This window comes from Euprymna scolopes, chromosome 12 (assembly GCF_053919585.1).
Source record: "Euprymna scolopes isolate OS-2025 chromosome 12, ASM5391958v1, whole genome shotgun sequence".
NCBI classification, from domain to species: domain Eukaryota; kingdom Metazoa; phylum Mollusca; class Cephalopoda; order Sepiida; family Sepiolidae; genus Euprymna; species Euprymna scolopes.
In genome coordinates, this window is record NC_136493.1 from 31,777,489 (window position 1) to 31,849,577 (window position 72,089).

Sequence of the window (72,089 nt, forward strand, 5' to 3'; positions counted from 1 at the left end):
ATGGCGATAAGAAATCTGCATTAATTAAAATATGATACAGGGTAGAACGATAAAATTGTCACCCTAAAGAAAACAACACTAGATTTATTTAAAAACTTTTATTGAAAAAATCAATTCAGGTAAGTTGCTTATGTAGTAGAACTGACATCTATTCAATGAAGCCGCCTTCAGATAAATCATAGCCTCGATACGGGTTCAGAACTGGGAGCATGCCTTTCCACACACGGGAGCTCGGCGAATACTCGGTGGATGGCGGCGATCAGGCTGGCTTAGGTGTTATCGGAAGTCATGTTGGTGATGTTCTCAACGTATAACCAAAAGAAGTAGTCCAGTAGGTTCAGGTCGAGGAAGAAGGGGGGAGCAGTGAGAGAAGGATACAAAGTCGTAGCACTAAAGCAAATCCTGAGTCTGCCAGAGGGTCTCTGATTGCACTAGGGGATCAGCACACTCTTCAGCACATCCAGGTACACTTTGGTGTTGACGTTCAAGCCGACTTAAAAGATATTAGGTGGCATTATGTGGGCCTCACGTGAAATCACACCAAAGACCATAACTGTGGGTCGTGCGATGCGTTGAGATGTGTCCTCAAGTGTTGAACCGTTCGGATTTGAATTTTGAGGGTGCTGGCAATGGTCCTGTTGTATTAACTTGGATCGATAGAGAGCATGAGTTGTACAGCGGCACATCTCCCATCTCGCTCGTTGAACATTGTGACATTGTGTCACTTTCAGGCATGATACAAGGCTCCTATCACTCTTGAGATTTGTACACAACTGGCCAACTAGTAGATGGTCCGCAATAATAAAAAAAGCAACAGATTACGGGTTTTCATCAAATGGAAATGGAATCATATCGTCTTTTCTAACGCGAAACTTTTATTGTTACACCCTGTGTTTATGCTTATGTTACGACCAGACAACGCCGGGCGGTCTGCTAGTAAATTAATAAAACGTCAGTCATCCTCATGCTAACTGTTGCATTATACATTCCTTTTATGAATTGTATTATTACAAAATCTTTCTTTCCACAATCAGGTTATTTACAGCGATGCACTCAGATATTCGCATACTTGTAACATGTGCCCTGCATCAGTACTTATATCGTGTGTCATCAATAAAAATTTACAAATCATTTACTAACAAGTTTAAGATAATTATATTCACTAACTATTAATATATTGATCTTAGACTTTTTCCTCTTTTTTTTCCAGGCTTAATCCATGCCTTTTAAATGTTATATCATAATAATAAGTTAATATTCAAAATCACGTTATTTGATAATAGTAGCGTACTTACCCCCGTTTCCGGTAGCTAACAGTTAACAAGTATTATCATCCATGCTATCCGTATTATGAATAACTCATTCTAAGATGTACGCTAAATAAAATGTGTATTATAATAGACTAGCCTGGGTTCCCGGCGTTGCCCGGGTGTTTGGAGGTGTGTGTTGAAAAAAAAAGTTGTAGTAGGCAGGTAGGCTCGAACCTGTACAGCGAAGGAGGAAAAGAACGTGAAAAGGAAAGAAACGTGACGTGTTTGCTGTTGCGTCCATCGCCAAACCGGAAGTGGCGAAGGTCTAAATTAAGGCTTGTCAATTGAAAAGAGGGGACGACTTTTGAAAATATCGGCGAAAAAAGCCACCCCTCCTTGTCGAAATGTGCCTAGTAGATGGTGATGGAATTAATGTTTTTTAGCCAATTTTTCGATATTCGTCATCCGAGACGCCGTGCTTCAAAACGATACTTATCTCGTGAAAATCCGCCGCCTCTCTCGAAAGTTTTAGGATGTACATACATACATACATACATACATACATACATACATACATACATACATAATGATTTCTGCATCTTTCCAGATGATCGCCGTCACATTGAGTTCTCCCAATCTTGTCTCCATGCCAACTCAGATGACTCTGCACCCCCGCCGCAGATTTGCACATCTTGAAGCAGATGTGACATACAAATTGAGCAATTTCTCTTGAGGTTGAAGGTTATTCCTATGAGCAATCACATGTCTTCTCAGACCAGCAGTACTTGCAAACTTTGCTGCATGCTAAAAAGATCGTTTAACTAACAGGCGAAAAGTTGACCGGAACAGGAGTTTTGCGCGACTTAAGGTGGTTGACGTAGCCAGATTTTGAGAAAAGTACTCGTTCACAAGTGTCGCATTTCCAGCTCTGTGTGTCATGGTTAAGACCGCCAATTAAACCTCTGTATACATGATGATTGCAACGTCTTGTCAGACGAGTGCCACTCCCTCAGACATTTAAAATCCATGAGCCCAAATGCCTGAGGGAGTATCTATACAAAGATGATGTTACAGAGTCTTAGCTTTGTACGACAGCTAAGTCTCTCTCTCGGTTCAAAATGTTGAGATCCAGCCACAAGCAAGAGCAAGATAGCCAGCAACAAATTAAACTGCAGACCAGCTTAATGCGGGTACTGGTCTCCCGCTTTATGGTTTTTTAAATCAGAGATTTGCTTCTCCTAGAAAGGTTGCCTTCACTACGGCATACGGGAGCCCTCTCCACCCCAATACACATATATATACACACACACACACACACACACACACACAAATATACACGGTGCTAGTTGGCCGTTAACCCAGAAAAAGAGTTCATTCGCCCTTTGGAAGGTCTTGTTTTTAATCCTCCAGGGAGACTAGCCGCCCTCCTCACCAAACAAGTCTGGTGGGGGAACCAGTTTAGTCGCCGGTGACCCGACCATGAGGCAGGTAGTACTGGGTTACATGGTACCAGTAGCATATGACATGACCTGATACATACATACATACATACATACATACATACATACATACATACATTTAAACAGACAGGGGAGATTCATATTATAGAAGAAGATTATCAAATGAGAATGAATACGTGTCTATTATACATTTTATTGTGTTTTTATATTTCACATTTATTATTATATGGATCATTGATTTCTATGTCAAGAAAATAATTGAATACATTACGACACGTAGCGAATATGCAAGCAATTAATAAATGGCCTGCATATTCGCTACGTGTCGTATTATATTATTTTCTTGAAATAAAATAAAGTAAAAAATAATTTTTTGTTCGAGAAGCCTTATTTATTTTTTATTGATATTATCGGCATTTGTTCACTACCGTTAAGAAATTGTTATCCCCCAGTCGTACAAAATAGGAAGAATGAATTGTCTTGAGAAAAAGATGAACAACGTGTTAAATTGAATTAAACGAACTAGGATTTATTTCGTGAAGAAACAAATGAAAGAAAAGGGTACAGCACGTGTTTAGTTTGGCGTGCGCCTCTCGCTGTTAACTGGTGAGAAGGGAAATCTATATGTAGAGAGAGAGAGAGAGAGAGAGAGAGAGAGAGAGAGAGAGAGAGAGAGAGAGAGAGAGAGAGAGAGAGTCAATCCAGTTTGGCGTGTGTCTCTCGCTGTTAGCTGGTGAGAGGGAAAGTCTATTGTTGTATAGAGAGAGAGAGAGAGAGAGAGAGAAAGAGAAAGTCAATCCAGGCCATGGAGATAGAAAGCGTGTAAAGTGTACGTACTGTCTGTTGACTCTTGTCCCCACACATAGTAGCAGGTGACGTGAGGAACCGGTTGGTCCGTTGACCTCTCAGGCCGGAAACCGCATTGCTTTTATAGTTGTTTCCGGTGGTCTTTTGCACATGTGTGGATTTCCTTTAAAGGGGAAGTGACGTTGCCCATGTGTGCGTACGTGTGCGCGTATGTGTGCGTACATGTGTGTATGTTAGCGTGTGTGTGTGTATGCACGTGAATGTGAGTGTATGCACGTGAACGTGAATATATCCACGTGTGTGTACGTGCGCGCGTATGTTTGTGTGCGCGTATGTGTATGACAAGAAAAATGGCTTGAGATGTGAACACGTGTTTTTGTGCGAGACTAGAAAGGGCTCATACAAAATCATTTTGTTTTTGTGTTAGATTTTAATGTGGAGATTTGAAGAGTGCACAGCAGGGGCAGATAATTACAATTTCAGGACCGAATCGGAGTTCTAAACAAATGTCAACAATAAGTGCGTGTTCTTATTCTCATGCAGTTTTTTTTAGACAGTTTTTATTATACATTCATTGAATTAAAATAATTTTTTAAAAAGTTATAATAACGCAAAATACAGTTTATTTGACACAAAGTATGTTTTTAATTTTTTTTTTTGCGCAATGAAGTCAAAATTAAAAAAAAATTTCGTAACATAGGCAAAACTTTATTGTTTGTGGAGGATAAATAGCTTGTGTGTCCTTTCTATACATTATCCAAATGTCCAAACTGACCCCCGCCCCATAAAATGGTTCTGTACTGACCAAAGATTTAGGCCACAAAAGCAAAATTAATACTACCATTCCCTTTTGCATTATATTAAACCTTCCTTTCCCTACAGTGAAAAAGAGACAATTCTGATTCTTTGGCCTTCCTCTCGCCGGGTGGTCCTGCTTGCTGACTCGTCCCCCACCGCCTGCTATCGTCCAGAGAGACGAGGGTAGGTGTGGGTGTCCTTTATAACGACTACAGTCAGAGAGTTCATGCGACTAAGTCCAGTACGCACGCGTTTATAAAAACTGCTACATAATGTATCTTACCAATGCTTCGCAGTGTTTAACTTAAAAATAAAATAATCATTCAAGTTAGTATTTGTGTTGTGTCTTATTCATATGAGATAACAGCAACTATTTACAGTTCCTTCGCAGTAGTGCACAAGTGCCAAATTATCTTCGTTTTGTTTTAAATATTTTAACGCAGAGTTTATAATTGGCTATTTAATTTGCCGATAATACCAATTTTCAAACTTCCGGTCCCTAATGCAAGCAGAATTCAACATTTATACTATCAAACATGAAAATAATAGAAATTGACAACACCGTCTTTTCATTGACGACGTAATTCGCGCCACCTCTTAACTTCATTTTGTTCTATCAACTCAAGGGTGTAGCCAGGAAGAAGCAAGGGAAGGCCCAAACTTTCGTAGCAAAAATTGTACAAAATATCATGCTTCGTTCGTTTCGTTTCGTTTTAGTGAAGTTTCGTTTCGGTCGAGTTTTTATTATGATTAAGGCTACCTAAACATTTCAATTAATGCCCATTTAATGTCTTATAACGTGAAAATTAAATATTTAGATTTATTCATGAAATTTGTCTATATAATTATTTTGTCAAATTGCTCAGTCTTATTAATAAATGCAATTTTTGGGCTACCCTAATTATAACTTTTCATGCTTCATAGTTGTTTATTATCGGCTCACATGGAGCTTTCACACAAGTCAACAAACGATCTGATTGGAGACCTGTGGTGTTCTCTGGAAGCTGAGTGACAACAAGTCTCCCCAGACGTCCAGCTCTCTCCTCCTCCTTCGATAGCATTTGCAAATAAATTTGCATCATTGCAACAGCCGCTTACCATTGATTTCTCGCTGGCAGTGGCCATTGGTTTATACTGTAATTTGAGTGGTACTAAAGCCTCCCCAAGATCCTAGTTCTCTTCGCACTTGTCCAGCGGAGTTCTGGCCAGTGCTCCCTCCTCGGTCTTTCCATCCTCCTTGACCTTTCTCGGCTCTTTAGTATCACTTTTCTATTGGGGGGAAGGTGATGAAACAATGGAGGGGATGCATGATGGTGATGTAGCAGCACATGTAGATTTGCAGCTTCGGTGTTCTTCATTCCATGTAACGCTTCTTTGTTATATTGTCTTGTGTTATTCTCCGCATTATTATTATTACTATTATTATTATTACTATTATTATTATTATTATTATTATTCTTACAACAACTACTACCGCTACTACTACTACTACTACTACTACTACTACTACTATTATTACTATTACTATTATTATTATTACTATTACTATTATTATTATTATTACAACAACTACTACTACTACTACTATTATTACTATTACTATTATTATTATTATTATTATTATTACTATTATTATTATTATTATTATTATTACAACAACTACTACCGCTACTACTACTACTACTACTACTACTACTACTACTACTACTACTACTATTACTATTATTATTATTATTATTGGCTCACATGGAGCTTTCACACAAGTCAACAAACGATCGGTTTGGAGACCTGTGGTGTTCTCTGGAAGCTGAGTGACAACAAGTGTCCCCAGACGTCCAGCTCTCTCACCTCCATCGATAGCATTTGCAAGTAAATTTGCGTCATTGCAACAGCCTCATACTATTGATTTCTCGCTGGTAGTGGCCATTAGTTTATACTGGAATTTGAGTGGCACTAAGCCTCCCTATGACCCCAATTCTCCTCGCGCTTGTCCAGTGGAGGTCTGGCCAGCACTCTCTCCTCTGTCTTTCCATCCTCCTTGACCCTTCTCAGCTCTTTGGTATCACTTTTCTATTGGGGGGGGGCGGTGATGAGACAATGGGGGATGCATGATGGGGGGTGTAGAACTTGTAGATATGCAGCTTCGGCGTCCTTCATTCCCTGTAACGCTTCTTTGTTATATCGTCTTGTGTTATTCCCCACATTCTAGGGTGTTCCTTAATATTTCAGCCGTTTTCATTATCGTTTGGTGTTTTTTTTTTTTTTTTTTTTTTGCAGTTATTCCTCTGATTCCAATTTTTGCTATTCTTTTTTTGAAGTTTTTCGGAATTGTTCCTAGTGCTCATACTATTATCGGTACTATTTTGATTTTCTTCATCATCCAAATCCCTTTTAACTCTCTGGCTAGCTCTGTGTATTTGCTTTGTTTCTCCTTTTCTTTCATACTCACCCTGTGGTCAGCTAGAACAGCAAAGTCTACGATTTGACAGGATTTTTATTTCTTGTTAATTATCACGACATCTGGTCTTCTTGCTTGGATGGGTTTATCTGTCTGTATGTCCATGTCCCATAGGATTTTGTGGTTCTCGTTTTTGAGTGCTGTTGCGGGTTTATGCTTGTACCATTTGTCGGTATGCTCAAAATGCAGTCGTTTGCATAATTTCCAGTGCACCGCCCTCCCCACTAAGTCATGCCTGTTTTTGTATTTCTTTTGGGCCATTCTGCATTCACTTACTATATGGTTTATCGTTTCGTCTCTCTGTTCACATAGTCTGCATTTGCTGTTTTCTTGTGTTTTATCGATTCTTGCTTTGATATGGTTGGTTCTTATCGAGTTAATCTTGTGCTGCAGTTATTAGAGATTCAGTTTCTCGGTTTATATGTCCTTTTCGCATCCATGTCCAGGTGTTTTCGTTATTCTCATCTTTTGTCATTCTTATCAAGCTTCCGTGGAGTTGTTTCTCTTCCCACTTCTCTTTTCTCGTTTTGTCATTTGTCTCTCTGTTTTCTGTTTTGTTGTTTTTTTTTTCAGTGTCTCTCGCTGCCATAATTCTCCTTTCAGTGTTTTGCATTATGTATTTTTCTAGTTCTTTTTTTGTGTCCTTCACACAGTCTTCTATACAGATCAGTCCTCTCCTGCCATCTTTCCTTTTCACGTAGAGTCTGTCAGTATCGTCTTTTGGGTGTAGTGCATTATGCATGGTAATGAGTTTCCTGGTTTTCAGGTCGAGTTGTCTCAGTTCTTCTTTTGTCCACCCTATAAACGGTCCAGAGTATCTTACTAGTGATACTGCCCATATATTTATACCTTTTATTAGGTTTCTGCTATATAATTTCGTTTCCAGGAGTTTTCTTGTTCTCCTGAGGTATTCCTTTCCAATTTTCTCTTTCATTTCTGTTGCTCTGATGGTGCCCGCTTCCAGAATTCCCAAGTATTTATAGTCGTCTTGTTCCCCTAGTGCCCTCATTTTTGTTTGGTTGGGTAGTTCCATGCCTTCTGTCGTTTCCGGTTTTCCCTTTCTTATAACTATTTGTGCGCACCTTTCCATTCCAAATTCCATTTGGATATATTGGCTGAAGATTCTGGTAGTGTTAATTAGTGTCTCTAGCTCCTTTTCGGTCATTGCAAAAAGTTTCAGATCGTCCATGCACATCAGGTTCTTTTTCCCTCTGTATTGGAGAACTTGTATTCAGCTTGGCACTTTCTCAGAATACTGTTCAAGGGCATCATATTGGCGCTTTAAATTAGTTGAAAAAATTTCGGTCGATTTCTCAGAGAGAGAAAGTCAAGAAGCACTGAAAGCACAGCTAGCTACGTTCTTGTCTCAGCTTCCAACAGCATGTCACACTTCAATGTAGCACCATGTGTACAGCTCGCTTTTTTACACAGGAATCATTACTTATCAAGGCCCGGAGGCCACTCGAGGATAAGGGTTCATGGGTATACATTAGTCAGTGTGATTATAGCATAGTAAACATAAGTAGTGGGAATTTTGTAAATTGGATTACTTAGGGGGACGGTTCATCAAGAACTTGTTTATGTTAGACTTGAAGACAATCAGATTGCAGTCAGCTGGAAGAGTCAGAAGAGAGTTGCACAGGCGTGCAGTTCTAAGAAAGAAGCTTTGTTCATGGAATGTACATTTAGGTTTAGGCACAGACAAAGAATGGGTGAAATTATTGATAGTCTTTTCTGCTAGACGGGTATTTTTCATTAAAGTATGGCAAGGGGGGACTGAAGCACAGGTGAGCACTTGCAATGAAAATAACGATAAAGCAGAGACAGGCTCGCAACGTCTCTTCTCTGGGAAAAAGATTGCAGGGAAGAGAAAAGGGAACCCCCATCAAGCTACGAAGTCTATTTTGAACTCTGTCAAGAAAGGATAAGCTGCTTTTAGATGTACCTGGTTTTTATATAGGTAGAGAATTGCATCAGGAGTGAGATATCTACTGGATCGATAGAAGGATTCCACCATTTTTCCAACGACCTTGGCAATGGATTTGATGTACGTGTTCTATTTCAGGTCGGGAGTAAAGGTTAAGCCCAGAAGCTTGTCAAAACATGAAGCCTCCCCAAGACGAGAGCCGTTCATTGGCATCAGATCGTTGATGATGTAGAGATAGAAACTTGGTTTTAGATGCATTAAAAGTAACCACCCACCTTTTTCCCCATTGTACCACGCGCTCAAGATCAGAGGAGAGAGAATCACAGAGAACTTGGTCGTTTACGATCTTTGATGTGCTCCCATAGATTGTAGTGTCATTAGCATAAATGTCTACTAATGATGTAAGGATGTGATTTGAAAGATCATTAATGTAGATCGGGAAGAAAGTTGGGCCCAAGAAAACCCGAGGTAAGTTGCTTATATAGTAGAACTGACGAAGCCGTCTTCAGCCTCCATCATCGCCTCGATACGGGTCCAGAACTGGGAGCATGCCTTTCCACACATGGAAGCTCGGCGAATACTTGGCAGATGGTGGCGATCAGGCTAACATAGGTGTTATCGGAAGTCATGTTGGTGATGTTCTCAACGTATGACCAAACGAAGTAGTCGAGTGGGTTCAGGTCGAGAAAGAGAAGGGGGGGACAGTAAGAGAAGGGTACAAAGTCGTAGCACTGAAGCCAATCCTGGGTCTCTTTAGACTTGTAGGCCGGCACCGAGTCCTGCTGCCACACTCAGGATCTGCCAGCGGCAACCTGATTGAACCAGGGGACCACCACACTCTTCAGCACATCCAGATACACTTTGCTGGTTGACTTTCAAGCCGACTTCGAAGATCTCTTAATGCAGTTTGTATCACAAAATCAGAAATCACAATTAATTCAGAATTTTAATCTGGCACATAACCCATAGAGATATAAATCATTGCATATGCAAAATTTCAGCTAGATGAGACACCTGAAAATGAGTCAGGGAAATTATTCAACAACCTTCAAATATTAAAATAAGATATATTACTTTTATAATAGGATATTTTATTTAAGTTTATATCATAATCTCCTAATAGTTTAGTTTCTAATTCACTTCTAATAAATTCCTTTAGTAGCGAAGAAAACATATATTAGGTTGATGCAAAGATAATGTCGTTTTTTTTTTTGACGTTCAATTTCAAAAGATCATGATGCTAGTAAAGAAATAATTCAACAATTTATTGCAGCTCTATTTTGTTTACATAAAAATATTGAGCACTGTAATCATCGGTGAAAATAAAAATTCGAGTGCCTGTGTGTATATATGTATATATATATATATATATATATGAATTGATAAGTATTCATTTTAAAAATGGACAAATAAATTAGTTTTATGGTAGCAACATTATATCAAAAGACACACACACACACACACACACACACACACACACACACACACACACACACACACACACACACACATATATATATTAGGGTGGTTCAAAATAATATCGGTTTTTGAACTTAATATCGTTTTTTAAACTTCAAAAGATCATAACTTAAATGTTTTTAAGTCTTTTTCAAAGTGTTTTTTAACATGTTTTATTAACTGCTTGCTCTTATATATATATATATATATATATATATATATATATATATATATATATATATATATATATATATATATATATACGTTTAGGACGACTGGAAAAAATGCCGAGGTAAGCGGCGAGCATATACAGCGCCTAGAATTCCCAAATAGTCGTCTATCTGGCACTAACCAGGTTCAACGTTGCTTAACTTCGGTGATCTGACGAGAACCTGGTGTCGACGAGATTACCCTCGACAGGCATGCATATATATATATATATATATATATATATATATATATATATATATATATATATATATATAATAGCAGGCCTCCTGGCGTTGCCCAATCGTAAAATACTCATAAATATATCTTAATTCATACAAAAACAGAGACATGTGCATGCGAATATTATATTTTTTTCTAAAAAGTTCACTCCTTATAAGTAAAAAAATAAAAATACTCGGGCTGAGTGAGATCGAAACCAAAACCTAAAAACAGTAAGTCAAGTACGATAACAATTAGACAACTTGATACGATCTTTAAAAAGTGTTTTCAAACCTACTTATTTTTAACATAATGAATCTGTCGAGTGAAACATTCACGCATGCATATTCGTGGAACAATTAGCTAATAGAAAATGATCCGACGACTCCCACATACCAATTTTTCAATTTTTACTCCACAGCAGCCTTTTTTCCGGAAGAAAACCGATTCAAAATGTTTCCACACGTCTGAATATCCTATATACAAAAATTAAAATCTGTAGATCAAAAATCTCTTTAGTATATAGGTTGAGAAGTATTCTCTCCCCCCCTCTCTCTCTATCTCTCTCGCCCTCTCTCTCTCTCTCACACACACATTCTCACTTTTATAGATATATACATATATAAATGTTAAACTGAATTTATCAGTTTTTGGATTGGAGCCGTTTGATAATATAATCAGGCATTCTGAAAATATGTTAAAAAATTATTATTAACTAGTAGTTCAACCCGGCTTTGCTCGGGCCCTATGTACTGTTCATAACTTAATGTGCATATATAACTGTTCATAACTTTATGTGCATATATATATATATATATATATATATATATATATATATATATATATATATATATATATATATATATATATTAAAAAGTTTGACTCATATCCAGGTAACCTACATCTAAAAATTCAAGCATTTACACCCGAAATTGGCAGAGGAGTTTGGTAGAGTCTTCAAGGGTCAACTCCTTCAACTTAAATTTTTTTTTAAAAGCTTAAACTTTAAAAAACTTGCCCTATGTCTGAATACACTTTATGTAAAATTTCAAATGTTTAGACCAAAAATTGGCTGAGTAATTTGGTAGAGACCACAGAGGTAAAATTTTTGCTAACTTTGACCCCAATATTGACCACTTAATATTAATTGTTTTGGGCTCAAATCAAATGAAAAAGTTTGATCCATGTCCAAGTAATCTACATGTAAAATTTCAAGTGTTCAGACCTAAAATTGGCGAAGGAGTCCGGTAGAATTTTCAAATGTCAAATCGTTGAACTTTGACCCATTGACAGCCAAATGTTTGTCCGGAAACCGATTAAAAAGATTCTACCAAATCTCAGTACCCCTTATGTCAAATCTCGAGTCTGTAGACTGAAAATTGACGGAGTAGTTTGGTAGAGAAATATACACACACAGACACACAGACAATTTCATTTTTATAGATATATACATAGATAGACAGACGTCAGTCCTGAAATTCAAGCTTCTGATATTTCCTTAGTTTTGCAATATATTCAGGAACGCAAATTAGAATGTAAGTAAATGTTTGGGATCGATTATTATTTGTGATGTTAGTGTAGTATGTTGGAATAAGTTTGAATTAAAAGATTAAATAATAAACAGTGGCTTAAGATAATTGTACTTATTAAGAAAGTGACCCGGTGATTTGAGTGGAATGATAGTACTTAATAAACAGAGGGTGAAACTATTTGTTACTTTCTTTGTAAGACTACGTTTTTGAGATGAGTATTTAGTTCGGAATAAATGTGATAGTCTTTAAATGGGGATGATATTATGCATAGTTTCGTGAAATACACTTTAGTGAGTGCTGTAAGTTTTAAGTGTGCAAGATTTGTTTATGGAGGTGTTAGGTCATTTTCCTATTGAAACTTTACATGCAGGGAGAATCGATTTTATTTTATTAATTAAGCATATCTTGCAATTTTAAATATTCTTTTCGCCGAATTTTTAACTACAGTCTTAGTCACAAAAGCATTCTTTTCACATTATAATAAATGTTTATAAAGCTCTATTAACGCTATTTTTTCTGGTTGTCGTTCATAAAAAAAAACAAAACATCTTTTTTTTTCTTTTCTTTTTAAAGATTAAACCATTGAAACGGCATTGAAAAGTTTATTGATTTTATTGCAGCAATAAATTTTATCAAATTCGGTTAACGAGAATCAGTTACTATTTTTATGGCCTACTAAAAGTTCAGACATAACAGTAAGACTTAATAAAACAAACACGCTACCTATTAAGTAAAAATACAGGTTTTTTAATTAATCTGCTCTGTTAGACTTTTCAGCACGTTAAAAATGAGCAAAAGTTATAGCCATTGACTATGGAAAATCGTAATTACTTGGCTAGCTTGTGTGCGCGCTCCAAAGGGCCGTGTAAAAAGAAAAGGCTAAAATGGCGACACCCAGTTGGTTTTATGGTTTACGGTCACGTGACTGTCGCCATTTTTATGCAAATGAGACAGGTGAATAAAAACGGACGTGAAGCGAACAGGAGAACGAGCTGAAGACGGCATGCCACGTACGTAGTCGTGTTCAAGTCAACTTGAAAGAGTGTCGAGTTTCAAGTTTTGCCAGCAGTATGCCGAATTTATCCGAGAAAATTGTTAGTATAACCACAGTTTGTACCAAATTGATGGCTGGATATGGTAAATATGTGCTTATTTTTGCATTAAATACTAATCCCCATTAATCTCTATTAATCCATTAACTTTATATCGAACTGGTAAAATAATACGTAGCTCGCAGCACCTTTTCACGAGAAAGGTCCATACAAAAGTTCAGTTAGATCGCCCCAGTAGTTTCTGATACAGAGTGGAACTTAAATGCTAATCCATATTAATCCCTGTTGTTGCCTAACTGTGCACCGAATGCATACGATAATAGTTAGTTCACTGCACCTTATTATAACAAAGATTCATACAAAATGTAAGCCAGATCGCCCCAGTAGTTTGTGAAAACAGACAGACAAACACACAGATAAACTAAGAGAAATATAATATAGATAACATGGAATTGATGTAAATATTTATTAAACTTTAAAGAAAAATAATTTAACTTCATTCGTGATATTATCAGTCTGACACGACTAACAATAAAAATATAAATCAGATATGAGACCGCAAATACTTGCTCGACAACGTAAGAATGAGCCGAAGTCTTTTCTGGGCCTTAATTCACAATATTGTATGAAGTATTCCCAGAATTATGTCATAGAAACGTAGATAACTCGTACATATATATATATATATATATATATATATATATATATATATATATATATATATATATATATATATATATATATATATATAGTGTTTTTTTTACCTGATCTGTCTGACATTTTATATTGCAGCAAATGTCATCATAGAGCATTATATATATAACTAGCCTGGATGCCCGGCATTGCCCGGCGCTGCCTGGCGTTGCCCGGGTGTTTGAAGGTGTGTGTTGAGCGAAATAAAAAGTGGTAGTGTCGCGAAGGAGGAAAAGAACGTGAAAAAAATATGACGTGTTTGCTGTTGCGCGCATCGCTAAACCGAAAGTGACGGATGTTTAAATTAAGCCCATTCAATCGAAAAGAGATGGCTTTCGAAAATATCGGCGACAAAAAGCGACCCCTCCCTGTAGTGAAGGAAGTAATGTTTTTATTTATTTTTTTCGATATTTGTCGTCGAAAGGCTAGAGCGTCAAAAAGATACCGATCTTGTGAAAATCCGTCGCCTCTGTCGAAAGAGACATACAAACATACACACATACATTTAAACAGACAGATGAAATTTATATTATAGATTTCAATCATGCCCTGACATTTTATTGTTAAAAAATCAAGATCAGATGAGATGCGGGACAGTGGGTCTCTACAATAGAACAAAACAAATTATTACCAAATATTTGACTCGACTTTTCCGTGAAATTGATGTTTTACCTTTGACCTTTTTTTTTGCAAGGTCTCACCACTTATCAAGGCTCGAAGGCCACTCGAGAATAAGGAGTAATTAGTATACTGTAGTCATCGGGAAAACAGCGTAGCAATCATTAGTAGTTGGAATTTGGTATAATTTAATTATTTAAGGGGACGGTTCATTAAAAACTTGTTTACATTGGACATCAGCACAATCATAGTGTTGTAAGCTGGAAAAAAAGCCAGCGGAACATAGTTCTACATGTGGGCAGTTCTAGGAAAGACTCTTTGTTCATGGAATACACGTTTAGATTAAGGCACAGATAGAGTGGAAGAAATTGTTGATAGTGGTTGTAACTAGATAAGTGATTTTTGTGAAAATTTTGCAAAGGGGATCATAGATTGGTGATCAGACGAGCACTTGCCATTAAAATAACGATAAAGCGGAGACAGGATCTCAAAGTCTCGTCTGTGGGAAAGAGGCTGCAGGGAAGAGAAAAGGGCATAATCTCTGAAATTAATTCAGTTCTAAATTAGACGATAACTAATATTTTAACGAAGATATAACATTTTAATAACACAGGCTGTCCCAAAAGTCACTGAAGGGGTTTGAACTTAAATCGATTCTTTATTCTTTATGATATCTTTTTGTAATTTTAACACAATCTGACTACGACATTGGGAAATTAAAAAAAATATGCAAAATTCAAACAACCATTTATTTATATAAAGTCTTTTGAATGTTGTCCATTTTCAACTTCGCATGTTTGGGCTTTTTTACAAAACATTATTTTATGACAGATTGCAGAATCTCTGGATTGCGATTATACTCCCTTATTTCGTTCCGCGAGCCGGCAGACCTTGAAACGTCAGACCCCAAATGTTGTAAAAATTGAAGGAAAACATAAGGAACGAAATAAAGGAGTTAAATCGCAATCCAGAGATTCTGCAATCTATCATGTGTAATGCTTTGGAAAGAACACAAATATGCGAAGCTGAAAATGGGTTACATTTAAAAGACATTATTTTTCATAAATAAAGATTGTTTGAATTTTGCATTTTTAAAAAAATTTCCTAATATCTTAGTCAGATTGTGTTAAAGTTACAGAAAGAAATCATCAAAAATAAAGACTCTATTTAAGATCAAAACGCTTGAGTGACTTTCTGAACACCCTGTAGAATAGTAGAATGTTCAACAAACGTCAAAAGAACACAATGGGAATATATAGAAGCACATAATATTTTCACACGCGCCTGCTTGTGCGTTCTACAAATGTGTACAAGCTGCACATCTTGGTTATTGCTGGTGAGCAATCAAGCAACAAAATTCAACTAAATAAAAATAGTGTACATACCTGTGTCTGGTCCTTATTTTCGCCAATTTGTGTTGCAGATCATCTTGAGTCTTTTATTTTCTATTAATCAAGACGAATAAAATTCATGCACGGAAACACAAGTAGACTGTTGAATATTTAAAGGTTTTATTGGAGATAAGGATCTTTCAGGAAAAAAGGGAAAGACAAGAAAATTATTTTTTTTACATGAGTGTTACAACTTATTATAACTCGAAGGCCACTCGAGGATAAGGGTTAATGAATGTAAGGTGGTAGTGTAGTAAGTTGAGGACCCATGGCGCAGTGGTTAGAGTACTTGGAAAAATCAATTGTCAAACTGATATTCTCCTGAAGGTTGAAGGTTCAATTCTCAGTGTGGGCAACTGAAAAATACAATTGCGAATTACTTAGGACCTCTATCTAGTCATGGCTGACAGAACGAGAGCATGCTACACCCGTGAAATTCTGTCCAAATTCTCGAGTTTGACTGAAACATTGCCGAGTTCGACAAGATACACCTGAAGAAGGTCGGAGGTTACATCGACCGAAACGTTGTGGAAATGACACTCAAGATAAGAACAGTAGTCCAAAGAATTTAAATAATACATTTTTTTTTTTTTGTAAATCATTTCCTTGCAATTGTCCAAACCACAATTCGCACCTGCCCGGGCGCTAAACTGAAGACAAAACAGTTATATTATCTCATAGATTCCTTGGGAACCAAACCATTATGAATTATTTAATATATTAAAAAAATGGAGAAAAATTAAAGCCCGTTGACTTGCGACCAATTCATGCCTGAATAGGGTTCGGTCTGCCATGCTACACTTAAACACGCCACAATTATTGTCTAACTTCGCTGATTCTTGGCAGCACTTGTTTCATAGTGCAAAACGATTCATTTAATTATTATATCAATCAATGAATATAATTATTTTCTTATGAAGTGATAAGTGCTTTTTCTTCTGATGAGTCAAAGCCAAAATAAATTCAGTGATTGATATAATAATTAAATGAATGATTTTGCATTACGAAACAGCTGTCAAGAATTGTGCATGTTAAGAAATAATTGTAAGATGGTCTACATCTTGAAATTTAGAATATAGACTTTTGTCATTTATTTGTTTTATATATATATATATATATATATATATATATATATATATATATATATATATATATATATATATATATATATATATATATATATATATACGAAACCAAATTCCGGGATATACATTACAGTGGTATGATTAAATTATGTTGAAATTACCCTGCTAGAACACTTCCGGTATATTACAATGTTTGTCTGGAGTTGTCATTTGAATAGAAATTCCTTTTTTCATACGGATGAGTAACGTACATTATTCAATTTTTAAAAGGCGCCCCCAAACCAGTTTCCAGTATAATTTTGTTGTGTAAAGACGTTTAATACTCCTCTCTAACCAAGAGAATGTTCCTGCCTTACCTCACAGATAGCATTCTTGTGAACTTATGCTTCTGTGGTTGAACCCCCTTTGTGGGGATCTTGAATTAATCCCCAGTTAGAGAATCTGTAAGAGGATGTGCAGTTTTGGCTTAATTTCTGTCGTGAACTATATTGAACCTTTCAACTTTAACCTTTTAACTTTGTGGCGATACGTATAATCGCTATTCTACTAAATCCTTGAAATTGCCTCAGTCAAGGAACAATACCCGGAAGGCCACTACCAGCTATGAAGCACATGAAAGCGCAGCGTTTTTGCTATACTGTCTGAATCAAGGGATCGTTTTAAGGTAAATGTTTTATGTTGAAATAACCAGAAAACGCATAGAATCGCAGAAGATGAGAACACGTGATTTCTCAAAAATCTATTATATCGTAGTAAATAAATGACAACCAGTAATTCCTCCATTATCGATCAACCAATAGGTCGCATGCATGGCAACCGACGATTAGGCTGGCTTTGGTGTTGTCAGAGATCATGTTAGTGATGTTCTCGGCATATGTCCAAACGAAGTAGTCCAGCGCATTCAGGTTGAGGGAGGAGGATGGCCAGTGAAAGAAGGGCACAAAGTCGTAGCACACTTTCTGAAGCCAATTCTGGTTATCTTTAGATTTGTGGACCGGCACCGAGTCCTGCTGTCACCCAGGGTCTGCCAGCGGCCACCTGATTTCACCAGAGGATCGTCACACTCTTCAGCACATCCAGGTAGACTTTGGTGTTAACTTTCCAGCTGACTTCGAAGATGTGAGGTGTAATGAGAGGCATGATGTGGCCTTCACTTGAAACCGCACCAAAGACCATAATCGTAGATGGAAGCTTTGTTTTCATCACCCTGGGCACGTACCGGTTATTCACGGCAATCAAACGATGCATTTTGAGAGTACTGGCAAGGGTCTTGTTGTCATAACTTGGTTCGACAGAGAGCATGTGTTTGTGCTTGTGCATTTATTGAACCGCGCTATTTTTAAATAGTATTTTCAAGTTAAATTAAAGTTTTGCTATATCTTTTTTATTATTATTATTATTAAATTGTTAGGTGAAAATACAGAATAGTTACAAAACACCATTCTCTCCCCATGTCAAGAATGGCTTTCTAAATAATAACGTTATTATTTTAACACGGTCCAATAAGTGCATAAGTACCCATGAGTTATACAGCGGCACATCTCCAATCTCGCTTGTTGAACTTTGTGCGACTTTCAGACATGATAGAAGGTTCCTATCGCATCGCTCTTGAGATTTGTACAAAACTGGCCAAGTAGTACATGGTCTGCAGAAAACAAACAAACAAACAAAAAGAACGGTTTTCATCAAACGGAAATGGAATTATGTCGTCTTTTCTAGGGCGATAAATTGATTGTTCCACCCTGTACATCATGTGAAGTGATAAGCGTTAGCCTAAACGCCAATGCTGGCTTTGTTGACTGAATTTGAATGTGCAACTAGCAGTAAGTTCCTACACTGATGATTGTATAAGCATGGAACACTAGTATCTGTAGGTATTTAAAAAACATTTTTTTTGAACAAATATTATAGTTATAAAGCCCCTTTAAGAAATAGAAGTTAATACCTATTTAATGAATTGAAAAAAAATACCGTCAATCAGAATACATGCATCTTTCTAGCTTCCTATTCCTTGAATACTCTAATGACCGCTGATTATGACGATTCACTTACACACCTTCACATGTACTGAAATTAACTTCCATTTAAATGTTAATTGTCGCTGACAGAGAGGAAAAGTGATAGCATGCAAAGTTTAACTTTATTGATTAGGTTCGAATCGGTCGGCCAGTAGTGATTATTATTCCTGTACTGATGATTGCGTAAGCATGAAACAGTAGTGTGCCAAGGTATAGCAAATTAATATAATTGAAAAAATATTATATATATTTTAGTGTTGGGACGGTTAATAAAATCAGAAATCGGAAAAACCGGGACTTTTTTTTGTATATTAGAATCCGTATCAGAATCGGGGGGGGGGGAGTGCATATTTTCCGATGCCGAAAACAGTTCCTTTAATTATAATTTTTTATTTGATTTCGTTTAATAAAATAATAAATATTTATCGATTTTGAACTACAATCTATAGATCACCCCACACGTGGTTTTACGGTGAAGAAAATATATGCACTTTTAACATGTAACAATTTTAACGTTTAGTATTTAGATATTTCTTTAAAGAATCAGAATCAGAATCGATAATTGTATCAGAATCGAAAAAATATTGGAATCGTACCATCACAGAGAGAGAGAGAGAGAGAGAGAGAGAGAGAGAGAGAGAGAGAGAGAGAGAGAGAGAGAGAGAGAGAGAGATTTCCATTACTATTTTAGTCCTGAAAAAGATGACATTTTATTCGAAATTAACAATTTGGAATACTTGATGAAATAAAGTGATACATAATGATGGTAAAAAGAATATATATATATATATACATACATATATATACATACACATATATACATACATATATATACATACATACATATATATACATACATATATATACATACATATATATACATACATATATATACATACATACATATATATACATACATATATATACATACATACATATATATATACATACATATATATACATACATATATATACATACATATACATATATATATACATGCATATATATACATATATATATACATACCTATATATACATACATATATATACATACATATATATACATATATATATACATACATATATATACATACATATATATATACATATATATATACATACATATATATACATACATATATATACATACATATATATACATATATATACATACATATATATACATACATATATATATACATATATATATACATACATATATATATACATACATATATATATATATACATATATATATATATACATATATATATATATACATATATATATATATACATATATATATATATATATATATATATATATATATACAGGGTGACCCGCAAAAAAGCGGACCCCAACTCTAATTAGGCCCCGTTTCTTAGTGTTTTGTCTGAATGCAATGAAACTTTGGTCATAACTAGTTTATTATATTCAAAACATCAGATCAAAACACTAGGGTCTTTGGCCTTTTTTTCTCCGTTGACTGTAAAATGCTCAGAAAAACAATTGAATGTCCTGTTTTTTTTTGGGGGGGGGGTGAGGGTCACCCTGTATGTGTGTGTATTAGTGTTAGGACAACTATTCGGAATCGGAAAGATCAAAACTTTTTTTAGATATTTAAATCCATACCTGAATCAGAAAATAATTGTGCATATTTTCTAATGACAAACACGATCTTTTAATTATTATTTTTTTTTAATTTTGTTTTGTTTAAAATAAAATCTTTCATTGCTCGTAGTAATAATACAATAATAAATATTTATTGATTTTAAACTTCAAGTAAATCAAAAATCTTCAGACAACTCCACATGTGCTTTTAAGCTTGAGAAAACATATGCACATTTAACATGTTTTTTCAGTAATCGAGGAAAAACAACAACTCTATAGTTGAATAGTTAGAGAATCGGAATCGATAATTGTATCGGAATCGGGAAAATATTATAATCGCCCTATCACTATATATATATAGTACTTGCCTGAATGAAAACATGCTGCCTAAATACACAATATATGTGTGCATATATATATATATATATATATATATATATATATATATATATATATATATATATATATAGCTTAACGTAAAAGGAAAAGAGAGGGATCAATTCCACAAAAGGAGACTTATCCGGATAATGCAAAGCCCAACAGTAATTATTTTAACATCAATATGTATACTTAACCTTTTACATCAAGTTATACGCACTCATAGTCATTGCCACCCTAATCTCCGACTGCCCCCTTATGATCATACTCCATATATCATAACAGTAGGCACTTATAAATATATTGCCGCATGTTACCTTTCAGTTTTACAACCTTACATACCCCCCCCCCCCCAAAAAAAAAATTAATCAAAATTACCCACTCCATAGAAAATTGACACCTCACAACCCGTTAAAATAAATTACCACACAGCAACAATACACTCCCTACTTAACCATAATACATATACCCCTTAATCTCAATACTATGTTAAAGACCATATATATTCTTATATATCATACTATATATAATAAGCTTCTCCTTATTTATTTAGAATTCAATAAAGCTTCACCCAACATTCTAAAATTCCTCTTAATTTTTTCCATTCCTAATGAACCTTACGCTAGACGCCGCATCTTCCCCATGCTACCTAGCACCTTCTCTACTCTTCTGATGAAAAGCAATAGGCTTCGAAATGCCCTGGCATAAAGAGTCTCTTCTATTCCCCAAATTTTGCCTGTATTTCATTATTCAATAAATGATCCATTCTATATCTACCTATATATAGTTTTGTGTCTTCATTTCATACTCTTGTTGTCCTATTACACACACACACACACACACACACACACACACACACACATATATATATATATATATATATATATATATATATATATTTACACTCCTATAAATTTGGGGTTTTTGTGTGTTGATATTCATATTAAACCCCTTTTTTCTATTTATTTAAAAAGAAAATACAACTTTGTTATATATGGGTCGTGGAATTACATTCACTAGTAAAAGATTTAGCTAATTTGCATATTCTTTTAAGCATTCATTTTAATTAATTCTCTATTAGTTTTTTCGGTTTTCTTATGGGATGATCATCTTTAGTTAACTATAACGTGTAATTATATTCATGCAGATATTCTACATGATTTATACTTGCATAATATTTGCGTAAAAAGGTTATAGTAAACACAAACCTCTTTCTATATATATTTATGTATGCGTGTATATATATATATATATATATATATGTTTAACAGATTTTGCCTATCAAACTCCTCTGCCAGTTTTTGATCTACAGACACAAAACTTAATATTTTGGGTATTCGGAACCATGCAAAACTTTATATCAGGGTTTTAGCCGAGGAAAATCGGTCCAAAAGCGTGAAAATTAAAGAAATGGAATTTGCCAGGTTAAGGTCGAACGACGGCATTACGAATATGCGGAATAGCTATTGGTTCATATTTTAGTTTTTAGCCTTGCAGCAAACGTGTATTCATAGCTCAGGCATTAACGTGAGAGGAAAAAGTAAATTGTAAGCTGAACATTTTGGTTTCAATTCTCGGTGATGGTGCACGAGTTATTTTTTTTTTTGTTTTTTAACTTTTTAAATCATTACTATACATTGGGTTCAATATATAACATAGTAATTAATACGAAATCTGCATTAATCAAAATATCATATTCAAGTGTATTTGTGTATTTTACGACCAGGCAATATATATATATATATATATATATATATATATATATATATATATATATATAGTCATCCACATACAGTACTGTTTCGCTGTTTCACAGCTCATCAGTGCGGCTAGACAGGCAACCACCTCAAGCCTGGATTGAAACCCGACTGTCTGTATAGCAGTCAAGGCTCCTAACCATTACGCTATTGGCGGCCGCTGAACGAGTAGTGAATTTAACGATGTTTTGACATCGTCCGAAATACCGCCGCTCGATTTGTTTACACAAAGAGCGTCGCTTATACGCTAATGGTAATTCGTGTATCACTTCTCAATATGCTCAACTCAAGGTGAGGAGCATTATATATATATATATATATATATATATATATATATATATATATATATATATGCACGAAGGGCGTCTCTATGACACCTTCATTTTTAGAGGCACATCGTGGCTGTTCCAGAGTCTGTATCGCAACCTACCAAATGCCTCACTAGCTTTATTAATTCTACTTCGTGCAAATATGAAGGCAAAACACAATAAAAATCTATCTAAAAATGATTATGTATGCCACTGTGATTTCAAAGCACGCAGCAAAGCAGGGTTATCTGTTCACTCGAGAAGGTATCTTTGGCCGACGAGCATATGCAGGTTCACCATCTGTGTAGGAGTGTGCCGGACGTCTACAGGATCGCAATTATGGATGTGGTGTCACAGAGCTTAGGAGCTGCTGAAGATTGCATACTGAACCTTCATTCATCGTCTTCGATGAGAAAATCCACCCTTGTGTTTCCTTTTTTAAAATTAAATATGTTTTTAACTCTTTTTCAAGATGTCTTTTAACATGTTTTATTAATCATTTGTTCATATTATAAGCTCTATTTCCTTTTCGGTTTTATTGAGCTTTTACATCTGGTTGAGATTACTTTACTTGTAAATATTAACTCTTTAATATTTATAATATATTTTAAGTTTACCATTTTGATTACCTTAGTAAACTTATTGTAATTTTTATTTTATATATATATATATATATATATATACATATATATGTATATATATATATGTATATATATATATGTATATATATATATATATATATATATATATATATATACACACACACACAGACGCAAATCTAAGCTGAGGTTGCTATTTTTCAAAGGTAAGGTAATCAGTAAATTATAACTAGGTTAATCCAAGAGTGCTCAATACGGAAGTAAAGAAAATTACACTTTCAATTTGTCTTTACATAAGCAGTAATTTGTTGCTACACAGTCATGAGCATGTTTCGGTCTTCTAGTATTTAATAACTAGAGACCTCTTCAGGTAACGATGCTTATATTCAAAAGCGGAATTCTTAATGAAAAACGAAAATCAACTTTCAGCAAAAAAAAAGGGGGGGTCAGGGGGCACAGTTCAGCTGTGCGGTGAACAAGGTTGGTTGAGTGTGGAGTTATTTATTTATTTTTTTTTTTATTTATGAGCTAGTGTATTTTTAATTCTTTTTATTATCTATTTTCTCTTTGTATTCTCGTGTGTTTCTGCGAAAATTTTAAGATTTACCCGGATCTATTGACCATTTCTTGGACTCCCAGAGATCGGTGAAAGGAAGGGAAAGGGTAGTAGGAGACGTAAGAAAGAAAGAAAATAAAGGAAAGGGGCAAAGGACAATGGGAGAAGAAGAAGGAAAAAAGGGAAGAAGGGGATGAGAGAATAAAGAGAGAAGGAGGAAAGAGGGGGCCCATAATTTATTTAATAGTGGTAGTTTGCTTTCACTCACCCCATCAAAGCCTGTTTTTCTAGATCACCCCTTATATTTATTACAATTTCATTTGTTAGTTTTATGTTTGTTTATTTATTAGTTTATTTATAAATTTGTCTTCTTTTTTTTTATATTTTCACCCTAAACAAGGCATATTGCCACTTTGATGTCGGGGGCTACTATCAGGGACATAAGCTGCAGGGGTACTATGTGGGGATTTGTGCAGCAAGATGTCGGTTCACGTTACACTTGAACTTCTGCATGTCAGTACAGTAGGGGAATCAGGAACCCGGAAATGAATTCCAAAGTCTAGCGGTTCTGGGGAAGAAACTACTAGAGTAGGGCTCTCTTACATCTAGGGATCTCAACTGTGAAGAGGTGGGATCCTGTTGCTTGTCGGGTTTGTCGGGGTATTTACGTCGAGGGGTACAAGTGCTTGCAATTCGTCGGAACATTCACCGTTAAAGTACTTGTAGAACAGGCAGAGGAATGCCACATTTCGTCGATGGGACAGAGGCTGAAGCTTAGATGACAGTTCAATACCTATCAGATTGGCGACTCTCTTTTGAACCTTGTCTAGAAGTGAGAGATGCACCAGTCCAAATATGACAATACTCCATACATGGGCGAATGGTGGCCGTATAGAAGTACAGGATACTTTTAGGCGTTAGTAGCTTTCTAGCACGGTAGAGAAAACCTACCTTTTTCACAGGGGTCCTGGCAATGCTCTCAATGTAATCTTTCCAACTCATGTTTCCTGTGAACGTTAGGCCGAGGAGTTTAAAAGATGTACTTTCAGATAAAGAATCTTTAGTCATTGCTATTGGTGGCAGAGAAGGTTTCTTGTAGTTATTGAAGGAAACAAGTTTAGTCTTGGCAGCATTGAATGTGACCATCCATTTTTGTTCCCCATTCCACTACAGATTGCATCTCGTCCTCTAGTGATTCTGCCATTTTTTTTTAGATATGTCTTAACACGTTTCGTAATAATAACAATTGAAAACTCAGAATGTATATCATTACTAAAATTATGATGATTAAATGCAATCATTTGTTATGACATCGATAATAATTATTTAAAAAATGGATGTTGATTGGGAATTCTTCCGAGTTATTTGCTACTAACTATCAATGATAACTAATATAATAATTAATATAACTAATAATTAATATAACTTTACTGAAAGTTATATTAATTATTTGTTAATAGTACTAATCATGAATCTTGTACACTTAAAAGATTATGGGAGGAGTGGGGCTGGAGGAGAAGGAAAGAATGAAAAAGTAGGATGAAGAGAGAAGAGAGAAGAGAGAGGGGGGGGTCTATAATTTGTTTAATAGTGGTTGGTTGCCTTCTATAAACTTGTTTTTCTAGACCACCCCTAATATTTATTACCGTTCTATTTGTTAGTTCTATGTTTGTTTATTTATTAGTATAGTTATAATTTATAAGTTTGTTATTTATAGTTGTAAAACGTTTCGTAATGCAGGGTGACTCCCCCCCCCCCAAAAAAAAAGAAGCTAAATAGAGGCCATCTAGAACATATGCTGTAGAACGGAGAAAAAAAGGCCAAAGACCCTAGTGTTTTGATGTGATGTTTTGAATATAATAAACTAGTTATGACCAAAGTTTCATTTCATTCGGACAAAACACTAAGAAACGGGGCCTAATTAGATTTGGGGTCCGTTTTGTGGGGGGGGGGGTCACCCTGTAATAGTAATTGCAAACTCAGAATATATATCATCGAATTACTTAACTTATCATGATTAAATGCAATCATTTGTTATGACATCGATAATAATTATTAAAATGGATGGTGATTGAGAATTCGTCTGAATTATTTGCTACTAACAAGTAATGATATTACTTTACTGAAGGTTATGTTAATTATTTGTAAATAGTAATACCCACGGATCTTGTACACGAAAGAGACTATGTATACACACATATCCTTATACTGATATGTTAAATAACTACCTGGAGTTGCCCACAGGTATTATTTGGAGTTAGTCTTAACGTTTACATCATATATCGTCGTGCATGATTTATCATTTAGATTTCAGCCGTACTTAGTGATTGTGGTATCTAAAAGATGTATCAAGATTGAGATCAGTGATTTTTAATTTTTTTGTTAGAGCGTTTCACTATAGTGGAAATATAACCAAGTATATAAATACACACACACACACACACACACACACACACACACACACACACACACACACACACACACACACACATATATATATACGAGCAAACAGTTAATAAAACATGTTAAAAAAACACTTTGAAATGAGTTAAAAACATATTTAATATGAAAAGGAAACACTAGATAAGTGGATAGTCCTTAATCCGCGGAGTTTTGAAGTTTGCTCGTATTATAAGCTCTATTTCCTATTTGGTTTTATCGAGCTTTTACATCTGGCTGAGATAACTTTATAAATCTCAATTCTTTAATATTCATAATATACTTTAATTTTACCATCTTGGATCATTTTGGTAAATTTAACTGTAATTTTCATTATATATATATATATATATATATATATATATATATATATATATATATATATATATATATATATATATATATATATATATATATATACTAGCTGTACCCTGCCACGCGTTGCTGTGGCTTAATTTCGTGTAATGGAAAATTCTAATAAAAAGAGAAAATGCATGTTTCTTATATTCTTAGTAAAGCAATCCACTCCAAAAAGTAAAAAAAAAAAAAAATGGTACTCTTGCAGAATTGGATTCGGATCTTCAGGAGTTACCATCAATCATGGCTTGGACTCGACCAACATTCAGTGGATTAAGCCGAAAGTTGCTAAAACGTTGAAACGCTAAATAGTTTTCTTTTTTCATTGTATTAAAAAAATTTGAGTTTTTAATTAATATTTGGGTAAGGGGGGGTGTTACTATACACAGATTCGAAAAAGTTGTCCAAAAACGAATAAATTAAAGCAAAGGTAAGGTAAATTACGTTTCTATTTAACTGGATAATTTTTTAGTGTTTTTATTTAATGTAAAATGTTTAATCGGCTCAAAAAACTCGGTGTTTATCTATGTATTTGAAAAAGATGAATGGTCGCGGACTCTTAAATACGTTAAGTTTGGGAACAACCTACTGATTATATGTTATTGTGACATAGGCTGACATATTCGGTGGGTTTCTGATAGTATTTAGTATATTTTTTTTTTAGTTTTAAATCATTTTCTCAAACTTAACATCATCAACAGTGTCCATCACCGTTTGTATTTTTCAAATACACTGATAAACACTATTTTTCGAGCCGACTAAACGTTATAGTAAATAAAATGGTTTGTATTACTAAACACAGAAACGAAAAAGTTGTTGAAAAATAAATATAACAAATAAATGTTATCAAAGGCAAGATAAGTTACTTTTCTACCTAACTGGATAAGATTTTAGTGTTTTTATTTCGTGTAAAATGTTTAATCGGTCCGAAAACATGTAGTGTTTATCGGTATATTTGAAAAATACAAATGGCGGCAGTTGAACACGTTAAGTTTGGGAAAATGAGTTAACACTAAAAAACTACAATTGAATAAAAAACATATCATAAAACTTTAATTAAACGTGGAAATACGATTTAAAAAATAGCGCGGATCACTCTCTGCATTAGCACCGAAAGTACAGAATAGTTTTAAAAAATCCTCCCTCCCCATGTTAAGAATGGCTTTCTAAATAATGTTAATAATGTTAATGCTTCAGTACTGTTCATTGTCTGCTTAAGTTTAACTTTTGTTTATTAAATTGTTAGGTGAAAGTCCAGAATAGTTACAAAACACCCCTATTCCCATGTTAAGAATGGCTTTCTAAATAATAATAATTATTTCAGCAGGGTAGCTTCTCTGCATAAGTACCATGTTTTGTTTTTAAATTGCTAGGTGAAAGGACAGAATAGTTACAAAATACCATCCCCATGTTAAGAATGTCTTTCTAAATAACATTATTTCAGCACGGTATTTTCTATGCATACGTACTATCTATTTTTGCTTATTAAACTGTTAGGTAAAAGTATAGAATAGATGCAAAACTCCCTCATGCTAAGAATAGCTTTCTAAATAACGGTAGTACTATGTTTTGTTTATTAAATTGTTAGGTGAAAGTATACAATAGTTACAGAACACCCTCCCTTTCCCATGTTAAGAATGGCTTTCTTAATAGCATTATTTCAGCACGGTACCTTCTCTGCATAAGTACCATCTTTTGTTTATTAAATTGTCAGGTGAAAGTATAGAATAGTTACAAAACGCCCTCCCCATGTTAAGAATGGCTTTCTAAATAACGTTATCATTTTAGCACGGTACTTTCTCTGCATACGTACCACGTTTTGTTTATTAAATTGTTAGGTGAAGTACGGTACTCATGCAGAGAGTGATACGTGCTGAAATAATAACGTTATTATTTAAAAAGCCATTCTTAACATGGGGAGGGGAAGGCGTTTTGTACCTAATCTGTATTTTAACCTTACAATTGAATAAAAAAACCTATAATAAAACTTTAATTAAACCTGGAAATACGATTTAAAAAATAGCGCGGACCACTCTCTGCATTAGCACCAAATACTATTTAAGCAAGTTACCAATCCGTAAAATTTATTCGAAAAAAAAAAACTATACTTTTACCAAACAATAGTGTTAATAATAAAAAAAGTTAATATTTTCTTATATCGAAAAAAAACAAAAAACAAAAACAAAAAAAAACGACTTAGACTCAAAAAGCAAGCGACAAACTTTTTTTCTTATCGTTGAGCACTTTCAGTTTTAATAACTTTTTTTTTGCCTGATAATTATATCAGAAAAAAAATGTTTAAATTAAAACATTTGGAAGATAAACAAATGAATTATGTTTTTTTTTTTACTTATCGACTAAACAGAAAATGAAATCTTCTAGTTCGTTTCGTCCATTCATGGGTGTGAAATGAATGGAACCGGAAGTTCAGTTCTATCAACAAAACAGGTTCACACTAACGGATTACGAAAATATATTTATTTTATTTTATATTTTAATAATTGGCGATGTCAATTTATTTTAATAACATAAAAACATCCCTCGACTCTAAAGATGGGTTGTCTGAAAATTTCAAATAAATTGTTGATGTAAAAATATAGTTGTATAAACTTTTAACGAACCAAGAATTAAATTTTATATACAGGGTGAACAGGAAGTCCTTGGACCAATTAAAAGTGGTTTATTAATAGAAACTTACAAAAATATAAATTAAACATGAATGAAAATTATAAGTTAGGAAACCAAGAATAAATTTAAATTATTTATTTTCAATGTGATGTCCCTTCCTTTTGATTAGACGTCCAATTCTCTGTCTGAAGTTACCAATCGAGGCACGCAGCGTTTCCTGAGGTATTTTAGCCCATTCACTCAGAAGAGATGTCTTCAAAGCATCAACACTTGGATGAGCAACAGAACAGACCTTTGCCTCCAACAAAGACCACACCGAAAAATCCATGGGATTCAAATCAGGCGATGCAGGAGGCAACACCTCCTTACTCCAGAATCTTGGAAAATGACGTTGGCACCAGTCCTGAGTTTTTCTGGAGGTGTGGGGTGGTACTCCATTTTGTTGGAAGGTGAAAGGCTGATCTTTGAAGTGTTTCTTCATCTCTTCAAATGCTGGAACCAAAATATCGTTAATGTGGCGATCTGTGTTGATCTTAACCCCCTGCTCCATGAAAATCAGAGGCGACTTCCAAGATTTGGAGACTGCAGCCCACGCCATGAGGGAAGACGGCTTTTGTCGGCGGAAAACTATTCTCACGGAGTCATCAATGTCTGCTGAAGATTTTGCGTAAACTCTGTCGTTCTGATTGTTAACAGTCGCTTCAATTGTGAAGAGTTTTTCATCAGAAAAAACGATCTCTCGCTCTGCCGTGCCAGCCTTCAGTTCTTCAAGAAGAAGCTTTGCTCTTTCAAGTCTCTTGTGCTTTTGGGAAGGTGTGAGTCACTGTCTCTTTCTCATCTTGTAGGGGGACAACGGGAGATCGTTTTTTACGATGGTTCTCATCGAGGTCACGCTCACATTCATGTCTTTAGCCATTTGTCTTGCAGATCTCTTCGGGTTCCTCCTTACCCTCTCTCGGACAGCTTTAATCACCTTCTTTGTTCGAGCAGTGCGAGGTCTTCCAGTCCTAGGACGGTCTTCAGATGTATCAAGTTATATACGGCTATTAGTTCAGAGGGTGTGGAGGGTTACAATGCGTGGCACGTCAGTCGACAATCAACCTTACAGAAACTGGACCATTTCGGTAACCTTTTAGCTACCGGACTGAGGCATATTTTCCGGGTAGCGCTAGGAAGTCAACCCTCTTAAGTCTTGCCTTCCGGTTTTCGGAGGGAACAAGTTTATCACTTGATGTTTGAGGTGCCCACACCGGAAAATACTAAGACTTATTTTTTCAGGACCAGAGTGATTCTCCTTTTAGGAGTGCTAGCTCATTAATCCCACCTTCCGATCTTGCGTCACATCCTTTCACGATGATAGAAAGGTAAACAGAGGGCCACAGTGACTAACTGAGTGCGTCAGAGCGAGGGAGAGAGAAAGTACTCCCCCCCCACCCGGGCTACCCATGTACATCGTTTTACCAAGAACATACTATTCGACTTCTTGATATCCTCGCCTGTGTTATTTCATTATCCATTCATCAGAACATTTTTTTCTTTTAATTTTCAATTTCAAAGTAAAGACTATTTTTATATTAACATTTATTATAAAATGTTTTATTAAAAATAATATTGTATAGAGGGCATATTAGAAGATAGAATATATGATAGAAGAGTTCATATCTTTCTTATTAATAGGCCAGCGTCGTCTTCAGTGTCGATTACAACCGTTGGATGTGAAATGAAATATACACGTACGACAGTTTACAACAGAAACTGAAACATTCTGAAATCTTGATGAGTTATTCTAAGGGACCACACGTACAACCGTTTATATTTTATATATATTTTTATTTTAGTTGCCTCATGTTTCCCCAGGTGTCTGTTATATGCGACTACATCTTCTTTTGTCTTTCAGCCTCTGTTTCTAAAATTTCTTGTTTTTCTCTTTTCCGTGACGTAATCGATTAAAGGACCCGTCTCCTTAACGTGGCCTCCAGTCACCTATCCAAATGTGGCGTGAACAACGTCACTTATCAATTATTGTTTTGGATTTCTAAATTATTATGTTAAAGCTAACTACAGCTAAATCTATAAACATATCACTTAACTAATTACATAATTAAAGTTATTTTACCACAACAATATTTCGCTTCTTAGCTTAGCAATGCCACTGGTGTTGTCCGGAATCAGTGTTGTCTAGGAAGATTTATACAACAATAAAACCATTCTGAAAAGAAAGCATTTATATTAAAGTACTTGTAAAACACGCACAGAGATGTAATATTGCGACGATATGGCAGGGGTTGGAGTTTGGTTGATAATGCGGCACCTACTAGATTGGAAACTCTTTTATCTACCCTGAATTGGAATGTTAATATTTTAGAAAACTGAAATTAGTAACTTGTTCTTTTGCCAGCTGTTGTTTGTGCTTTACGATGAATGGCCTAGAAAAGTCGCATCTGATTAATGTTTATTAGTTGTAAAATATAACCGCAATTGTAGATTGCTGCTAAACGCAATACATAAAGAATTTTCTGAAACAATTTTGAAAAATGTCACACAGAAATGATATCGGCAACGATCGTGTGGTTAATACGTAATCTTACTGATCCCCATCCCCCATCGGAATGAATAATAGGAAACATGATTATTGTGTTCGTTATACGAAAATAAAAAAATCACAATGTTTCCGCCTTTGTTACGAGGCGACGAAGAAGGTTTAGAAAAATGGTTTCAATGATTGACAAAGAAAAACAGGCAGTGAAATTGTTAAGCTAGTATTTCTGTAAAACTGGCTAACGACCAGCGAGAGAAAAAAAAACACTTCATTATTTACTTACGGGCGTTAAAGAATGAATAAATCTGGTCGATGTGGAAAGTGATGCATTTGATAGGTAATCTATACCGGGTTAAGCCGGCATGTAGAAAAATAGTGATTTTGCTGTAAAGGTTGGTTAATGCAAGAAAAATTCAAGAGTTAAGTTGTTGACGTATATCAACTGTGACTGGGATTGACGATAGCACCTGAAATAGGTCATTCGGGTACGTGTGAAACAAAACGCAGAAAGAAAGAAAGAGAGGGAGAGGATGATAAAAAAGGGACGAAATCTTTTCTATCGCATGCAGGTCAGTCTGGTTTCCAATTTTGGACGAAGCAGACGCGTCGAGATTGGCGCAAAGACGCGTTGGAGCAAAAAAACAAAAAAACAAAAAAAATGCAAAAAAGGATTAAGAACGGCTGATAAGAAACATTAGGCACCTCCAAGTTATGAAAAAGAATAAAACCAAGCATTGATTAAAAGAAGCCTTCGACTTGTTACTGTGTGCATGCGGTTCCCTTTGCAACTACGAGCGTCGAAGCTAAGGGGCAGAAAAAAGGTATGCAAACTTTTGGTTATACACATGCACACACGTACTAACTATACGACAAGACATTATGAACACGGCCATATATTGACACTAGGCGTATTACAGTTACATACATAGATACAGACAAAAAAACACACGTAATGAGATATACATGTAACAGACAAAGTCTTCGGCTCGCCACACGAAATATTTAGTGAAAATGAATAACTTTGTAGTGTATCTTTTAAAGAACGTCATAAAACTGTGTGCATTTTTCGTTGTTAGCATTCAGAATGTCCGTGTCGCATTGATATGTGTGGTAAGCAGAGGTATTTATGTTTTTGTTGAAGTGAGTAAGACAAAATTCCAAAAAGAAGCGTTCATTACGTACATACTGAATAAGTATTAGATGACTGTTCAGAAAACGAAATGATAAAATGAAATAATCACGGACGCGTGATTGAACCCTATGAAATATTTAGTAACGATGTAAACTGTGATAAGAGGAGGACATAATAATAAGTATGAACTGTTTGGAATAGTAGTTCTCCTTGGAATTGTTGTAGGAATATAGTATATATGAATTAAATCGATTGATAATAACCGGAAAACATGCATTAGATATTGGAAGGTAGTGTGATCATAGCGAATGTATATGCGGTGTCTGTGTTTTTATTGCTATACTATTTTTCTAGAGGGGGAAATCGTATCTATTGTATATACTATGTAATCCGGATATAAGAGACCGCGTACAGACCTACGACGCTCTTATATCAGGGTTACATGTATATCCGAGTCTCTTATATCCGGATTACCCTGTACATTAACACAGGCTCTAATTTGGAACCAGAAAAAAATCTCTCTTAAATCCGTTTTTATTATATTCGGGTCTCTTATATCAGGGTTAAACTGTACAAGGTTAAAAAGTAGCTATATTTTTTCTGATTCGAGAAATCGGTTTTGGATGGCTAGAGTCTGTTTTAAATTTAACGCCTTTTTTTTTACTAAGTTTGTGTGAGTGAAGTTAAGTTGGCAATTTTTGGTTGCAGATATGGGCGCTTGCTTATCAAAATGGCGTGGACTCTTTTGGCAATTGAGTCATTATTCGCTCCTTTCTTACACTTCGGCCACCATATCTAACTCAACGATTTCTCCCTATTTTATCTTTCTTTAGCCTTCTGTATATAATGCTATGCTATCTTTTTCTCTCTTTCTCTTTTCCCATTTTCTTCTTTTTACCTAAATAAGTTTCCCAGAAATATTAGTTCACTGCGGGAATTAATCTCTCAGTAACTCGCCAGCAACACAGTTGATCTTCGTAACTCTCCTGTTTTGACCAGCTGGTCTTTTCAAGCCAACGCTGGAAACCAGCGTTTTGTCTATTTTGATAATAATTCATGAGAATCCAACAGCAAGGTCAGCTGACTTCGCCCAGGATCTATAATACTGCCATAGAAAGAAAACTACCTTTGTTGAAGCATCGTTGTTAATGTTCTCAGTGTATTTGTTCCAATTTCTGTTGACTGTAAATGTTAAACCGAGGAGTTTGAATGATAAGTCGTTTTGTCAGTGTTGCCCCATGAAGAGATATACTTAAATATCTGCAGAAATGTGAGGGGTGTATTTAGTAGGGCGCCGGCGTTGCCCGGTCGGAAAATACGCTTGAATATGATATTTTGATTAATGCAGATTTCGCATTTATTATTATACTAGCGGGGGGTACCGGGCGTTGCCCGGGTGTTTAGAGGTGAGTGTGCTCGAGCGGCGGGGGGGGGGTAATCAAAACATAAGAATAAGCGAAGTAAATATTTTTAAATATTAAATATTAAAATGTTAAAGCTTAAAAAAATCGAAAAAAAAACAAAAAAAAACTAACGTAACGTAAATGTAAAAATGGGAAAAACAACAAAAAAAGAATAACAGAAAAACGAACGTTAAAACTTCTTTAATTTAAATTTAGTCAGTTCTTCAACTATTTAAACTAAATCAGGTCATAACGTCATCTGACGCATTCGTAGTACTGGTCGGGGTCATGAGAGGACGGTTTTTGTTCACCCCCCCCCCCCCCACCTGTAGAAAATTGTCGATTTCGGGGTGAAAAAAATAACGTTTTGGCCAATTTTTCGATATTTTTCAGGCGAAGGACGGAGCTTTAATATGATACCGAGTTTGTGAATTTTTGTTTTGTCTGCCGATAGTTTTTAGCGACACACAAACACACATACATAATACAAACATACATACACACATTTTCGCTTTTATATATATAGATTATATTGAACCCAATATGTAGTAATTTTAAAAGGTTAAAAAAAAATGACTCGTGCGCTACCACCGAGAATCAAAACCCAAACGTTTAGCTTACGAGTTATTTTTGCCTCTGGCGTTAATGACTGAGCTGTGAAAACACGTTTGCTGCAAGACTAAAAATTAAATCATAAACCAATAGCTACTACGTTATGCATGCATATTCGAAATGCCATTGTTCGACCATCACCTGGCAAATTTCATGTTTTTTTATTTTCCGACTTTTGTAACGATTTTCCTGGGCTAAAATCCAATTATAGAGTTTCACATGGGTTCAAATACCTTATATATGAAGCTTCATGTCTGTAGACCAAAAACTGTAGGAGGAGTTTAGTAGGCAAATTTTTTAAACAAAGATATATACGCATACATAATATATATGGAAAGAGTTTTGCTTCAATTTAAATTTTATTTAAATTTCTTGAACTAGTGAAGCGTATCGTGTGTAATATATATATATATATATATATATATGTATATATATATATATATATATATATATTCATCGTGTTAAGAACGTGGCTAAAAATAAATGTACAACTGTACATTCTATACTATCTTGTAAATCACACTTTTAAAACTATTGTACATTTATTTTAGCCACGTTCTTAACACTATGAAAAAAAAAACGCATATATATCGTTTTTTACACACGAAACACTTCACTAGTTCCATAAATTTAAATAAAATTTTAACTGAAGCATCTAAAACATCCGGATGTTAAACGAAAAATAAGCAAAACTGTCCGAAGACGACTGTCGAAAGTACTTTCAAAAAGCAACGGGAAAAATAGATAGGCCAAGACGATTGTGGAACTTTCTTACACAAATTCAACAGAGAAACGAGAAAGGCAATTAGAAAAATTGAAAAACTAAAAAGAAAGCAAGAACACTACGTGCTATTTAACAGTACTTGCCTGAATGAAAACATGCTGCCTAAATACACAATATATATATATATATATATATATATATATATATATATATATATATATATATATATATATATATTTATTCATTGAACTTTTGAAAAGTCAAGTCGCTGCCTGATGATATCTGTTGTTTGATTGAAACAAGTGGCTATTTGTAGCAGCGGGATGTGAGCATGTTTATATAACAATAAACAAGTATATATATATATATATATATATATATATATATATATATATATATATATATATATATATATGTGTGTGTGTGTGTGTGTGTGTGTGTGTATAGTAATGGTCTACAGTCAGAACATTATGGATATATAAGTATATAGCATAAACTTATAACAGCGAAGAAAGTATATTAATTACGATTATTAATTCAAAATAGTGCAGATATATAAACATCTCTATAGATGAGGAGATGGATCTCTTTAAAATAAAGCAGAGTACATAGGAGGTAAACGAAATTAATAAAATACCATTTACAGAGAAGTAGGTTTGTTTGTCGCGCGTGCGTACAAATCTGGTAGCCACTGAAGTACAGAGCATAATGCATGTCTTTATATCTCGAAAGTACTTGTCTCCTCCAAAGTTAAAAGAAACAGTCTTCCTCAGCATAGTCGAAAACTATAAAAATCGTCAGTTTAAAGAAAATTGTGAAGGTGGAGCTAAGGTAAAAAAAAATTACTTATAAAAGAAAACAAAGTCTAAGCAGTGCCGATAAAGAGCCCGAAAAAGAGAAGTGCACAAAAACAAAAATATAATAAATAAGTGTTTTCGTAGGAAATGTAATTTAGGATAAATGTGTAGTTTAGCGGCGTAAATTATTTGACAGACATAAAACTTACAAAAACTATTTATTTTTATATAAAACACATTAATAGACTCAAAGGCTATAATAAAATCAGAAAATTCATTTTTATTATTTTTCATCAGTTTTATTAGACTAAATATAAGACATTCGAGGCCACCATATTGGTTATAAACTTTGGCCTGTCTAAGGTTGGACAGATTGGCGTTTTTAAGGCTAAATTTGGCCTTTTATTGAACTGTGTTTATTAAGAGCGCAAGAAAGGCAAATTTGGCCTTAAAAACGCCAATCTGTCAATTTTAAAGGCCAATTTAAAAACCAATATCGCGGCCTCAAATGCCGTTAATTTAGTCTAATAAAAATGATAAAAAATAAAAATGTAATTGTTCTGGTTTTATTTTACACTTAGGGTCTAATAATGTGTTTTATATAAAAAAATAAAACGTTTTTTATAATTTGTTTCCCAACAAACGAACATAAAACAAAAAAAATAGCATCGTGTAAAGGTTGAAAACAGTTGACACGATAAGTAACCGTTGGAAAATATATAATTAAAATAGAGTAAATGTAAAAAATATGATATAAATTATACCCCCCCCCCAAAAAAAAACAAACGAAAATAAAACAAATAAATAGCATCATGTAAGGGTTGCTCCCAAAGCTAAAAATTAATAATGGTACTCGTAAATATTTTTTTCATGTTTTTATGTTGAGGGGTATTTGTGCATAGATAAGTTTAAGGTTAACAGTATTTAAGTTTCTTTTTATGAGCGGTGAATATGTTTATATTTGGTATTTATTGCTTCATGTAGAGAGTGCCGCCATATTGGAAAATTTCTGGAGTGTTCGTTTATGTATGAAGAAGTGCATTCGGGAATAATAGAATCGGCTGGACAGTTAAATAGCGGGATTTGGAGAAGGAAGAAATTATTATTTTTTAATCGGGTAATGGAAAGGTTATGTTATGCGTATGCAGCTAATAACCAGCTACGATGGATGCAATGAAAGCATCGTAGAAAAATGTAGAATATGTCCCGGTGTCAACTGGCAGCAGTGGTAGGACTAAATATTTATAGAGAAAAATAGGGATTCCTTCCTCTTTCTACGCCGCGATTCTAGGATGCAATGTAGTATTTTATTATAACGACTTTTTTTTTACACGGTGGTCACCACTTATCAAGGCCCGGAAGCCACTAAGGGATAAGGGTTATTGCAAGTACAGTACGTTAGTGTGGAGATTTTATGAAGTGTTTACTTAAGGGGGCGGTTCATTAGGAATTTGTTAATGTTGGACTTGAAGACATCCAAGTTGTAGTCAGGTGGGAAGCAGGCAGATGGAACAGAGTTCCACAGGCGTGCAGTTCTAAGAAAGAAGCTTTGTTCATGGAATCCACGATTTGATTTAGGCACAGATAAAGAGTGGGGAAAATTTTTCACAGTGAATTCAGCTAGACGGGTGTTTTTCGTGAAAGATTGGCGAGGGTGGACCAGAGATTGAAGTTCAGACGAGCACCTGCCATGGAAATAACGATAAAACAAGGATAGGCTCGCAACGTCTCTTCTGTGGGAGAGAGGTTGCAGGGTAGAGAAAAGGGCATCCCCCACTAAGCCACGAAGTCTATTTTGTACTCTATCAAGGCAGGATAGGCTGTTTTTAGCAGCTCCTGTCCAGATATGGCAGCAGTATACCATCCTTACACGTACTTGGCTTTTATATAGATAGAGAATTGCATCAGATGGGGATCAGAGCGTTGATGATGTAAGGATAGGAGTTTGGTTTTAGATGCATTAAAGGTAACCAGCCACGTCTTCCCCTACTGAACCACGCGCTCGAGATCAGAGGAGAGAGAGAATCAGAGAGAACTTTGTCATTTACAGCCTTTGATGTGTTGCCGTAGATGGTCGTGTCATCAGCATAGATGTCAACGAATGGGAGGTCATTGATGTAGATCAGGAAGAGAGTTGGGCCTAGGATTGACCCCTGAGGGACTCCAGCATTAATACTGCAGGCCTCTGATTTTTGTCCATCGACCACTACTCTTATGAGCCTATCGAAGAGAAATGATTTAATGCTCGAGAAAACATTTCCAGTTATACCGTAGCTGGAAATCTTGTGAAGTAGACCCTTATGCCATACCTTGTCTAAGGCCTTTGATATGTCAAGAGCAATTGCCCTAGAAATGAAGCCTTTGTTAAGAGATTCACTAATCCTGTGAGATATAACCGTTAGCACATCTGCGGTAGATCTTGCAGAACGGAAACCATATTGTGTGTCACTAAGAAGGTTGTTTCTACTGAGGTGGTTGACTATTTCTCTATTTAATATGGATTCCAGCAACTTACTCATAACACACAGGAGACTTATTGGTCTGTACTGAGAGGGAGATGACTTATCACCTGAATTCTTAAATACAGGGCAAACTGATGAGGTTTTCCAGGGAGTCGGAAAGCACTTCTCCTTAAGGCAGCGCTTAAACAGTTTCGTAAGTATGGGAGCAAGTTCTGGTTGAAGCTTTTTTAACACTATAATTGGGATGCCGTCAGGGCCAGTTGCTTTACTGGAATCAAGGTTCTTGATTAGCTTGGCGACCTCATGCACAGATATTTGTATGTTACCTAGCTTGTTCTGTGTTATAGGAGGAAATATGGGGAGTTGATAGCCTTCGTCGCATAGGGTAGAAATAGCTGCAAAATTCTTGGCAAATAGTTTGGCCTTGTCTGGTGCTGACAAGATGACCTCTGGTCCATTGATAATAGTTGGGATAGAATGCACACTTCTGTTCAGGATCCTATTTGTTATTTGCCAAAACTGGTGGGAACCAAGCCGCTGATCAGCTACTTTGGATTTAACAGACTGGGCATATAGCTCTCTTGCATTTTTTATTACTCTTTTACAGTGGTTGCTGGCAGTCCTGAAAGCAGCTTTAGTCTCAGTGCATCTATTACGTTGGTAGTTATGGAAAAATTGATTTCTGTGCGCGATAGCAGCAGCACATTCTGGGAAGAACCATGGCTGGCTGTTAGGTTTTTGTTGGAACTTTTTAGATGGTATGAATTGGTCTATGCCTACAATTAACCATTCGGTCAGATCTGATACGATAGAGGACACTTCCTTTTTAAACATGGAGTGCAGAGGCAAATCATACGTATGGAAGCTATCCCAGTCAGCCATAGAGTATTGTTATACAGTACGGTGGAGGGGTACGTCTGGGGACATATTACATTACGTTTTTATCTTAACTGATACGACGGAGTGGCTAGAGGAGAATGAACGAAACATGAACATAGCTCAGGGGAAGTTGAGAGAAAAAGATCTAGGAGGCTTGCATATTGACCGGGTGTATCGGGCACAAGGGTGGGTTCGCGAACAATCTGAGTGAGATCATAAGCAATGGCAAAATCATGACAAAACCTCCCCTCATCGTCTGTCTTATTTGAATGGGTCAGCCATTCCACGTTATGGACGTTGAAGTCACCACAGATGTGGATGTTAGCCGAGAGATGTGCAGACAGGATGTAGTCTATTTTCTCAGATATGCTCTTAAAGATAGTAACTCCGCTGTTTTGGGGCCGATAGAGGGCAAATATAAATGCAGTGGTGTTAGCAAGTGCAACCCGGAAGCACATATAGGGTAAATTAGGATCTTCTCTAGAGATATCCCTGCCACACGGGAAGCCATCTTTAATGTAGGCACATATTCCATGCCCATGGCGATCTTGGGGGTCTGATTTAGCTGTTAAGTTAGAGTATCCGTTAATTATGAACTCATCTAGGGAAGTGGTCGGCCCTATTCCAGTTTCACTTAGAAATAATATGTTCGGTTTCGTCTCCTGTAATTGGGTTTCAACCTCTGGAAGGTTGGAACGTAGACCCCTGATGTTGGAGAAGGAGACATGGTAGTAGGGGTCTACGTTGGAAGATGGGGTTCTAGGTTTATTCGAGTTTTTTTCTGGAGATATTTCATGTTGGGTTTTTGGGATTTGTGGAACAGATCGGCATACTTGGTTAGAGCAGTACAGAAAGGAAAAGTAAGAGAGAAAAAGACAGGAAATTAATGCGTCTAAAGTTTTGTTCGAAAATTGCATACGATAGTGGCTAATAGCCCAGATGTCATGAATTAGTATGTGGCATCTGTTATTGCAAATTTACGAAACTCTGGTCCAGAGGGAAATTTCTGCAGTCAAAACATTATATAAGAGATTTGTGTGACAGAAGACCAGAAAAACATCGTACCATCAGTTTTAAATCCAACACAAAAGCCTCTGTGTATATCCGTCTCCCCGGAAAATGAAGAGTCTGTTATAGGCAACCAGAGACTGGTCTACTTTTGAAACTGATGGTACCAACGTCTTTCTGATCTTCTGTAGAACGTGCGTATATATATATATATATATATATATATATATATATATATATATATATATATATATATTTTTATATATATATATATATATATATATATATATATATATATAGTCTTTTATATGCAATTTTACAAATTATGATAGTGATTGCATATAAGAAAAAACACAGTTTCAACTGGGGTTGCTCAATAGATCTATAAATACTTGATAAAAGTTACCACTCCATGAGCCACGGACTCTCTTTCTGTTCATTTTTCAAAATATTTATTTATTTATTTTTTTTTGTAATAACTTGCGTTCAATTGTTTCGGTCTTTGGCATAAATGCATATAACACTATAAATTATAACTTTGCCCTGCTAGGCAATCTCATCAGCGCATATTAAGAAATCAATTTTAAAGATTTTTTTGGACAAATGTGTTTATATTAACATGCATTTATTTAACCATTTACTTTTTTCCTCACAGAATATATATATATATATATATATATATATATATATATATATATATATATATATATATATATATATATATATATATATATATAATGCATCAAGCAAATATCATAATGTATTTTCTTTCTGGTACTTTTTTTTATCAGGTTTACTTTACCATGCATCTCGTAATGTATCCATTTTTTCAGTAGCTTTTAAAATGCAGATTTTTTTTGTAATATATATAATTTTTCATTAATTGAATTTCGATATTAATATTTAATTAAATTCGTCTGAAATACCTTATTAAGCGCATACTTTAATTTAGCTGGTTTTAAGCATAAAAGTAAATGTTTATAGCAACTGTTGTTAACGGTTTATTTACGGTTTGCATTTGTATATATATATATATATATATATATATATATATATATATATATATATATACAGAGTGTCCCAATAAAATGTATACACTCTTTAAATGACTATGCAACAAACATTTATTACATGAAAGAAAAATTTCATACATCAAAATACTGTGAACAAATTGTGGTCCATGAACAGCTGACAACGCTCACTGATTGAATCGAAAACGTTCCTAATCGGTTCAATTGCTATGATGGACACATCTTCTTTCAATGGTTGCTTTCCACTCATTCATTGTAGCTCGTTTTGTGGTGTGAACCCTGTGTTTAGCATGCCCTCCCCCCGACTCTCAAAAAAGAGAAAAATTAAAGGGGGGGGAGGATCAAATTCGGTGAGCGTAGTACTCGATACTTCATCTTCGTTCTAACTGTTTCGCACGTGACTATCAAGATATGCTCTTACGTCATGTTGATAGTGGGGAAGCGCTCCATACTGCTGGAAGTGCCATTTATTATTCCTAAACATCTCTTGGGAACGTGGCATAGCGTATTCATGTAGCAAGTTAAGATGATTGATAATTTAAAGAGTGTATAATTTATTAGGACACACTCTCTCTCTCTCTCTCTTTCTCTCTCTCTCTCTCTCTCTCTCTCTCTCTCTCTCTCTCTCTCTCTATATATATATATATATAAATGCACACTGTGTTTGTGTTTGAAAGAGAGCGTGAGGGAGAGTAAGGGAGAGAGAGAGAGAGAGAGAGAGAGAGCGAGAGCGATGGGAGGGGCAGACAAACACATGTGCGAGAAAGAAAGAAGGAAATAAACGGTGCTACTTTCTTTTTTGTTACATTTTTGAAAGTCTGTCTTAGATTTCATTATTCACAAAACACTCAGCATTGCGCGAATATTACGCAATACGTGGAGAAACCGTAAACATCGTATGTATATGAAAACAAATAACTCGTTCGCATTCGTGCGTTTCAATAATATAAACCACACGCTCGAAAATTGAATGGTGGGCGTGGCCACAGCGGAAGTTGCGGTTGCATAATGCAGGAATAAAAGGGGGGGGGGGAAAGAAAAGAAACCAGCGCTTACGATGGGTGACAGTTTTGTTTTACAGCATATCAACCCTTTCCCTTTCCGTGTTATTTAATGCAGAATCCAGGAATTTCCGAATAGTTCTATTCTTCAAGTTGTTACATCTTCAAATGTTCATTCATGTTGTTTTTCACGTGTGTTTACGGCATATCAACCTGTTTCAGGTTATTTAATGCTGAATCCGGTCATTTTTGTAAAAAGATTTTATGCCTTAAGTTCTTTATATCTTCAAATATTTATTCATGGTCTTTCTTTTTTGTGTATTTTACGGCATATCAACACTCTTTGTGTTATTTAATACCGAATTCAAGAATTTTGGAACATTTTTATGCTTATGTAAGTCTCCACATTCAAATATTTATTCATGGAGTTTGGTTTTCATGTTTTACGGCATAACAACCCTCTTCGAGTTATTTAATGCCGAATCCAGTCATTTTGGTAATATTTATTTATGGTGTTTGGTTTGGTGATTGTGTAAAGAAAAGTTGGTTCTGTTGTGGGTTTTGAGGACGTGATAGAGTTTGTTAAAAGGAAACGAAACACAACATTAATGTTTAGTGCATTTTAATCAGAAAGCCACTATCTTCGGACAACCTGATCTCGTAGTACCAGGCAGCACATGCTGATTTTCTCTATTTACTTTTCTCCCAACGAGGGCAGAGTTAGAAGCTTTGTTTTAATGTACCTCTGTATATCAATATTGTCATGCAACTGTCAGTTTCAGTCTCAATGTTATTGCTCCTTCCATCAAATTGATAACCTTGCCTTGTACAGCGTGTCGAAAAAGTCACTCAATAGTTTTGAACTTAAATAGATTTTTTTTTAAATTTTTGATGATATCCTGTTGTAATTTTAACACAATCTGAAATGGGAAATTTAAAAAACAAATGCAAAATTCAAACGATCTTTGTTCATGAAAAATAACGTCTTTTAAATGTTCGTCATTTTCAGCTTCGCATATTTGTGCCCTTTTTCATTTTTTTTACAAAGGAGATGATAAGGGTTAATAAGCGTACAGTGATCAATGGACCAATGTCATAGTAATTGTTAGTAGTGGAAATTTGGTAAATTGGATTACTTAAGGGGAACGGCTCATCAAGAACTTGTTTACATTGGACTTGAAGACCATCATATAGTCAGCCGGAAAGCAAGCAAATGGAAGGGAGTTCCACAGTTGTGCAGTTCTAAGAAAGAAACTTTGTTCATGGAATCTACGTTTAGGTTTAGGCACAGATAAAGAGTGGGGGGAAATTATTGATAGTAGTTTCAGATAGACGAATGTTTCTCGTGAAAGTTTGGCGGGGGGGGGACCATAGATTGAAGCTCAGACAATCACTTGCCATGAAAATAACGATAAAGCATAGACAGGCTTGCAACGTCTCTTCTGTGAGAAAAAGGTTGTAGGGAAGAGAAAAGGGCATCCCTACTAGGCTAAGAAGTCTGTTTTGAACTCTATCAAGGCAGGATAATATCTTTCTAGCAGCTCCTGTCCAGACATTACTCCATCTTTGGACGTACCTGACTCTTATATAGATAGAGAATTACATCAGCAGTGAGATATCTACTGGATCGATAGAAGGATCCCACCATTTTCCCAGCGACCTTGGCAACAGATTTGATGTACATGTTCCATTTCAGATCAGGAGTAATAGTCAAGCCCAGGAGCTTGTCAAAACATGGAACCTCTCCAATATGAAAGCCATTCATTTCAATTGATGCCATATGGGCATCAGAACGTTGATGTAAAGGCAATAGTTTAGTTTTATATTCATTAAAAGTAACAGCCACTTCTTTACGCATTGTACCACATGCTCAAGATAAGAGGAGAGAGAATCAGAGAGAACTTGGTCGTTTACGGCCTTTGATGTGCTGCCATCATGACAGATTGCAGAATCTCTGGGTTGTGATTTAACTCCCTTATTTCCTTCCTGATGTTTTTCTTCAATTCTTGCAGGGGTTTCGGCTTGTTTACATAGACTCTTTCATAATGTTTAGAATTGTGTTGTTACCTGGGCTATCCCTTACATGAAAATGCTGTCGATAAGCTCTGTCAGTCAAAACAATTGACACCTGATTTTGGTAAAAAAAATTTAACAATTTGCGTACGTTGTTCAAGGCTATACTTATTCAACATTAATTTCCAAAATATTATCTGCAAAATCTCTGAAATAGAGAAAAAAATAATCATTAATGGCAAAATGGCAAAGATTTTCAGTGAAATTTTGACACCCTGTATTTTGTACATCTTTAAGTATTCTACTATCTATGCTCGAGGGATCCTATTATACACCTTCGTGTAGTCAATCCATGCCATGGCTATGTCTTTTATCTACTTTTTACTTCCTTCAATATCTTTTGCCTTATATACAGTAGATTATGTGTTCTTTTCCTTTTTCTGTTCCGCGAGTAGTGATTCACGATAATTAAGGGAGTGATAAATTTGTTCTCTCCATTGTGCTTGGTAGGCAGGTTATGGGCATGTTGTTGCTGGAGTCGGTTCTCATTTCGGTGTCTTTTTGTGTATGAGTGTGGTTAGTCATTTAGCCATCCATTCTGACACATCTGTTTCGTGGATACATCGTTTCAAGCTTTGAATTAGCCGCCATTATTATTATTATTATTATTATTATTATTATTATTATTATTATTATTATTATTATTCAATAGGAGTAGTCACACAGGCCATCATCAAAGATTTTCCTTTGAGGACAACTAGTGGTGTGCCCTGGAGTCTGAGTGACAACGAGTTTCCCCAGATTTCCAGTACTCTCCCTTCATCTCTTTCGATAACCTTTGCAAAAGAATTTACATTATCTCTTCCATTATTTTTCATTATTATTATCATTATTATCATTATTATTATTATTATTATTATTATTATTATTATTTTTATTATTATTATTATTATTATTATTTTGTGTTGTCCATAAGTAACATTTTTCTCATGTATGCATACGTTTTCAATTTTTACTTATACATTCAAATAAATATTGGGGTTCTTTAAAATTTAGGATACCTAATTTCTCATTCAGACATAATATACACGGATCGTCTAAGTTTCTACATGTACTGGCTTGTCATACTATTTTCCACTCGATTATCAGTTAGCGCTTACTTTCTTCGGGCTCCAAATGCCAGTGCTGTTATTAGTGATAGAACGATTACATTTTTTTCCGATTCTGATACAATTACCGATTCCGATACAATTACTGATTACAATTTATGTAAAATTTGTAAATATTTAATTAGAGATTTGCTGTCTTTTTATACATTTTTCCAATTTTTCCCTATAACTCCATGTAAAATTTTTTGCAAACATAAGAATACATTTAGAGGAAGGAGGGTGAATACATCTTTCTAAATATTTTTTTTTCAAATGTTTAACTTGTAATTGATTGAAAATTGTGCGACAACTAAAGATTTACTTTAATTTTAAAACAAAGCCGAATTGTATTAGTTCCTCGTTAGTATACAAAATGCTATTTTTAATTATTTTGTAAATAATTGCTGGTGCTACCAGATAAGGCTGTCTAAAGATATTGGCTTCCTGAGACGAAATGCACCTAACATTGATGCTTTTTGTTTTTCCGGACGACATGCTCTTATCAAATAAATAATCTTTGGTCTGCTCTGTGTCTCTCGCTCCCAATCTCTGACTGATAAAATTATCGTATAATTTTCCAAAACCCTACCTAAAGTCCAAATCACTTTAAAATGACCTTTACGTAAGAGTCGTCAGACTCTAGAGGTCAATCTATTTGAAATTGTTGTTCAAGTTCTACATTCCTTAATCTATTAAACATCTTAACATGAATAATTTTCTCTGTAAATATTTATTTTGCTTGGATTATATTCTATTTTTACAAATATTACAACGACCTTAATAATCAACTAGTATAATAGTTTCCGGCGTTGTCCGGTAGACTAACAGTATAATAATGAGTGTACGGTAGTCAATGGTACAATATCGTCGTAATCGTTAATAGCGGAAATTTTATAAAGTTTAATTTCCTTTTGATTGCATCAGAATAAACATGACCTACCACAGCAGAAGTAAAACATCAAAATAATAGATCTGAATTGATAGGTTATAGTTATTACAAACTTTAATTAGACGTTTGGTTAGTAAACATGAAATACGGAGAGGGGAGGGGGGCAGCACATGTAAGCGTATTTTACGACCGGGCAATGGCGGACAACCTGCTCATATCAAATAAATGTTAGATATTTTAGTTTTCTTGAAGGTAAAATTAGATCATTGCGAGTTTTGTTATTTTATTTCCTTTGAATTTATAGATATCAGTCGAATGACACGAATCAAAGATTTGCTTCCAGATTATGTCGAGTTCAACCACATCAAAATCACAATGTCCATCCTCAAACAACAATATGGCTACACAATTACTGCAGAAGGAGAAACCATCCTTAACAAAGAAGATAACAATACTGACACAAATGATACACAGGTATTTATAAACTTTCTCAAAACTGACTGAGACGAAATGCATCTAACATTGCCGTTTGTTTTTCTACTTCCTTTTGCAAAACTTAATTATAATTAACAATAATAATTAACAATAATAATTAACAATAATAATTAACAATAATAATTACAAAAACGCAACCCACCTTTTCCCCCTCTTGTTTTTCTTCCATTTCCCCTTTCTATTTCTATCTCCCCCACTTCCTGACTGGTTTCCTAACTTAAAATGTACCAAATAATTATACTATAATCCTCTTCCATTGCAAAACTCATTCATGTTCTGCAGGGCATGAAACAAAAACAATAGAATCCACTATAAAACAACCAAACCAAACACTACAAACTAGCGATTGAAGATACAAAGAGCTCGAAGAATAAAAACCTTCAACAAAATAATTGGATTCAACATGAATACTATTTCCAAAATAACTGGGTTCGGCATTAAATAATTTGAAAAGGGTTGATATGCCGTAAAACAAAAGAAACCAAACCAAAACCATAAATAATTAAAAAATAGTTGACGATAGGTATGCAAAATAAGAACACTTAATAAATAGAATACTTGACAAAGCTCTTTCCCCTATGTTAAGAATGAGTTTCTAAATAATTATGTTAATATTGAGAACACCATTCTTAACATTAGAAGAGCGGGAGGTGACTTTGTTACCTATTCTGTGACTTTTATCTATTAATGAAAATTCATATTTTTTAAATCCTTATTAAAAAGATTTGGTCGATTATTTCTGTTACTGTAAAAAGAAAAACAAGATACATACAGTACATATGACAGTACATATAATAGTAATACGACTACCACCATTAATGACAAAATAAAAAGGATCTCTCCCAAATGAGATTCTAATTTTACGTAATTACGTGTAAACAGCTGGAAAATTTGGACCTCAAGAAATAAGCAATTATTTTCGAATTGGGAGTAAGAGAGTTGTTTCTTACATAAATTTTACCTAAAATACACGCACATAATTCATCTCCGAGATAACAATGAATTTTTCGTTAATGCTCTAAAACACTAGAATTTCACAAGAATAGTAGCTCATTTTATGTTAAACTAACAGTTCAGCCCGGCTTTGATTTGATTTATGTCCAGGTAACCGACATCTAAAATTTCAAGTGTTACGAGCCAAAAATGGCGGAGGAGTTTGGTAGAGTCTGCAAAGGGCATCTCTTTAAACTTTGATTTCTTAGCAGCCAAATTTTAGCCTAAAAACTGATTAAAAAGCTTGCTGCATGTCTGAATACACTTTATGTAAATTTTCAAATGTTTAAACCCAAAATTCACTGAATAGTTTGCTAGAGATCGAAAAGGTAAAATCTTTTGAACTTTGACCCCGAAAACCGATTAAAAAGCTTGCCCTATGTCTGAATACACTTTATGTAAAATTTCAAGAGTTTAGACCAAAAATTGGTGGAGGAGTTTGGTAGAGTTTTCAAAGGTCAAATCGTTGAACTCTGATCCCTTGACAGACAAATTTCTGGCCGAAAACCGGTTTAAAAGATTTCCCCAAATCTCAATACCCCTTATGTCAAATTTCGAGTCTGTAGACTGAAAATTGTCAGAGTACTTTGGTAGGGAAATGTACACGCACGCGCGCGCACACACACACACACACACACACGCACATTTTCACTTTTATAGATATATAGATTTATATGTGAATCATGCGCTCTAAATTCTTAAATAAATATTTGTGTATTCATTTTTATTAAATAAATATTTTTGTATTTATTTCTGTATAATCATAAATAAATATTTTATTTCATTGTTAACCACATTCCCTGTACTTTATAAATACTGCATTCTTATAAAAGTGTCTGTGCTTGTTTTCCTTTTCATCAATTGTACCTTTGTGTTGTGAAAGGAAAACCCGTATTATTAAAGCTCTCTCTGTCTCTCATGCCAATTCACCCCCCCCTCCCCAAATAAAAATGCTTGGCTCCATTTGTAAGCGATTAAACAGTCTGTAAAACGTTGTGGTTCAAAATTAAATAAAATAACAAAAATCAATTTTGTTTAATTGTAAGGTAAAATGATCACCGGTTTTGGACCAGTCAGCCTTTTAAGAACATGTAACCATTTTTCTTTATTTGAAATTTTGGCCATATTAATGTTCTTGATCGACCTTTAGTTGGAAATAAATCATTGTTAAACGTCATAAAATACTTCTATTTCCTCCTATTAACCCTAAATTGGTGGCAATCCGAAAAATAAATTGATTAAGTATGATTTTACAACTTTACGACTTATACTAAGTGTTAGTGATAAAAAATCTAGTTAATTGCCCCAAAGGTTAAAATATCCCGGAAATGGTAAATATTTTACGCAAACTAACCCTAACTTGAAATTCTAAAAAAAAAATTTAAGTTTGTTCACATATAAAATTAAGAATTTTATTTTTAAAAATTATGGTTTACTTTTAAATGTAGATATATTTCTTTTTTTTTTCAATTTGACTAACTTCTAAATGCTTTCTCTTAATGTATCCAAGATTTTGATAAATTCTTTGCGAGATTTTCATCTATAGTTTTAAATTGTGTCAACGCGGTAATCAGATAACGGTAAGGTCAGAGCGGCACCAGAGAAATAAAATAAAATTTGTTAAAAAGTTTAAATTGTTTAATATACAATTGTGAACTCTCTGATATGCTTCACATAAAAGTTCAGCAAATATGTACAGAAATAAATGGGCAAGTGTACTCTAGAATATTTACTTTATTTTTTTTTTATTGTTTATTCACTTCAAACAAGGCACAGTGCCACTAAGTCGTAACCTGCATCTAAAATTTCAAGAGTTTAGACCCAAAATTGGCGGAGGAGTTTGGTAGAGTTTTCAAAGGTCAAATCGTTGAACTCTGATCCCTTGACAGACACTATTTGGGACGAAATTTACCAGGATACTATGTAGGGGTCGGCAGCAAGATGTCTGTTAACATTATACTTGAACTTCTGCATTTCAATGCAGTCAGGAATGCAGGATACTGGGAGGGAATTCCAAAGTGTAGCAGTTTGAGAGAAGAAGCGTTTAATTATAAGGCTTTACGGCATCTAAATATCTCTACAGTATAAGGGTGGGATTTTGCTGGTTGTCTGGTTTCTTAGAAGGATTTACGTCGAGGGGGTACTAGTGTTTGAGTTACCATAGTTCAACAAAAAAAAAATTAATAGACTCAAGGATCAATGCTACATCTCGAAATAGGATTCCTCATCTGTGGTTTTTGGTTCTTAGTTTTATGTTGTTTATGAACAATCTCATAATAATATTTTTTTAATTTTTTTGTGTAAATAAATTTTTTGTAATAATCGGTTTTGGAATCAGAATGAGACTAAAATTTTTCCGATTCCGATACCCCAAAAGATTCCACTGTTTTTGCTTCCCAATTCCGATTAATCGGCCCAGTGCTAATCCATATATATATATATATATATATATATATATATATATATATATATATATATATATATATATGCATATAAACACTTCAGAATAAAGTTATTTAACAATCAGCTGGTATGGAAACCTGTGGTTATAAGATTTACAAAATATTACTCGCAGTAATATTCTATAAGTATTATCCCATCTAAATAAGAATTGCTCGATATACAAGATAGTGCTTCAATGAATTTAAAAAAAAACCTTTTTTAAGTGAAATGTTTGAGTTTCATATCAAAGATTTTTATTATTCTAAGTATGACAAAGAATATTTTAGAAATTTTAGATGGTAGACATCGAAACCTTATAGGTTAAGGACATAAAATTTCTAAAGTATTTTTTGTCTTGCTGAGAATAATAAAAATCTTTGATATGAAACTCAAACATTTCACTTCAAAAAAGGTTCTTGGAAATTCATTGAATCACTATATATATATATATATATATATATATATATATATATATATATATATGAATATTTTCCCGGGGGGGTACAGAATTTTATAACGGCTAAATACAGACCAAAAATCATAATGAATTTAAAAATAAAAAAAATGAAAATAAAGGTTAGCTAACCAGGTTTCATTCCTCGCTTATCAAAGCTAAATCGAGGAAAATACGATTAAAACAAACAAACAAAAAGTCATGAATATGGCGGGGGTAGGAAAAAAAATGAAATAACGGGGGAGAAATTACATAGAGACTAAGTTAAGTCCAAGAAGATTTTCTTTTTGCTTGCAAAGAGAAGGTCTCAAAGATTTAATAAAAAGTGTAGTACTTACCAACAAACGCCCTCGTGTTTGTGCCTTGTGGAGGCATGCGCGACAACAAAACTTGGGTTTTTATAAGCGGAAGTCTCGAGGTTGTCAGGAATCTACAGGCGCATGCGCAAGAGAAGGGATTGAGATAGTGGTATAAAGGCAGGTCGAGTGAGAAGGTTGTTGTTGTTGTTGTCATTGGACGTTACAGTGACGCGTGCGTTAGCAGGTGAGTAAGAGGCGGTTTATTTTTGTGTGTCAAGTCGCGCACCTCGGTGAAGGTCATATAAATCGTTCACCTCGGTGAAGGTGAAGGTCATAAGCTATTTCGGCGATTTCATTTTGTCTCTTTTCCTGGACAACTATGGCTGGGGCAAAGTTTGATTTAAAACTGATACCCGAATTCGACGGATCCACTTCTGTTGTCGACTGGGTCGAAAGGGTTGAGCTGACCTGCAACCTCTGTGAAGTAAAGGGGGTGCATACTGTGATTCCCCTGAGATTGGCTGGAGGCGCCCTAAGTGTATATCAGCAACTGAGTGCTGTGGAGAAGGCTGATATTACCTGTATAAAAAATGCTTTATACAAGGCATTTGCCATGGATCCCTGTACGGCCTACGAAACATTTGCCACTAGGAAGCTCATGCCAGGAGAAACCATGGACGTCTTCTTCGCGGAGCTGAAGAAACTTGCAGTTCTATTTGGCAATGGAGTGTCAGAACAAACACTGGCGTATGCGTTTGTGGCCGGTATTCCCACCCGTGTTAAGCAACTGTTGAGGGCTTCCACCAGCATATCTGTAACGCCCATGGAACATTTGTTAGAACGCGCTCGAGCCATTATCAGAGATGAGGAGGACCTGAGGGAACCGTTTGTAATGATGGCGCAGGCAGCCAAGACTAATGCTGAAAAGAGTCCCAGTTTGAGACCCACGACCAATGGGAGATGTTTCTGCTGTGGCCAGCGAGGCCATATCGCAAGAAATTGTACTAACAAGGGGCGGGGGCGCCCGCGCTGTTTCCAATGTGGTAGCTATGGACATTTATCCCAAAATTGTGTGGGAAATGCATCAGGGGGCAGGACGTCAGCGCCACCCTGTTCCCCGGACAAGATTTAATTGAGGCGCAACCGACAATAAATGTATACGTGGACCAAGTGCTTTGTTCAGCTCTTCTCGACTCCGGGTGCTCACACACCATCATGAGTGCCAAGTTGTGTCGAAACTGGACAAAGCAGAACATCAAAGTAACCACAATAGGTGGCAATACGCAAGCTTGCTGTGGAGCCGGAACTGTCAAAGTCCACACAGACTCTGGTGTGGCCGCAAACATTAATGTGCTGGTGATGCGAGGGGATTTGCTGGGATTCGATGTACTGTTGGGATATGATGCTATTAAGGCACTGGGGGGAGTGGTTATCGGAAGAGATGGGACTGTGCGATTTTTGGAAACCCCAGTGTGTGCTGCAGTTCACATTAATCGGCCTGATTTTAAGGTGGACTACGACCCTCATCAAAAAGCATGGACTGCATCGTGGAAGTGGACAGAAGGAAGGGCACCAACCGAACTCAAGAATAGCATTGCAGAGTACTCGATACCCGACGAGGCCCGTAATGAATACGAGAAGGAGCTTGAGGCATGGATCCAGGATGGATGGCTAATTCCCTACCCCAACAAGCTGGGATTACCCAAGGGTCTGATTCCCTTAATAGCGGTAGTCCAGCATAACAAATCAAAAGTTCGTCTGGTGCTGGACTATCGTGAACTCAATAGATACATTGAGACGTACACTGCCGATGCTGACGTGTGCGCCATCAAGCTGAGAGAATGGCGCCAGAAGGGCTCCAATGTGTCTATAGTAGACTTGCGGAAGGCTTATTTGCAGGTGCGAGTGGATGAGACATTGTGGCCGTTCCAGACAGTGTGGTTCCGGGGTCAGAGATACTGCCTTACTCGGCTTGGGTTTGGGCTGAATGTGGCACCGCAAATCATGAAGACCATCGTAAATGCAGTGTTGTCCCAGTGAAAGACCACTGAGGACGCAATATCGGCCTATATTGATGATGCGTATGTCAATGAAGACATACAATCTGCGTCTCACGTCAGAGAAAAGTTAGCTCAATTCGGGTTGGAGTGCAAGGATCCCGAATGTCTGAGGGATGGAGCACGGGTATTAGGATTGGACGTTTGCGGGAAAGACGGTACCTTACGATGGAGGCGTGGCAGTGAGATTCCAACCATCCCTGATGTTATTACGCAGCGGACTATTTTTTCCTTGTGTGGGAAACTTATTGGTCACTTACCAGCGTGTGGCTGGCTCCGAGCAGCTGTGGGCGTCATCAAACGCAGGGCAAGTTTAGTAACTACAGGTTGGGATGATGTATCTGATGATGCTCTTCTAACTCTGATGACGACAGAAACCCTAGAGAGAGTTAACAAGGAGGATCCTGCCCGTGGAGAATGGTGTGTCGATGGGGACACTGTGAATGTGTGGGTTGACGCTAGTTCTTTGGCATTGGGAGTGTTATTGGAGCAACGTGCAAATGTAATTGAAGACACATGCTGGCTGCGACCTGTGAATGATGCTCAACACATCAACCTGGCTGAACTGGATGCTCTTGTGAAACTGCAATGGCAGTCGAAGAAGTTACACTTGTACACGGATTCTCTCTGCGTCTACCACTGGATGTCCGACACTCTCTCGAGACGAACAAGAGTCCGTACTAAGGCAGCCAGTGAGATGTTAATCTGGCGGAGGCTAAACACCCTGAAGAGTCTGGTATCAGAATATGACCTGTCGGTGAGTGTAACGCTTGTGGCATCACACTGTAATCGTGCAGACCAACTAACCCGTGTGCCTCACAAATGGTATGAAGCTGTGAAGACAGGCGTGGAGTTCACTGCTCGATCTTGCGCAGTTGGTGCGATTAGCTTATGCCAAATACAAAGAATTCATGTGCAGAGTGGACATCCAGGTATCAAAAGAACTTTGTATTTTGCGAGGCGTGTGGACCCGGCAGTGACAAGGGCAGATGTCAGGCAGATCATCAAGCACTGTGAGGCATGCCAGTCTATCGATCCTGCACCTGAGCAATGGCAGACGGGGCGATTGGAAGTTGAGCATGTGTGGCAACAATTAGCGATGGATATTACCCATTACAGTGGTAAGCCCTTTCTAACCCTTATCGACTGTGGACCCAATCGTTTTGCGGTGTGGCGGAAAATGACCAGGCAGGACTCAGCGAATGTTGTCCGCCAACTGTCATCTATCTTTTCTGAGCGAGGTGCGCCGGAAGAGATATTGATGGACAATGATGCTGCTTTTTGTAGCCACCAAGTTCGGCAGTTGTTGAATGAGTGGGGTGTCCGACTACGACTGCGATGTGCTCATGTGCCATCAGGGAATGGCATTGCTGAGAGGAGCCATCGCAGCATCAAGAGAATTGCTGCCAGAAAGCAATGCACCATTACGGAGGCCACATATTGGTATAACATCACACCAAAGGATGGGAAGACACTAACAACAGCACCGGCCAATGCCATACACAAATACCGTGTTAGGATAAAGGGCATTGACACTGTCCAACCAATCGACGAAGAGAGTCATAACAAATACAAGGTAGGGGATCCAGTTTGGGTTAGACCCCCTGGAAACCGGTGCACCACCAAGTTCAAGTGAGGACGAATATCTGGAGTGGTCAGCCAGCAGTCGGTCCTTGTTGATGGAACCCCACGCCATGTGCGCGATCTTCGCTCGGCTAATGAAGTACATCCCAAAACTACACAGAGCGATGAATCATCAGATGATGAGCTGCTAATGAGTGAGGTCACCGAGCAAGAGAGTGGTAGTTGTAGTTCGTCTGATCAGGCAGGATCAGAACCAGAACCAGAACCACACCCAGAACCAGAACCAGAACCAGAACCTGAATCCGAGAGTGTAAATACCACCCTTCGCAGAAGCCAACAAACTAAGAGGCCACCCCTGGAGTGCACTCTATGTGATCATCAGATCAGGGGAGAGTGTAGTACTTACCAACACAACAAACGCCCTCGTGTTTGTGCCTTGTATAGGCATGCGCGACAACAAAACTTGGGTTTTTATAAGCGGAAGTCTCGAGCTTGTCAGGAATCTACAGGCACATGCGCAAGAGATGGGATTGAGATAGTGGTATAAAGGCAGGTCGAGTGAGAAGGTTGTTGTTGTTGTTGTCATTGGACGTTACAGTGACGCGTGCGTTAGCAGGTGATTAAGAGGCGGTTTATTTTTGTGTATCAAGTCGCGCACCTCGGTGAAGGTCATATAAATCGTTCACCTCGGTGAAGGTGAAGGTCATAAAAAGAGTCTCTAAAATTTTCAAATGATAGAGAGAGTGTGACTTACTAAAGATCGTAAACATGTCAGCACTGAAATTCATGGCACACGCATGGTTATTTATAAAATGGTCGCAAATCGCAGAGCCATACGTATTACTCAGAACATACTAGGGTGAAAAATTTGCATAACGAATCTTTGAAGGTACATGCTGTTTCAAACGAAAATCTAATCTTTGCGATGTTCGCCCAACATAGTGCGCACTGCAACTACATTTAAATGAATAAATAATAGAATTATTATGGTGGTGGTGGGGGGACATCTTTGTGAATAGACGGCAACATAGGCCAAGTTGAAAAAACAACACGCGGGTTCGATGCAAAATAACACCGTTGCACAGACAAAGAAATTTGCTTAGCAAAACAGTCACTGATGTTTTTTTGTTTTTTTTTTGTTTTTTTTACACAGTGATCACCACTTATCAAGACCCGGAAGCCACTCAGGGATAAGGGTTATTGCAAGTACATTACGTTAGTGTGGAGATTTGATGAAGTGTTTACTTAAGGGGGCGGTTCATTAGGAATTTGTTAACATTGGACTTGAACACATCCAAGTTGTAGTCCGGTAGGAAGCAGGCAGACGGAACAGAGTTCGACAGGCGTGCAGTGTAACCTAGCCAAGGTAGACGTAGATACACAGAACATCTATTAGCTATAATTTTTTGGGGTTTATGAAAATTGGAAACTTTCTTATTGATAGTAGTTTCAACAATATCCAAGGGGTAACCATTATTACAAAGGGTCTTAATCATAAATTTGAGTTAGTCATCCAAATTAACTTCAGAACAAATCATCAAGACCCTATGTGCTAAAGTTTTGATTAAATTATATTTTTGGTTTATAGGGCAAAAAGAGTCCCAACGTGTGTAGAGACCCGTAAAAGTGTTTTCTTACTTCTGTTTATCGTAAACCAAATTTTAGGGTCTCTATACGTGTTGGGACTCTTTTTGCTTTAACCATTTTTTCCTTTTTAAGCTTTGTCCCAAAAATTCGGTCCTTTTCCTTTCACTTTTCCTCACCATTTGCGTTTGCCGATTTTTTACTTTTGGAGAGTGACTGGATTTCTGAGTTACTGGTACTTCCTTGTTTGGAGTTTGTGTGTGGAAAGTGTCATATAGCACTTCCATTGGCAACTCTTGGTTTCTGACTGTTTCTACGTATCGAGGTCTTAGTTGGTTAATATGTTGGGTTTTTTTTGTGGAAAAAAGTCTTTTTTATATTGTAAACCATTCTGCCAATTCTTCTTGAGATTATGCCTTCTTCCCCAAAATTCCCTGCCCAATAATTTTTGAAGAAAACTTTATCCCCGTCATTTTAAGTCTTGTACCTAACATTATCTTTGATACTTTTTTTTACTTTTTCTCTTGGGATTAACCGGTCAAACACCGAACGTACCTTCTTGGCAAGCATAATTTCAGCTGGGGATAATTTAGCATTTGTATTTGGATTTGGTGTTATCCTATATATTGCTAAGAATTTTTTAATGCTTTTTTCTTCCGTGTCGATGTTATTATTCTTTTTTAAAGCTCGCTTAAAAGTATCGACAAATCTTTCTGCTTGTCCGTTTGATCGAGGGTTAAAAATTGGTGTTGTCATGTTTTCAATGGCCACTGCCTCACAGTAGTGTTTGAATTTTTGACCTGTGAACATAGTGCCATTATCACTAACAATTGTTTTCGGAACTCCGAACCGACTAAATACCTCGTCCAGCATTTTTATCGTGTTTGCCGCTGTAGGGTGTTTGTATTTAAAAATTTCTGGCCATTTTGACATACTATCTACGATTACTAGGTAATACAATCCCTTCAGAGGTCCTGCGTAATCGATATGGATGCGTGTCCAAGGTACATCTGTTTTAGGCCAAGGTTGCATCCGTATGGGGAGGGGAGATCTTGCGGCTAGTTGGCAAACTTTACATAATTTCACCATTTTCTCAATGTCCTGATCCATTCCAGGCCAGTATGTGGATCCTCTCATTAGGGCCTTCATTTTGAAGATTCCAGGATGTCCCATGTGGGATTCTTTTAGGATTTTCATTTGTAATATTTGCGGTATTACCACTCTGTCTGCATGCATCAGAGTTTCATCACACATAGAAAATAGAAACACTTTTAATCCTTTTCTATTCATTTCGTCTTGTCCTACTTGTTTTTTTTTATCTTATTAATATATTTATCTGTTTTCGCTGCTTTCTTTATTCCCTCAAGTGTAACAGGAAGTTCCCTACCAATATTTATTAATATATCTGCTAGTTCATTTTCTTCTTTTAGTGCTGCTATAACAGTTTCTTCAAATTCAGTTTTACTGGAGATCAATCTCGACAAACCATCTGCATGCGCAATTTTACTAGATGCTAGGTGTGTCATTTTGAAATCGTAATTGAGCAAAATAATACTCCATTTCTGTAATCTATTTGCCGTATGAGTAGGAATCCCTTTTTTCGAACCAAAAATCGATAGTAATGGTTTATGGTCCGTTTCCAAGACGAAAGATCTTCCCTGAATGAATATATGAAACTTTCTCACGGCATACACAATCGCCAGACCCTCTTTTTCGATCTAACTGTACTTTCTTTTAGCGGGTAATAAAACCCTCGAGGCGTGAGAAATTGGTTTAGTAGATCGATCTTCCATTCTGTGTAGAAGCACCGCTCCTAAACCGTATGGACAACTTTCAAAATTTGTACTTTTCAATGCTTCGTAAAATGTCAATTGCTCTTTTTTTTCAGTAGGATCGTAACAGACTGAATTAAAAAAATATATAACTTACTTTTTGTGTGTGTGTCTTAGCTTTTTTTTTTCAGTAGCTGAATTTTTCCGTGCAGTATTTTTTCTCTTCGTTTTCCAATATGTTTTTGGCTTAAAGTTTCCTTTTGTGAATTCGAATCCTGTCGCCATTTGTTATATCCTTACTTTAAATAAGAATACAGCAAGAAACACGGGACTATGGGTGAAAGAAAAAGAGGTTTATTTACAAGGTAATACATGTGAAATAAGTTACTCGACCTCTTTTCTTATTCTCTTCCTGTCTTTTTTCTCCTCTTTCAGTCACGTGAGAGGGTCAATATATCTATAGTTCATTTCATCTATGAAGGGATGTTAGGTTATTCCATTACATCAATGTATATATATATATATATATGACGATATTTAATCACATAAATTAATATACGAAGATATATTTGTATGCGTAAATTTTCAGTATTTACTTCAATAGTGCTTAATACATAGGGAGAGTTAGTAAGTTATGAAAATATATATGCCAATTAAGCTACATAGAATATTCCGCGTTTCATTCTCGTGAGAATTCGCTAGGCTTGTGCGAAAAGTTGTGGTAATCTCGCATTTTTATGTACACACATGCTATTGAATTTTCTATTAAGCCACTCAACTTCCTAGTTGCCACCGCGCACATTATAATAAGCGAATGGACGGGCACTTTCAGGACAAAGGTACAGTTGGCCTCAGGTTAACCCCTTTCCTTTGTGTGTTTTATGGGAAGGGTAGATAAATAAATGAAAAAAATTCTTTATTCTATCCTTTCAAGAACCCCAAGATTTATTAAACTGTAGGAGAGAAATACCGAACAAATGTGCGCACAGGATAAACTTTACTCTAGGATAGCAATAAAAAAATAATTTTAAAATTAACTAAGATAATATCCGAGATATAAACTAAAAACAAAATAACATATCTAACTACGCCTACGTTTAAAGTAGGTCAGCTTACTACAAAAAAAGGATATCTACTCTTCCCATGAAACACACAAACGAAAGGGGTGAACATCAGATCAACTTTGTCCTGTAACTGTCCGCCTATTGGCTGATTAGGATGGGCTGGGTTGTAACTAGAAAGCTGATTAGCTAACTAAAAAATTCAATAGCATGTGTGTATATAAAAATGCGCGATAACAACAACTTTGCGCATAAGCCTGATGAATTCTCACAAGAATGACACCCGGAATATTCTGTGTAGCTTAATTGCCATATATATATATATATATATATATATATATATATATATATATATATATATATATATATATATATATATGTATATATATATATATACATATATATCTTGGACTTCCGGTTTGCTGGCTTTCTTGGCTCTTTGTAGCTGCGACGTTGTCTGGCTGTGGTAATAATTAAATATATCCTCACATTCTGAAGATTATATATATATATATATATATATATATATATATATAATGGCGAACTCCATATATATATATATATATATATATATATATATATATATATATATATATATATATATATCTTTCTTGCAAAAGGTCTTTCCAAATTTCTGGGGTCGAATATTTTTCCACATTCTCATCGATGACAAATTTAACAGCAATTAGAATTTTATTACATCTTGCCGCTTAATACAATTTAAAAATACATCAAATGGATGTAAAAAAATGCTTATTTAAATTTGACTGAGATTTATATTTACTCACCCCTCCTTCTGAGGGATTTAAAATAAAACATAAAAATTCCGTATGGAAACTGGATAAGTTACTTTATGGTCTTAAACAAACCTCTCACAATTGGAATCTAACACTCCATAATTATTTATTAGAACAAAAATTCTGACCGTGTCCCGTAGATGCGTGTGTACGTAAAATATAGGTAATAAATTGTTGATTTTTTTTTTTTTTTTGATTGACGTATATTACTCGTCTTACATTGTGACAACACTTTAAAAGATGTTAAGAATAAATAAAATTAAATATTTAAAATGGCCGATATTGGACAAAGTTTACTTGTGAAAATGAAACTATAACAATGAACCAATCACAGTACATTGACAAAATCATGCTAAAGTTTGGAATGCAAGATTCCAAACCATGTATAACTCCCGTTGAGGTTAATATAAGTAAAAATACAGAGACCGAAACTAAATTAATAGACGATCGATTATACAGAGAAATTATTGGAAGTTTAATCTATTTAATAACTGCCATTAGGCCTGATATGTGTTACACTGTAACCAAGCTATCTTCAAACTTATCAAACCCGACAATTAAGAACTTAACTCGTACAAAACAAGCCCCTCGTAATCTAAAATAAACCAAGGAAACATCTTTAGCATTTAAAAAGTCCACATATCCCCTAAATTTAACGGAATTTTCAGATTCAGATTGGGGAAACTTTGAGGATCGAAAAAGTATAACGGGATACTTTTAGACTATCAATGACTGGGTCCATAATCTGTTAAGTGTTGAGAAATTATGTTGAACAAAGATGGCGGTAGTAAATCAAATTGGCGAGGAATCAATGCAGTCACGATCTCTAGTTTTTAGTAATTCTCTAGAACAAAGATTGTGGCATTAGATCGGCAAAGAATCAATGTAGTCCAGGTCAGTAGTGGCTCAGTCTTGTCAAGACGAAGACTGATAGCGAACTGACTTAAATCTAAAATTCGACGTTTTTATAATGAGATCGGAGGCTTCTGGTTGGTTGATTGTCCTAACGTGTAGTTATTAATAAGATCGTCCAAATTCTTGTGGCCATACCTTCATTATGAATCAAAAACATTTTAACAGCGCATATGTGTAGTTGCAGTCATCTGTTAGAATAAAATCTATACTATTTGTTTTTCTTTGGTGTGTATCGATATTCATATTAAAACCCCTCTTTTCTATTTATTTAAAAAGAAAATACTATTTTCTTATATATGGCTTGTGGAATTGCATTCGCTAGCAAAAGATCTAGCTAATTTGCATATTCTTTTAAACATTCATTTTAATTAATTTCCTATTAGTTGCTTCGGTTTTCTTATAGGATAATCATCTTTAACTATTACGTGTAATTATATTCATGCAGATATTCTACATGATTTATACTTGCATAATATTTGCGTAAAAAGGTTATAGTAAACACAAAATTGTTTCCATATATATTTATGTATACGTATATATTTTTGTTTAACAAATTTTTCCTACCAAACTCCTCCTAAATCTTTTGGTCTCAAGACATAAAACTTCATATATAAGGTATTTAAATCCATGCAAAACTTTATATTTGGGTTTTATCCCAGAAAAATCAGTTCAAAGGTGTGAAAATTAAAAAAAAAAAAATGAAATTTGTCAGGTGAAGGTCGAACGCCGGTATTACGAATGCATAACGTAGTAGCTATTCGTTCATGTTTTAATTTTTAGCCTTGCAGTAAACATGTTTTCGTAACCCAGTCATTGACGGCTAATGAAAAATAAATCGTGAGCTGAACGTTTTGGTTTCGATTCTCGGTGGTGGCGCATGAGTCTATTTGTTTTTATACTTTTTACATCATTACTATGTATTGCATCTAATCTATCTATCTATCCATCTATATATCTATAAAAGTGAAAATATCTGCCTGTCTTTTCTCCAGGGTAGTTAAGGAAGACTATTATACAGAAAGGCATTACTTTACATATTCACACTTTTTAATATATACATATGCACATAACCTTATGAACAGTACATAGGGTCCGAGCAAAGCCGGGCGGAACTGCTAGTATTATATATATTCCTACGAGCACCACAGTCAAAACTACATCTAACATTACCATGATAAAAAACTTTTTTCCCTAACTGTTATCTCCTCCAAAAAATTCCATCGAAACCGAGAACTTCTCATCATTCGTCACAAATTTGGCCTATTAACCGTTTGTAATCGTTTCCTACCTACATACATTCCACATTAATTTATATACTTTCCGTTCAGAAATAATGATCGCTCCCTAAAACTATTAATTTCCGCTCGTTTGCGTTTTTTTTTTTTAGAATACTGCTTTATCAGCTTCTGCTATTTAACGAACGATTAAACACAACATGGCAAATGTAGCACAACCATTAAAAACATTCATCTGATGTTATTTAGTGAGGATTCAGAGAGGAAGACATATATGTAAAGTAAATTAATTACGAGCCCTACAATTCCGCAATCTACATCTTCGCCGAACCGAACAGATTCTCACACGAGTAAAGACTTTATTATTAAACTAGCATGGGTGCCCGGCGTTGCCCGGATGTTTGGAGGTATATGCTGAGCAAAAAAAAAAAAGAAAGAAAAAGGTCAATTTTTTTAAACTTTGACCCCTATTATGACCCCTTAAAATTGATTGTTTTGGGCTCAAATCAAGTTATTAAGTTAGATCCATGTTCAAGGAACCTACATATAAACTTTCAAGTGTTTAGACCTAAAATTGTCGGAGGAGTTTGGTAGAGTTTTCAAAGGTCAAATCGTTGAACGTTGACCCCTTAACAGCCAAATTTCTGACCGAAAACCGATTACATCGATTTTCCCAAATCTCAGTACCCTGTATATCAAATTTCGAGTCTGTAGACTGAAAATTGACAGAGTTATTACATAGGGAAATGTACACAGACACACAGACACACACGAGCCCGACAATTCCGCAATCTACATCTTCGCCGAACCGAACAGATTCTCACACGAGTAAAGACTATCATTAAATATTTTCCACGCTCTAATTTTTATATTGTCCTTTTGTTTACACGCATACAAGTTCTGAACATATATGCAATTAATTTTACCGCTTACAGACTCTGATACAATAAGAACAATTTTGAAATAATTCAAATCGTAAAAAATTAAAAGCATATGTTCTAATATGCGTGTTGTGCGTTCGGCGACATAAATTATTTGATACCGGGTTTATTCCTTTACAACAGTAGACTTTATACCAAATAAGAAAGGATATTTATACATTTTTTAGAAAACTTTTGGTGAAAAATACATAACACCAAGTGTATGCGTGCTTAAGTGCGTGTTGTTAATTACTGCTGATCATGTGTGAATTGAGATAAAAAAAATTATATATATATTTGTTATTTATCAGGGTAAGGTAATCAGTGAAGTATAACGAGGTTAATACAAGAGTGTAACACAGTCATGAGCATGTTCCGATCAGCAAATTTTTAGTAACTGATGAGGTTTCTAGTACTAAAAACTAGCTGACCGAAACATGCTCATGACTGTGTAGTAATATATGAATGCTTACACACACACACACACACACACACACACACACACATATATATATATATATATATATATATATATATATAAATATTTAAAAAGGAAAATTAAAAATACGTTTCGTCAATAAAAGGGGCAACGCAGTTATATGCAAAACAAAGAGTAGGTAACTCCATAATCGTTAAGGTAGCGAAATTAAATACGTAACTAACGTTTCTAAATTGTTCACATCGCTAAAACTAACAACAGATCTTTTATATATATATATATATATATATATATATATATATATATATATATATATATATATATATATATATAGTCATCCACATACAGTACTGTTTCGCTGTTTCACATCTCATCAGTGCGGCTAGACTAGCAGCTACCTCAAGCCAGCATCGAATCCCGGTCGCCCGAACGACAGTCGGAGCTTCTAACCGTTGCGCTATACGACTGCTGATATGCGGACAGTGAATTAACAATGCTTTGTACATTGCCCAAATACCTAAGCTCAATTTGTTTACACATACGCAAATGGTAATTTGTATATATATATATATATATATATATATATATATATATATTAGACTACCCATGACCCGTTGGGTCAGTATATATTAACTATGGAATTAATGTATGAGCGTGACACTTTTGACGTAAAGAAAATAGTTTTTTGTGACATAACAGAAACATTTCTATGAAAGTATATTAAAATGAAAAAAGGATATACATAGATTTCTATGAGTCGTTCTGTTTATAATTGTTTATTCTTGAAAAAAAACTTACAGCCATTGAATTATAAGTGGTTTGCCATACTTATAGGTAAATGTGCACTGAACAGATACAATAATACTTAAAGTTAAATTCAAATTTTGAAATATCTTTTAATTTAAACGTGAAAAAAAAATTGGGTCGCTGAAAACGTACACAGTAAAACAGTACATTGTAAAATAGTAGATTTATTTGTAAGAAAATTGCGTTAAGATAACTTAATCGTAATACGGAAATGAACGATGTAAAAAAAATGCAGAAAGTATTAACAATTGTTTATTTGGATAATTTAAAACGCAAAAAAAAAAAAAATTAGGCCGCTGAAAACGTACACAGTAAAAATACGTTGTCAACAGGTCAAAGTTGATGTATTTGTGAGAAAATTGCGACAGTATAGTTGTAATACAGAATAGTTGCAAAACATCCCCTAAGGGGTCAGTATGTTATATTAGCTATGGAATTAATGTATGAGCATGACACTTGTGACGTAAAGAAAATAGTTTTTGTGACATAACAGAAACATTTCTATGAAAGTATATTAAAATGAAAAAACGAATATTGATAGATTTCTATGAGTCGTTCTGTTTACTATAATTGTTTATTTTTGAAAAAAAAATTCTTCTTCATTAGTAGTAGTAGTAGTAGTATTAGTAGAGTATTAGTAGGGAAAATACATGTCAACCAGTAGTAGTAATAGTAGGATAAGGAAGAGGAGGCGTAGTAGTAGTAGTAAGAGGAGGAAGAGGAGGCGTAGTAGTAGTTGTAAAGAGAAGTAATAGTAGTAGCAAGAAGAGAGACATAGTAGTAGTAGTAGTAGTAGGAGGAGGAGAAGGAGGATAGTGCGCAAGCAAACAACCAAGAACGAGAGAGTTTTAGTATTATATATATATATATATATATATATATATATATATATATATATATATATATATATATATATGAACAAATGATTAATAAAACATGTTAAAAAAACATCTTGAAAAAGAGTTAAAAACATATTTAATTTTAAAAAGGAAACACAAGATAAATGGATAGTCTTTAATCCGTGGAGTTTCGAAGAAATACTCTCCTTCTCATCAGAGGGCAGGAATTAGCAAAATGCGGGATCGGATTTTGCATGTAAAAGTATTTAATGAAACCACAAGTAAGTCACAGATCTTACTTGGTTAAAAAAAAAAAAGGGTGAGGTAAGGGGAATAGGAGGTAAAAGAAAAAATGATAAAAAGATTTCACATGAATGGATAGTCCGGTGAAGGGTAAAAAATCCAAGAATGGTAAAATCCAAACACGGTCGAATTAAAAACTTCCAATCCAACAGGTAAGTTCCAAAGGAATCGTGTAACTGGAAGATGGTCCAAAATGATCCAAAAGGCAGAATTCCTTGGAAAAAATCACAAATGGAATGAGTTCAAAATCATTAAAAGAAAAGTTCAAATGTACACAGAAAAAGGACTGGAGAGAATATTTAAAACAAGTCTGCCAAGGCCGGAAGAATCAAGTAAATTCATATTATAAGCTCTATTTCCTTTTTGTTTTTATTGAGCTTTTACATCTGGTTGAGATTACTTTACTTGTAAATTTTAACTCTTTAATATTTATAATATATTTTAAGTTTACCATTTTGATTACCTTGGTAAACTTATTGTAATTTTTGTTTCTTATATATATATATATATATATATATATATATATATATATATATATATATATATATATATATATATATAAATATAATTTAAAATTTACAAATCAAATTTTAATTAAATTAAAAATCCGTTTCATAAGAAGGAACAACAACAAAATCAATTATCTGTACGATCGTTTCGGAAAACAATGCTTTTTATTGTGGTATACATCAAGTTATGTAGAATAATTATATATAGTTTTTTGGTAAGCAAGGTCTCCTCATCAGCAAATTTTGAAGGGTTTTTATTGAATTTAAAAGACACCATAAATAAACCTAGCATTAAAAGTAAGGCAGATGAATCTTTTAATTTTTCGTTTTTTGAAATCAGGAACTGTGGTTAAAAGTGTCATTTAGATGTTTGCTATAGCTTTTTATCTTATATAAATATATATAGCAAGTTATGAAAATATATATGGCAATTAAGCTACACAGAATATTCCGCGTTTTATGCATGTTAAGATTCATCAAGCCTGACGAATCTTAGCGTGGATGAAACGCGGAATATTCTGTGTAGCTTAATTGCTATATATAGTTTTATAACTTACTACGTAGCTCTACTCATGTATTGAGTACTGTTAAGTAAATACTTAAAGTTTACGCATAAAATTATACTTTCGTATATTAATTTATGTGATTAAATGAAGTATATATATATATATATATATATATATATATATATATATATATATATATATTAAAAAAAATAAAATTAAAAACAATTTCAGATTACTGACTGTAAACTTATCAATTAGTATCAATATTTATAAGGCAATCCCGACCAGATGAAAAGGCCTAATATACGACAAAGAGCGATAGTATAAGTAAAAATTTGGAATTAGATTCTGTAAATTAAAATTTAAAACAAATTCATTATTCACCAAGGAATACAAAGATTTAAAATCTTTTCCTTATTCCATGGAGTTTCAATGATAATTCAACAAGGAATACAATTTTTAAAATGGTCCTTAAGCGGTAGAGTTTCCGTTTATGGCTCATAACCTCAGAGGAAACGTAGTTAACAAATAAATATTTATAATCGTCTATGACTTTTGTTGATTTGCACATGATTTGAAAATTAAGATTTTTATGAAAATTTATAAGAGGCCAACATTAAAAAGGATATTCAAAGATGAAGTCCAGGCTCAACGAAGAAAGGTAGAAACATAAAAACATGGTGATATAATTCAAAGCAAGTAAAAAAAATTGATGTTTATATGTATATATACATATCAATATAGCCACAAAGAAGATGTAATGAAATAAAATCAACTGCAAAACGTAACATCCCAACAAAATTGTTGTAAAAAAATAAATTTCTATAAAACAATTAGGCGACGCTTGTGTTATGTTGATTAATCGAACAAGTATTCTTATCTTGGGTTTTATTAACACAACGTTTCGGTCGCTGCAACCTGCGACCTTCTTCGGGTGTTGAAAACATGCTTTTTTTTTTCTCTACTAATGAAAAGAGGGTTGGCTCTGCATTACAAGAATTCGAACCGTGGGTTTGAGGGTGGGTCCGTAGATCATAAAGAAAGTGAAATTTTCAGGGGTCGCTAAGATATTTTTAAGGCTTCTCTATAACTCAGTTTTTCAGGATATTTATGATAATTGTTAATATGAGTGAAAAAATGTTTTACAAAACAGAGGATCGATACCCATGCGTATTTAAAAAAAAAAATACACACACGCACACAAAGCAAAGGGGAAACTCCAATGGAGAAAAAGGTTTTTTTTTATGGAGTTACCTCCCTTGAGCTAGGTATATGTCTTGTTTCTTCCTTTTCTGTGATTTTGTAATTAGCGGCGTCCAAATGCAATTTAGTTCTATACTGGGATGGCTAATGATGTTATTTTCTACCAAATGTGCCGCCTCCTGCAGAGCCAACATTCTTTTTCTTAGTAGAGAAAAAGAAGCATGTTTTCAACACATGAAGAAGGTCGCAGGTTGCAGCGACCGAAACGTTGTGCTAATAACACCGAAGATGATAATACTAGTCCAATTAATCAACATAACACAAGCATTCACATCTCATCTCAAAAATTCAGAATTGTAATTAAGCAATATTTACTGAAACTTAATTATAAATATTAAAAATGATATGATAAAATATTGGACAACGACGAGAGAAAACAACCGTAAGCGCCCACCATAGATTAAAATACAAATGAAGTTATAGCATAGGATCAGACAATTTTATTTATCGACTAAACTTGCGATTGTCTCTTGGCTTTGGAGGTAAATATTACCCAGATATTAATATACGGAGGATTTTAGACATTAAAGAAAAAAGAGAAAAAGGAAGTTGAAACAGAATTTTTAGTTTGGAAAAATAAATTGAAGAGGACAAAGGAGGGAAAGGATACTGATGTATGCAAGTCGAACGTAAACAAACATACACACACGGCATAGCATCTATTAACATTTGAAACAATGCATATAGAAAAATGTACGCGTACATATGTGAATATATATGTATATAAGTACACAAATGCCTATTGGGGAGAACTTGAATGCCTACTGGGGAGAACTTGAATGCCTACTAGACACTGTCCTCGAGTGTCTAAGGTCTCTCTGTACAGGGGTTTGTCAGAACAATCTGGCATGAGGATACTTTTTCCATAAAAGTAAACCATGACCAAATATTCAAAATCACATAGTATTCGCAGCCCACATAACATCTCCTCACTATGGCTACCTCCACATTAGCTTTTACGAGAAATGGTGCACCTCTCCAAGTGATGTTACCTCAAGTAATAGCACGAAGCTGGATACTCCACCAGACTAGATAAATTCTTGTCCTGAAATCCAGTAAGACCAAGAGACCAAAATGAAAGATATACTGCAACGTATAAAAATGGTTAATTGGGGAGAGGAAAATTATGTTCTCAATTTCTTTACTAAGTGTTTGAGAGATAAAGAACTTAAATAGAACATTCGATTATCTATGTATCTCATATAGATTTCAAGTGTTAGCCCCTGGTTGTGGGCTCCTTGATTTCTGAGAACTTCGACTGAAGTAAAATGAAACAAAAAAAAAATACGTATACATATGCGAATATATATATATATATATATATATATATATATATATATATATATATATATATATATATATATATATATATATATACGTACACGGATCCTCAGCCAAGTTCAGCAATCGAAAAGGTTTCTTTCTTTTTATCAGGATAGATCGATTTTGCAATAAAAAACCCAACTTGGCTAGACCCAGGAAAGTTGTATAATTAGTATAATAAATATTGAGACAAAAAACTATGTCTCTTATTGCGCCGTTAATTGAGGAAATGCCATTAAAAATCATTTACATAGACGAATTGAAAAATCATTGTTTTTTTTATATTTACCTTATAAATTTGTTAGAAAACTTATTATATTCAATATTTAAATAAAAAAAATGTTATTTTGTTTTACAATAAAATTTATAAGGAAAAACAGATAAAATATAACTAGAATTGAAAAATCTCCCCTCCCCCATTACCATCGACAACTTCGACATTCGTCTTTTAACCTCCTTAATTAAATTGAAACAGTGATAAAATTTTAAACGATTAAAAAAATAAGTATTTTTTGTTAAAAAAACACGAAAATAAATGTGTATCCTCTTGATTAACATATTGCATCAAATTACTGTACGTAATATCCTTTAGAAGCAAACGAAAGCCTCATTTGACACAACACCTTTGCAATTATATGCCTGTGTCTTGATCCAAACCCATACACTGATTCAGAAGCTTCGGTTGTTAATTTAATTGCTTTTCCAACATTTTGAAAATGTGATGGCAAATCTGGCAACTTCAACTTAATTCCATTCATCAGTGAATCCAAAAGTTAATTTTCAGAAAATGTTTCTGTAAATGCCGGTTCGCAAATCCACTCTATGAAAGGTTAATTAACTCAGAATAATGATTGGCGTTAAAGTTGATTTGTGTTATTTTAAAAAAAAAATCTTTATTGGCCAGCTGTTCATTCCTGAAGGAATATAAAAATTACTTTATTGCGCTTAAAAATGTAAGCTTATCTATTTTAATGTTCATGATGAAATTCAAACAGAAATTTAAAATGACTCGATACACTGACATAAGCAATTTAATCAATATTATATGCATAAAGTTTATCTGATTTTAACATGGCATACTATACATTTTCACTAAAGCAAAAGTATTTTACTGTAAATCTTTAAAGTAATATATTAAATTTTCGGTGGCTGTTTCTTGATCATATTCATTGTATTGCAAATATACAGTTATTTCTTATGGAACTTATTATCCCTTTTTATTTCAAACCAGCTAACTGCATATACTTCAATTGTGAATCTTATAGGGCTGTGAAGTTTGCCAGACATTTCTTGCAGATAAGCACCCCGTGTCCATAAGCACATTAGTCTGATGGACACAGATATTGTAGTGTGTTATTAGACGTTATACAAATTTAACGAATCTTACTAAATTAAAATTGGAAATAAAACAGGAAAACAATTAAGTAACATCAACCAGTTTATTAATCCTTAGACTGGAGCGACTATGGCTTTGGTAGTGATGACAAAAGAATAAAGAAATTATTATTATTATTATTATTATTATTATTATTATTATTATTATTATTATTATTATTATAAATAATGAATAATATTACGATTATTAATTATTATTCTAAATAATGGTGACAAAAATAAATAGAAATTATCATTAATAATAATATAATTATTATTATTATAAATAATAAATAATAATATTATTATTAATCATTATAATAAATAATAGTGACAGAAAATAAATAGAAATTATTATTAATTAATTTTTTAACTATTGGGTATTTTTTGATAATGAAATATAAATTTTCTTAAAATATGCAGAATAAATCCTTGTAAAATTTTTAGAATGAAAAAGAATAACTTTTAAGTAAAAATTTACAACATCTTTTATTTTTAAGTAATTAAGTCACTATATACTTGCCTCCTCACGAAATTAAACTTACAAAAGGTCAGTTTTTCATCTGAGTAAAGTCAGATGCAAAGTTGGTTTTTAATGTGGTAAAAACCGAAAGAAAAACTCTGGATATCTTTTTTGACTTGAAAACAACTTCCAAGTCATTATTAAATATGTATATAAAAAGTTTACATTAATTTAAAAATAAAATATATTTTATTTGTTTTGCATTATTGAATAATGTTTTTTTAATTTTCAATATATTGACGATATAAACAATGTTAAAGGGAGATAATTACGTTCGACGGATGACCGGATACTAGGTACAGGCAAAATGAATGCTGATGAATAATGTATAAACATTTTGACCCATC

General features: G+C 34.8%; 1 long non-coding RNA gene across 1 annotated transcript; it reads left to right on the top strand.

The window, feature by feature from the left end:
- Positions 1–12,746: 12,746 nt before the first annotated feature.
- Positions 12,747–47,752, top strand: LOC145291030 (uncharacterized). Its single transcript, XR_013869326.1, has 2 exons — positions 12,747–13,256; positions 47,553–47,752. It is a non-coding gene; the product is annotated as an uncharacterized LOC145291030 (long non-coding RNA).
- Positions 47,753–72,089: the final 24,337 nt, after the last annotated feature.